Consider the following 60,948-nt stretch of genomic DNA (forward strand, 5'->3'; position numbering starts at 1 on the left):
TAATCTGTTGTTACTTTTATAGAACATGTGCTCAACCTATTAAATTTGCGTCATCACGCTCTGATTGATTCACGACTGCTCCGATTGAATCTAACTATTAGCATATTTAGTTTGAGCCATTTTGTCCATTAAACTCTATTAAAAACTATTTTCTATTTTTATTCATTTGTTTTTACAGTAGCTGCCTATAAATTTCTAATCCCAATAGTTCACTATGAATACCCCCCCTACCCACCTAAACAATACTTATAATGTTTTCCAGGCCCCAATAGCCTAACTGTCTGACTCTCTTTCATTCCGTGTGTCTCTCTCTTTAAAGATGGGCCACGTTTGGCTGGAGGATGGCGGGAACAGCCAGATCAGCGACGGCGATTGCCATTGGACTCCCGTGGGGAGGAGGAGCGTGTTGGGGGGTACAGGCGGGCCCGCACGGCCAGTGGCAGTATGGAGGATGAGAGGGACGCACTGCCTGAGTGGTGTCTGGAGGACGCAGAAGAGGAGACGGGCACTTTTGACTCATCTGGAGCTTTCCTCCCGCTCAAGGTGAGCTTAGGCGAGACCCTTCAAAAATAGCTGGAGTGCCCTGACCATTCTGACTGCTGTTTCAAATAAGTGTTTTTATAGCAATTAGTACAGCCTTAAGTTTTGTCTGTTCCTATTGTGGCAAACAAATGCAATAGACTAACACTATTGTGTTGCTGTCTTATCTCTTCTCATCTCTTCACACTTTTTCTTACAACATTGCATGAATGTATACATTTTCTGACCAAGTGTGGTGTAATTTATTCAGTATGGTTCTGTGATAAGAATTGGAAAATCCCACCAGTAAAATAACAAGCCATGTTTCTGTAGCTTTAACATTTCCATGTCCTTATTACTATTAAAAATAGTTTCTTTCTATTTTCGGTTCACTCTTGACTAGTATTATATAACCTTAGATTTTTTGGTTTGATTGTTTTAGTTTAAGCTCTTTTTTTCTTTATTCAATCAGAAAGCTCCTGCAGAGCCGATTCTTGAAGAGGCCGAGCTGGAGTTTCGGCCGTTGGAGGAGGGTGAAGAGTGCTGCGAGAAAGATGAAAATGAAGCAGGACATCCTAAAGAACCTGACTCCAAGTGCCAACCTGTTAGGAATGAGGGTATGGGGGATATTGAATAGTTTTCATTTGTGAATTAACTTCTCTTAAAGTGTCTTTTCATGATTGCATTTGATTTTATATGCAGACACTGGCAAGTCAGAAGAGGCTTCCCCACCAGACGCTCTATTACCACCTGCTCCAGAGCCAGCTGTGTCCATACCTCTGCCCTCCAGTCAGTCAGAGAGGGTGGAGGAACCCGAGAGGGCAGCACCACTTGAAATTAGAGCTCCTGCTGCAGCTCCGTTACACTCAGCTCTCCCCATATCTGTACCACACAGCACAAATGCACTCAGCACACTAACAGGTAAAAGCTAACACTTAGTTTTTCTGTCATAGAATATGTACTTGTCATTTGCTTTCTGTCAGGAGATTAATGTTTCAAATCTGTAGGGCTGCAACAACTAATCAATAAAATCGATAATTATCGATAATGAAATTAGTTGTCAACGAATGCCGTTATCGATTAGTTGGGCTGCTCACGTCACTGAGGAGCGCGACCACAAGATGCACAAATACACAAAGATACACACAGATACAGAGCCGCTTGCGCAATGGCGGTTACAGAAGTGTCTGCAGGAAAAAGCGTGCACCCCGAGTCCTCCAAGGTATTGGAGCAATTTACATTAAACGCCTCTAAGAAGACGGTAACCTGCACGCTATGCTGGACAGTCGCGCTAGATCTGTTCATGTGCTACTTGCTGGCATAACATTGCGCAATCACCTCTTGAGCATTAATGAGTAGTTAAATGGCGCTACTTTAGATTAGCTTAAATGACACGGTGAGAATAACAGTAGAATATTACATTTAGTGATTGTTGTGGTTTTCAGCGAATGCAAATAACAGTACATTTGTGACTATTAGACATTTCTACAGTTTTTTTTAATAGTCCACTACAATAAGGTTAACTTGTAACAAACGTAATTTACTGTGGTTTTACTTATGCATACATCATTTTATTATACAAAATGACATTATTTTAGCTGTTTATATCTTATCAACTGAATATGTCTTATGGTGTTGACTCATTTACACATTAAGTTTACTGAAAGTAAAAACAGTTGAAAGTCAGAGGACGTTTCTTTTTTTGCTGAGTGTATATATATTAGTTAATTTAATGTGTAAATATTTGTATGAACACTTAGAGTCAACACCATAAGACATAAACTAAAAATGTTTCACAATGTGTCCCTGAATGAATGGAGGCTCAAAATCAAAAGTACCAGTCAGTATCTGGTGTGGCCACCAGCTGCTTGAAGTACTGCAGTGCATCTCCTCCTCATGGACTGCCTATTGCGGACAGTCTGAGCACTGATGGAGGGATTTTGTGTTCCTGGTGTGACTCGGGCAGTTGTTGTGGCCATCCTGTACCTGTCACGCAGGTGTAATATTTGGATGTACCGATCCTCTGCAGGTGTTGTTACACGTGGTCTTCCACTGCGAGGATGATCAGTTGTCCTTCCTGTCCCCCTGTAGCTGTCTTAGGCGTCTCACAGTGCGGACATGGCAATTTATTGCCAAAGCCACATCAACAGTCCTCATGCCTCCCTGCAGCATGCCTAATGCACGTTCACGCAGATGAGCAGGGACCCTGGGCATCTTTCTTTGGGTGTTTTTTACGGTCGGTAGACAAGTCTCTTTGGTGTCCTGCGTTTTTAGTGACCTTAAATATTTACTTTCTGTAAGCTGTTAAGGTCTTAACGACCATTCCACATGTGCATGTTAATTAATTGATTATGGTTAATTGAACATGCATGGAAAACATTGTTTAAACCCTTTACAATAAAGATCTGTAAAGTTATTTGGATTTTTACAACATTTATTGTTGAAATACACAGTCCTGAAAAAGGGGTGTTTCTTTTTTTGCTGTGTGTGTGTATGTATGTATGTATGTATGTATGTGTGTGTATGTGTATATATATATATATATATATATATATATATATATATATATATATATATTATACACTGTATATATTATATACCACATTTCATTTAAGGTTTAAAATGTCAAAATTAAAGATAATTAAACTCTATATGTGGTTTTGCATTCTTAAAAGTTTATTTTTATACATAAATAATACCTGATTTATGTTTTTTTTATAGTTTAAGTAAAACATCAAATTAAAGTAGTGTTTAGGTTTTATCTGATTAATCGATTAACCGAAAAATAATCGCCCAACTAATCGATTAATAAAATAATCGTTAGTTGCAGCCCTACAAATTTGTTAAAAGTAGTTGTACTGAATTAAGATTTTATTATTCTTGCTAGCTCCTTAATTATTATTTTTAATTAGTAAAAAGTAATGGCATATGTACTAAACCGGTAGTATAGTATATAATAGTAATAATAATCTGTGCATTGTAGCAGTCACTTGTTTGATGTTGTACAGGAGTGGGCAAACCATAAATTTGTTAACTAACGCGCTGGAAACAGTAAAATCACCACTGCGCTTGCCTGGTAGCATGCTTTAGTTGCCCAGAAACTGAGTAATTACATGCAATAATACAGATTAAGGGAAACTAAGGAATATATGAGGTAGCATATTGTTTGTATCCTTGAAGGAAAAAAGTCTTAATTCTTGTTCAACGATTTGCTTGTGAGCTTTGGCATCTCGTATAAAAGTTACTATTAGAGTCTGGCTAGTGTCTTTATTTTGTCTTTATTGTTGATTAACTGCTTGTCTCAGCAGACTTTTTTCTGCTTAATTGGCTTGCATGCATAACAGATTTTGGCATTTGCAACATGCAAAACCACATGGCCAAAGGTTTGAGGACATTCCAAATATACTCCCTCTTTTCTGTTATTTACATTTACATTTGAGCATTTGGCAGACGCTCTTATCCAGAGCGATTTACAAAAAGGTTGTTATAACAACCTTCAGGCTTTTGGGGATATTTTTTACTAGATTTTGAAGCATGGCTGTAAGAATTTGGCCCAAGATGTACTTTGTGTTTCAGTTCATCCAAAAATTTTTGAATTGTGTTGAGGTCAGGGCACCGTGTAGGCCATATTAAGTCATTCTAGTACAATTTTTTTAAACCATATTTTTTAATGGATCTTATGTCATTCACAGGTTTGATATCTTGTTCCTGGTAAAGGGAAATCATTCACATGCATTCTGTGATTTTCAAAGGTCCACATACCTTTTGGCATATAGGTTTATTATATGTCAAAGCACTGATAAAACTGAGCAAAAAAAAAAAAAAAATAGTGCAATCCTAAGCGGTTATATACATATATATATTTTACCTGCAAAATACTTTAAAGAAAGAAAAAAAAATATTGGACTAATACATTTTATGTCTAGTCTTGAAACACTGGTTGTGAATATGCTGACTTTTTTTTGTAGAGTTTTTATTATATCAGAAAAATGTCAGATAATCTCGGCTATTCTGTACAACGGTACAGGCTTGCAATGATCAGCAGTTTTACTACCCTGCTTACCTTTCTGTTGTGTATTTGTTGTCTGTTTTAAATGTTTTAGATCTTCCAGCCTCCTCCCACCCAGTGTTGCCCACCCAGCAAATTGCATCCCATCCCAAGCCAGTGGAGGTGCCTGTGGTAGTACCTGATGCACTCCCTTTCCCAAAGAACATCATGTCACACATCGGTCAAATGGCAGCTGTAGCGACAGATGTGGATGAGGACGAGGGCCTTAAACACTTTGAACAGGTTGGCCAGGGAAGATTTTTTTTTTTCTATTTTATAAATTAAATGTCTGGTGCATGAGTACATACAGACCACTCAGTTATGACATTAAAATCACTTAATATTGTGTAGGTCTGTCCTTGTGCTGCCAAATCAGCACTGATCAGTTGAGGCACATACTCCACAAAACATGTAAAGGTTTACTCTGGTATCTAGCACCAAGATGTTAGCCGCAAATCCTTTTTGTTCTGTAAATTTTGTCATGGGACCTCCATGAATTAGACTTATTTGTCTAGCACATCCCCCAGATGCTCTTTTGGATTTGGTACTAGGGCACATTATCGTTTGGAAGAAGTCCACTGCTTTTAGAGAATACTATTTCTATGAAGAGGTGTACTTGATCTGCACCAGTGTTTGGGTCGTATGGGTCAAAATAACACTGCGTAAATCTCAGGAACAAAGGTTTCTTAGCAGATCACCACCATTCTTAAGTATTGTATATGCATAGGATAGGAGAGAAGGTTTGTGTATAAATTTGCATGTGAAACAGTGTGATTCTGTTTGCATTAAAGGTCATATTATGCTTCTGTGGAAATTAAATGAAACTTGATCTTTTATGTCAAATGTTTGAATTAAGGTAAAAGAAAATATTCTTTAATTAGCTGTTGGTGTTAACTGTGATGTGGCCATGATTTATTAGAAAAACTGTTAGTGTATCATATATGCAGATCTATTCAGCACAAACATTTACTTTTCATATCAATAACGAGATCCTTTTGACTTATTTAAGAATAAATTCTAATCGTTGTGGTCTGTTTTCTCTCCTTTGCCAGGAAGCCGAGAAAATGGTGGCATATCTACATGATGGTGGCGGGGATGACGAGCGTTTGGGGACTAAGAATGCAGAGCGGCCCAAAGTTGGCTGTCTACCTCCATCCCATGAGGCTGCTCTCAAGTGGTACTACAAGGATCCTCAGGGAGAGATTCAGGGTAAAAACCAACACTGCAAAATAATGTACCCACTTTTATTATTAACTTTTCAATGAAGGGACGGATAGTAAAAGTTGTTTGTTCCAACAGCAGAGTAGTAATATAGATGCAGCATGACAAATTAAAAGAATAACATGGTGTCATTTGTCACTTCTGCTTTGGAGAATATTTTGCTCCTGTTGTGTTATCCCCTTGGAACGACCGCTTGTAAATTAAGATAATCTGGATCCTATATATATGTACAAATTTGATTACCAAAAGAGTCGGCAACAAATTTCATAATCGATTCGTTGTGTCGCGAGACGCGGAGACATTTCATTATTAAAAAAAAACTTTAGTTGAGTGCGGAGCGTAGTGAACACACTCGGTCTCGCGCACTGATGCTAGCAGAGTTCGGCGCCTCATAGACAGGGCGGAGCAAAAAAAAAAAAACGAGCAGAGGTAGAGGAAAGATACATGGCGGAGGCAGAGAAATCTGTAATCGGTAATCATCTCCTCTGCTAGATCTTAGTGTTCGTCTCTTATAATAACTGTTTACTATAACATTGTGACCACATTTGTGCGCATAAAACATATTTTATTTTGTGTCTGTAGCCGAGTGTGTACAGTGCGCTCGTAAAGCAAAAACTAATTAGAGACGTTAAAAATCCATTTTCTCTCTCTGCTCAAGGCTTAGCCTGCTCTTTGCCTGCTGTGTGTCTGTCATTGGACACCGTGCCCCACACAGTTTATTTTTTAGTTTAAGGCACACACTACTTTTGCCTTCACACACATTTGTTAATTTTTTCAGATAAAACAGTGTTTCCGTTGTGTGTGTGCGCGTGTGCGCGCATGTTTGAAAAAAGTGGAAGAAGTGTAATTGTGTAAGACGAAAAGGAAGGGAGGGGAGCTTACTTTGGATTCTGACACACAAACACACACAGTGCCTGCGCGCACAAAGGGAACCACTTATCTGTCACGATTTCTTTTTACTTTTTTTTTTTAAGGTAAAGTACAGGTTAATTTGTTTTATTTTCACTTAATATTTTGTGTTAATTATTTTAATGTTTTTTATTGCATAATTTGAATGAACGTTATAATTTGAGTTTCCATTATTTCTTATGGAAAAATTCAATTGGGTTATGTGTGTTTTGGAATACGAGCCCGCTTCCCGAACGAATTATGTTTGTAATCCAAGGTTCCACTGTATATATTTGGCAGATTTAAAGCATACATTTGTATGTTTTTTGTTTTAGTCCATTTATTTTTATTAGATTCATTGATTAATTGAAAAAATTATCGATTATTTAAATAATTGATAGTTGCAGCCCTAATATGTGTATATATAATGTGTGTGTATATGCATGTGTATGTCTATGCGTGTGTGTATATATATATATATATATATATATATATATATATATATATATACACACACACACACACACACACACAATGTATATACATACACACAATGTCACCGGATTCAAATTAAGTGTTTAGTTTGGAAATTGTGTATTAGTGTGCTCCAGAGTCATTAGCACACTTACTGGGGTGTTTTAAGTTTAGGTGTTCAACCACTCAATAACCTGTAAGAGACCTGTAAAATTTTTGTCAAGACAAATTTAAGCTTGTCTGGTAGGTTGTGGTAGACCAGCACCTTACTAAAACACATTTTTTTTTGTAAATCTGTAAATGTTATAAAGCCATAAAAATTTCCTGGTCTACAATTGATGTTTATCTCAGTGGTTTTATTTTATTATAGGTCCCTTTAATAATCACGAGATGTCTGAGTGGTTCCAGGCTGGGTATTTCGCAATGACCCTGTTGGTGAAAAGAGGCTGTGACGAAGGCTTCCACCCCCTTGGAGAAATCTTTAAGATGTGGGGGAGAGTGCCCTTTGCTCCTGGCCCTCCACTACCACCTATCCTGGTAATAAAACCATTTACTAAAACCACGTTTAATAATAATAATAAAAATATTTCAAACTATTTCAGAAGTATGCCCTTTAAAGTCTATATAGAGAAAGGTAGCCATTTTATTATTAGAATGAGAATAAAATCCGGTTTTGACCTGAGCAAATGGGATCTGCCAAGACAAGTTTTAAACTGCCATAAAAAATATAAAGAATTTATTTGTATGTGCACTAATGGAAAACAACAAAGGAAATGCCTGAATGAAACAAATCATCTAGAACTACAGTCATTTTCTAACTTGAGCTCCAACACTTTTGAACAAGTGTTAACAAAACCCCCTTAATATCTGAGTAGTAGGTTGACTAAAAGGCAGGACCACTATGAAAAATATTAACAAGTAGTATTAGACAAGTGTTGTACTGCCAAAAAAAAACATTTACTGTTTCTTAAAATTTTTATTTTGATTAATCATAGTCACTCTAGTGTGTGATTTAGGACATGTTGTTGTTGTGTACACAGACAGTGTACAGTTTTATCATGCATCTGTCCTTGCATAGCTTATGCTTCATGCTGCTGTTGTGAATTACAAGTTTCCTGTTTAAAGATTGTGGTTAAGTTGGCAAACTTAGAAACATTGGGTCAAACTGGGGGCAGAAGGTGCAATGCAAGGCAGTCCTTTTTTTACACTCTCAATCACATAATCTATGAGAGCTGTTCTTCACAGAAAGAGTAGGTAATTTCTTTTTTCAACACCTGCTGATTTCTCGTCTAAATTTGTCTTCATCAGGAGTTTGTTACTGTAGTGCTACAATGCTAATAGTGTCTGAAATAAAATCAGTTGATTGTTTCTTTGATTATGGCCTGGACACAGGTAGATGATATCCCGCACAGACCCAATCCTATCCCTGTGTTCTTATGCTGACCATAGACTTGCATTAGCTCTCCTATTTCTTCCTCTCTCTCTCTCGCTCTCTTTTCTCTTTCTGTCTCTCTCGCTCACGTGTGCACACACTTTATTGTATGTGTCAGCCACCAGTAGCATTTGCTCTGCATTCAGTTTCAGAATTATTTATCAGCTGTGCTAGAAGCTCTTCTATAAGAGTGCATTTTACAGCCCTAAATATAACTTTAAATAATCTTCTGAATATAAATGTTTTGCTATTTGTTATACCGGTCTTGTTTAATGGTCTAATTCCCATCATAAACAGTGTAGCCTAAAAAACATTTGAAATTGGAAATTAATTGAAACCTTTTAACTGTGGAAAAGATGACCTGCTGTCTTTAATTTTTTTTTTTTTTTTTTTTTTTTTTTTTTAGATAGTATTGGCAGTCATAAAAATCCTATTTCATGTATAATGTTTAACAGAAAACATAAGGCAACAGGAAGTGATCATCAATTAGCCTTGGTTGGTGTTAGTTCAGTTATATTGGCTTGAACTCTCTGAAACTTTTATATAAAGTATAGTTCTAATTGGAATTCAACATAACTTGACTTGGATTTAACATGCGATTTTCCTGTCTACTAAAACATTGAGATACCATGCATATGATGATTAGTTTATGTGTGATATGTCAGCTTTTGACCTTTTTTGTACTGTGCTGGTGTTTCACTGATACTATGTTTTTTTGCATGTGTGTGAATATAAAGGGAGATGCTGATCAGGAGAGGATAAAGAGACAGCAGGAGCTAAACGCTCTAAGCATTTATCAGCTTCAGCAATTGCAGTACCAGTATATACTCAGGTATGATCTTGTCTCTTGGTTTCCTCTGCATTCTACATGCCACATGCTCTATAAAGCAACATCTACTTAAAGCTTTTTTTTAAATAAAGTTTAACATGACTACATTTACGTTTCTTATTTCTTATATCTTGTTTGGAATTTGGTATATAAAATAGCCTGTGTGCTGTCCTGTGAAATTAATTATGCAGCTGACTGGTCCAACTATTGCTTGCATGATAGATGTTTTGCTTTCTAAAGGGAATTTATTTATTTTTATTTATTTATAAACAAATCAGCACTTAAATATGCATAACTTGAACTGTTCACTCTAACTTTGGTTTCTTCTTCTTTTTTCCTTCCCATAATTCATGATGTATTTGACTGCAGACAGCAGCAGTATGCTCAGGCTCTAGCTCAGCAAAAAGCTGTGCTTACTTCAGCACCTCCTCCTACACAGCAGCAACAGCAAATTAACCTGTTTTTACAGCAAGCTCTCAAGCTCAGGTAAGCCAAATGTGCACCGTTCTTATTAGCTGTATTCAGTAAGTAAGGAGTGCTGCTGATCATTAGTGCTATAATTTCAGCATTTCCATAGAGAAACTTTAATATAGTCACATTTTATTATTATCTTCCTCTAAAGTATTTCCTTTTAACATTTTATTCATTTTGTCCATATAGAACTCCAGAACAGCAGCAGAGCCTTTTGCCTCCGGTCACGCGTTCCATGTCAGTTCCAGATTCAGGGTCAATCTGGGATATACAGAATCCATCTACTCAAGCATCCTGTGCAGCTAACATTCAGCCAGCAGCTCCAAGCAGTACGGCATTATTTTTAATTGTCCTACACACAAACACGAAACACTGATTGAATCTGTGTACCTCATTCTTCTTTTAATAATAGACAATTTATTTAACGGATCAGTTTTATACCTATAGGTGATGGATGAAAGTTAGTCTTTAATGCATAGAATAGTTTGAGTCTTGTTAAACTTAAAGTAGTGATAGCATTTACTTATAATAAAAGAAAAATAAATGTTATATTTTTACAACAGTATTTTACCCTTCCATTAGACTGCAGGATTAAAAATGTAGCGTTCAATATAATGGCACTTTACTTGACTTGCAATTTAAAACTTGACATGTGTATGGTGTTTATTTATATTTAGTTTTTAATTGAAGTCATTGTTAGCTATTATATTTAATTAGAGCTTTTACTGATGGTTTTCCAGATAATTTATTCTTATTTTGTGTCCTGTACAAAAGGCTTTTTCTACCCAAGATTTTATGTGACACGACTGTATTATCAAAATGTTCTGTTTTAAATGAATAAGCAGTAGATGTTATAAAACAACCTTTTAGAAAGTCATTGTTAAATATTGTAATGTCGGGTATGAAGGGGCTACCTGATTAAACGAGCGTCAGTGTTTTACAATGTCATTGTTTTACTAGATAATCATATTTCTTATTTAAGCTTCCTCCTGTTTATTGGGCTTTCTTACTAAGGAATGACCTGCCAGGTCCCAACATAGATGACAAAATTGTCAGTGCTTTAAAGTTTATACATTTATATAGTATTTGTTCCTGCTTGTCCTGGAGGTGAGTGTTGGCGAGGTGGCAGGGTACACACGGTGACCTGTTTCATATAATGAGTCATAATAAGATGTTCCAAACTTGCTTTCATCCTGGTTTTGTCTTCCTGTGTTCTCAACAGATTTAAGAATGTGCTTCCTCTCGTAAATAATAAATGCTAGAATAGATTTTGTGGACTACATGATGCGCGTTGTCTTTTACAAAAACTTATGCAAATAATAGTAGTTTTATTACAAGAATGCAATTTGTGCAGTGTTTTCAGTCTGCAAAATTTTTACTAATTTCTTTCCCCAGTGGCGTTGGTGTTTGTATTACTCATTACTGTTGCTGTCTCGAGTCATGAATACTAAAGTGGGAATCTGTGATAATACAGGAAATTCAACTAGTTCAAGTATCCATTTTCTCTGTTGCATGATGAACCAAATTATCAATATATTTTCAAAAGTCTTAGTTAATTTATGAAGGAAGTTCATTGAGAGTAGTTCAATCAGGTTAATTCTTGATTCATAAATTGATTGTTTTGAACTTTGTGACATAGAACGCAAAGTATTAGTGTTTCTTATTGATCAGCTCCTGAGTAATTAGATTTTGGCAGAGCTCTTCATAAACGTTAACAAAAAGATCATGTCAGGAGAGCAGGTTTTGAGTCTAGTACTGCACTGGGTATTTGTGGTCAGATCTGTCTATATTTAATGTGTCTCAAATGTATATTTGTTTGCCCTTAGCATGGGAAGGCACAAGCGTTTGGGATCTGCCAATAGACACCTTACCTCAACCATCAATTGAACAGATACAACTGGAGAAGGCTAAAGCTGCTAAGGTATGCCAAACCATTCTCGTTTTATGCATATACCAAACAGCTTATTTGCTTACAAATACAGAAGTGATCATGAATTGTCTTTATATTAGAGGACAATTTTCTTCCAGCCAATTTAGTAAATCGCGTCAAGGCTTGGTTTCAGCATTACAGAATAAAAACTGCAGCCTAAAATTTGCATCTCTAAACGCAAAAACTCTGAGATGCTTCTGGTTTTGGTGGTTGTGTAATTGCCATCTGGTCTTTTAAAGATGGAGATGGAACTTCGAGTCAAACGAGAAGAGGAGGAGCGGAAGCGTCTGGAGGAGGTACTGCGGGTGCAGCAGGAAGAGGAACGCAAACGTCTGGAGGAAGAAGAGCTGGCTCGAAGAAAGCAGGTCAGGAAAATAAGGCCTTACACAATGGCACAGCAAAACTTTGAGCTTGTGGCTGTGACATTATACACAACATCTGAGCCAGGTTAAAAACATCATTTTAGGCTTTATTTAATATCTTTCATAATTTTTGTTTCCAAATGTATGTACATGTAGCTATGTATCTATTAAGATTGTCAAACCCTAACTACTGATGAAAAGAAAATATACAGAGGAGATGCACTTTAAAAAAAAATGTATAAAAGAAACAGCAGACGCAGGCCGGAATGGGGAGATATAAAGGTGAGAAAGAAACATGAAATCAGTTCTGGTTACTCTTATCTGATGATTACTCATGTCTTTTCACATTTGCATAACTGTTTCTGTATAACTGAAAGCTTGTGGCTTAAGCATTTTGTTTTGCGGTAATCTGTAACATTAAATTCATCTTAAGCCCATCATATGAGTAAGTAAGAATAATGAAATAAAGAGGCGATATTAAAAACCTTTAATTTACTTTACACTACCGTACATGTTTCACTTATACAAAATTTTAAAGTACTTTTAAAGTACAAAATTAACTTTCATGTTGTTCAAATTTTATGATTATGCTATACACATTGCTAAAAATTAAGTAAAGTTAAATACAGTGGAACCTCGGATTACGAGCACAATTCGTTCAGGAAGTGGGCCCGTGTTCCAAAACACTCGTAAACCAAATTTCATTTTCCTGTAAGAAATAATAGAAACTTAAATTATTCGTTCTACAGCCCCAAAAAATTAATACATAAAAATAATTAATACGAAATATTAAGTAAAAATAAAACAAATTAACCTGCACGTTACCCTTTAAAAAAGTTAAAAATAAATCCCGGCAGATAAGCGTTTCCGTGCGTGTGTGCGTGCGTGCGTGCGGCTAGAGTAAGTGGAGACTCTTGCTTTCAGCCCCTCCTGTCTCCCTTTCCTCATCTTACACATTAAAACTTTCTTCTCTCGTTTAAACACACTTACGCACATTAACGGAAAGACTGTTGTTCTGTTCTAAATTATTAATGCTTCTCCGTTTTTTTTTTATGTTCCTTGCGACAGCGTAACAGCTCGTTAATCCATGCTCGTGTAATGACAAACTCGTCGATTCCCGTTCTTTTATTTTCTGCATTGTCAGGTTATATTACAAACTTTCGGGTGGATCCTGCACTTAACTCCAACTAAAAAAACTATTAAAAAACAAAACACGGGCTCAATATCCTAACTTAAATCTCACATTCGCGTTCACACACACCGGACTGCATTACCCACAATGCATCTCCCGCACTGGACTACACTTTCGTAAACAAAGGTCATAAATCAAAGTCACTCTCCCGCTACACTGTTTTATCTAAAAAAAAAAAAAAAAAAAAAAAAAGCAATAAACATCGCTAATGACACTCGTGTGAGCGCAAACTAACAATCACTGCTGTAAAGTAAAACAAACAAATGGCCCAGCATCTTACCTCTGAAAAGATTTGCGACAGAGTTTCTTCGGAAAGCAAAGTGTGTGTCTCTTGCTTTAATTTCTGTGCGCGCGTGTGTTTGTAAATGAGGGTTTCACACACACACACACACACACACACACACACACACACACACACAGCCGGCACAGTGTCTGATTATGCTAGCGCGCGCGTACACACACAAACACAACGCGATGAGGAAGAAGATAGATTTTTAACCTCTGTATTAAGATTTTCTTTTGCCTTACTCGCGCACGCACACACGTGTGTTATAAGAAACAGTACACGTGCTGTACACACGCGCTTCCGAACACACAATAAAATGTTTCACACACACACGTAGTCACAGTGTTATAGTAAACAGTACACGCGTGCACAGATGTTTAGCGCAAGAGAAAGAAAAAACGTTGGCTCAGTTGTGATCACGTGACGCTCGGCGTCTAAACAAGAAGCGCATGCGTAAAACATGATACTCGGTGCTCGTAAACCGTGTTACTCGTAATCCGAGGTTCCACTGTATTTCAAGCCTAATCTGTTTTCATTTGATGATTGCGGCTTACAGCTCATGAAATCAAAAATCCTCAAAATCTCAAAATACTAGAATGTTTCCTAAGATCAATCAAAAAAGGATTAACATTACACAAATTCTACAAAAGTAATGGTAATTCATGTGTTCAATGCATGGTCTTGGCAGGTTCAACAAACCTTACTGCATTAATATGCGATGGCATTGTGGTGATCAGCCTGTGGCACTGCGGAGGCGTTATTGAAGACCAGGTTGCTTTGATAGCTGCCATCAGTTCATCTGTTTTGTTGGGTCAGATGTTTCTTTTCTTTCTTTTTGGCAGCACTCCGGAGATACTTTAAGGAGTTTAGGTCAGGCGAGTTGGCAGGCTAACAAGTATAGTAATATCACAAACAGCAAACCAGTTAGTGGCAATTTTGCTACTTTGGGCAGGTGAGAAGTCCCTCTGGAAAATTACATTTGGCATCTCCAGAAACCTTATCAGCCGATAGACACATGCTCTCAAATCTTTTGATAAAAGGCTCTTTTGACATTGGCCTTGATGGAACAGTGTGGATCAATACCAGCGGATTACATGGTACCACATGTGGAAACCCCTCCACTCTCCAGATCTCCAGATGATGTCATTGAATCGAAAAATTTACTTTTTTTCAAAAAAAAGAGAGAGACTGAGCAACTGTCCATTTTTTTTTTTCTCCTTACCCCAAGTAAGACACTTCTGATGTTGTCTCTGGTTCTGGAGTAGCTCAGTACAAGGAATGTACAATAGTTGTATGCCATTTTCTTAGACGTTCTGGCTCTTGATGCAATCTGCGGTCATCCATGTTTTCTGTGCACCTTCTCCTATAGTGGGCTACTATAGTAGCTTTTTCCTTGTAGGCAACTTTCCATAAATATGCTTCAATACTGCACCTTCTGTGACGTATGGAAGGTGTCTGATCATCTGGTGAAAGACTGGGATTTATAATGTTTAAATAGTAATGTACTCAGACTCAAAATGAAATATTCCAAAATTTTGAGATACTGTTTTTTTATTTTCATGACCTGTAAGCCATAATTATTGAAATCAAAACAAAAAATTTAAGCAGGAAATGCTTGAAACTTGACATCCCATGAGTCTAGAGTTTTAAATTTAAAATTATGAATGATGATTAACATTTTAATGATATAACGTTTCGAGATGCACTGTATGTCTTGAGTTGTCAGAGGGTTCATGTATGGCATTAATGCCCATTCTGTCTGTGTTTGTTAGGAGGAGGCACTAAGGAGGCAAAGGGAACAGGAGGAGTCACAGCGGCGCCAGAAGGAGGAAGAAGAACGTCTGGCTCGGGAGGAGGAACTCCGCAGGCTAGAGGAGAAAAGGAGAGAAGAGGAAGAGAGAAAACAAAGGGAAGAATTTCTCAGAAAACAGGTGACATTTCTGACTTTATGCTAAACATACAGTTGACATTTAACGTTTAGTTTAGTGAATTTTAGCCTTAAACTGAGGTGAAGTCTCTCACCGCCCACAGCTCACGAAGCATATTTTTTGCCATAAACTTCAGAATCGTGAAGGTTACAGTCTGATTGGTTCTCTACACAAACTTGGAATGCTGCAATGCAGTGGTTCAAAATAAAGAAATTAAAAAAATTATTTAATAGATACAAGGATAGCAGTTAATGGTAGCTGTTGCCACACAGTGTGAGCCAAAATGGAGGTAACAAGAAAAACTTTTCATCTTTTATTCAACTGACATTGTCAGCTGCCCTAGACTATGACTTATCCAAATGCTGTCGAAGATACAGAGTCGAGACAGTGTTTACTAAATATTCAATGTTTTCCATAATAGTAATAGGAACTGGAGCGAGATTTTTTTTTCTGGTAATGTTTTGATGGTATGGGGGTGATACAGGAAGAAGAGCGGAGGAAACAGGAGGAACTGGAGGCTCAGAGGAGGCGAGAAGAGGAGGCTGCAGCATTGGCTCGCCAACAGCAGGAAGAGCAGAAGAGGAAGGAGCAGGAACTCCAGAGGCAGCAGGAGCTCCAACGCCAACAGGAAGTTCAGAGGCAGCAGGAAATCCAAAGGCAAAAGGAGCTGTTAAGGCAGCAGGAATTGCAGAGACAGCAAGAGGCTCAGAGGCAACAAGAAGCTCAGAGGCAGCAGGAGCTGCAGCGACAGAGACAACAACAACAAGAGGCCCTTCGAAGACTCCAGCAACAGCAGCAGCAACAACAGCTGGCCCAGATGAAGGTGATAAGATGTGCCTTCTTTTACATAGGGATGTAGGAATGTAACATTTAAAGGCAGGGTTACACATTGTCCTGTTTTTAATGCAAGTATAGTGCCTGGTACAGACATATTTGCCATAGTCTTCATCAATGAGCCCACCTGCTTCTTCTGTGCAGATATCCCCTGAAAATTTACAGGGTTGGGTAACTGTTGACCTCAGTGTGAAAATCCCTTTTTGTAGTAGCAGTACCATAGAAAAGAATAAGTTTTTAGTTCTGTCAGTATTTAAGCATGTGAAGCGTGGCATCACATCACGTTTAAGCACAACACACTGAAATAAAGTAAACGTGCTGGCCAGACCTAATGTCAAAATTTTACTTTAGTTTGTAAAAACAAGTTGTTTTAAGAGAATTACAATTTAATAATTATAAGTGTTTGTTTTGTCATGTGATGAGGAAATTATTGCCGCCAGTATGATTCAGCCGAGAAAGGGCCTTTCTATCAATTTTTTTTTTTTGCTCTCAATTTTCATTTTTTATATTTTTCATTATTATTATGCCAAATGTTAAATTTTTCAACAGCCAAAAATGGCTGAAAGAATTAGTCAAAATGTGCATGTACATACTTTTTTGTGCTCTCGATCTTAGTCAAAAGCACCAGTTTTTTTGGCAACATATCAGTATAATCAATTCTAGGGAAATGTATATCTCATTTCAGTTTTTGGTAAATCTACTATCATAATACATGTATTATTATAGTCCTTTTGTCAGAATGAATTGATGGTTGGTTTGTTTGTTTTTTTGCAGCTGCCCTCATCCTCTAAGTGGGGACAGCAGTCTGCCTCGTCATCTTCCCTCAGCCAGACACAGAGCACTCTATCTTTCAGTGAGATCCAGAAGCTAGAAGAGGAGAGAGAACGACTAACTAGAGAAGAGGTATAAAATGCATCTAGCAGCTTCTCTTGTTAATTTACTCAATGCATCACCTAGACTGGTCCTCTAAATCTGGTCTACGAACATTGTCCTATAGCAGCGACGCCAGCAGCAGGAGCTCCAAAGGCAGCAGCAGCAGCAACAGCAGCAGCAGCAACAGCAACCTCAAACTAAGCTTTCAGGCTGGGGCAGCATGGCCAAGCAGCCTGCAGCCACTAAATCCCTTCTCGAGATCCAGCAGGAGGAAGCTCAGCAGATGAAGCAGAAGAAAGAGCAGCAGCAGACTGCAGTTGTACAGCAGAACCGCACACAGAACAGAGTTGTGAGTCCTGAAAATTTTTAACCTACTTTTTTTATTTATACTATCTAATATCATCCTCTCTGAAAATATTAGAAGAGTAAGGCCAGTTCTTGTGTTTTTACTATACAATGAACATTTTGGGTTTGATGTAAGAAACATCTAGATAAACAACATAAAGCATTGCACCTTTGATGTCAGACCACTCTATTCATGGACTCTATGGGTCTCTATTGAAATCTACAGGAACAGATGGGTGTTTTTCTTCACTGTTATTCTCAGAAGGTGAAATGCACATACACACAGTTGTTTTTAGGTTTAGTGGTTAACATGACCAGTCTAAAACTTTCCACTTTTTGCCCTTGCTGAAGTCTTTTAATTATGTTGACTGTATGTTTTGGGTCAAGCTACATGAAATTACTCCCAAGTGGATCGAATACAATTTGACAGAATTTTTCTGTAGACTTTTTAAATTAATTCTGCTGCTACCATCATGAGTTACATCATCAGTAAAGATTAGTGAGCCTGTTTCTGAAGCAGTGATGCAAGCTTTCCTTCGAAGAACTATAACTGACAGCATACATTTAATGCTTTATTACTTTTCTTTACTGGATAATTTAATTATGTTTTAATTGTACATTTAATGATAAAACATGGACTATTACATACAATTTAAAAATGCACAAGATTACAGAAATTTTTCTAACTCAAACAAAATCACAAAATCAAGTTTCTCCAGGTTTATTGGACAGAGCTTTTTTGTGAAAATAAAAATCAATTAAATATAAGGTGACTGCTACCAACCAGGGAGGGCAAAGGCCTTAAACATCCTTCGTCCCAGACTCTTGACGCTAGCTCACCACATGTGCTGCTCATGTGGCATTAAAACACTCGAAGAATAGTGCAAATAATGTGAACAGTGCAAGTATGCTACCCCTTTCCACAGGAGCAGGTACTTTCTAAACAGCCAAAATCAAAACTTAGTCGTTTTTGTGTGTGTCTGACTGGCACAAGGGTTTATTGGGACTCCGGTCAATCTGTGCATCTTTAGTTGCTATGCTTGTGCATTTTCTCTGGTTGATTTTCCCTTTCTTCTTTCAGCAAACACAGGGCTTAAATCAAGACTAGACTTCCAAACAGGGCAATAGTTGGGCAGTAAGAATTGCCTGGGAGTTGCTCATTTAAATATTTTGAATCATTTGGAAAATGGTTGATTTAAAATAACAGGTGTCATGTTGCAAGTGGGTTAACTGGTTGTAAATATCAGGAAATAAAAGCTCAAGTTCTGTTCTATTATCTTATATTCATTTCAAATATTTGTATCAATAATATTTGAGGGGACTGTAAATAAAAGAAAAGTAAATATATCTGTGTGCCTCATAAACAAACCAGTAGGTTCTCAATTTCTTTGTGTAATGTACTGGTCTGTTTATGTATTTTTGCATTTATGCAGGCTTTGACCTCTTCAGTGTGGGGTGCAGTGAGTAATACCGGTCACTGGGGATCAGACAGCAACAGCATCTGGGGTGACACGCAGAACTCTAACCTAGGCTTCTGGGATGATGCTGTGAAGGAAACCGCTCCACCTCCAACCACACGAAAAAACAACCCACCAAAAAACAAGGGAAACGTTAACCTCAGGTAAAGCCCACAGCTGTCTAGTGCAAATCAACAAGTCTTCTTGACCTCTCTGCAAAAAATTCATAGCATTCCTTAGTCATTATAGTGTAAAATTTAAAGTCTTGGGTATAGCTTGCAAACAAACCTTTTTTTAAAATATATATATATATAATTTTTTTTTTTTTTTTTTTTTTCTTTAGTCGTATGTGCCTCTGTCATATTTTCATATCATATGGTTCCATCATATTTTCTGTATTTTATATTTGATATAAACTTGGTTTGCGCAGCCATAGTAATCTTACGTAGCCATCTTTGATATCAAGGTACTGAATGCGACCACAGATTTTCATGATAAGTGTTATGTTAAATGTATTAAGTTGCTGATATACTTTCTTCTGGTTTGTGTTACAGTAACAGTAATGGTGGGAAATCCAGTAAGAAGGTTGAAGAGGAGGAGAAACTGTTGAAGCTCTTTCAGGGGGCCAATAAAACTCAGGATGGCTTTATGCAGTGGTGTGAGCAAATGCTAAACACACTTAACACTGCTAACAATCTTGATGGTGAGGTACTCGCACCCACCTGCATGAACACACAGAGTTGCAGGTGTTAATGCAAACAAGAACAGCTTAAAATTATTTTAAATAGCTTTAAAATAGGCAGAAAAAAACTAAAACTTTTATCTCCTGCAAATACTCACATTTTGCATTTTGCTTAGTTGATGCATTACTGCCACCTAATGGACTGGACTGTGGAGGGGAAGATGAGAAGGAAAAATAGATTATGATGAGACATGACATTTTAATAATTCACATGAAAGTCACAAAGTTTTAATGTTTATTATTTAAATTTAGTATTAACAAAGTTATTTAATAGTACTATTAAATTGAATCGAAAGTCGCAATGCAAAAAAAATTAATTGACAGTCTACCTGTGACCCACAACTCATATAAATACATCCAGCTAATCTACTTTAAGGCAAAAAACATTTTCAATTAAGTTAGTAAATTTGCAGTGGTTAGCAGTAAGCACTCGAGCTTCTGGAATAAGAAATACCACTAACAAGAATTATAATTGTGATGCTTGTGGTGTTGGTGCCGATGTTGGGTCTTTGATCTTTTCAAAACAGTTGTGGGCTACTAGTAGCATTGGCAAAACATACCTGCTATACAGAAGTATAATGTATAAAGTATAATAAGTGTAATGTATAAAAGCATAAAGTTAAAATCTGGATATAAATATAAATATCCTTTTTGAAATAACAGCATAACTTAAAATATTTGATTAGTATATTACGTATTAAATAGATTTATGATGGTCTTGATAAACTTGTAAAAAAAAAAAAAAAAAAAAAGTGTTTTATGGCAATAAACATTAAATACAGTGGACCTTGGATCACGAACATAATTCGTTCAGGAAGTGGGCTTGTATATCGAAACACTCGTACACCAAATTGAATTTTCCCATAAGAAATAATGAATTTAGGGTTGTTCATTCCCCAGCCCCCAAAAAATAAATACATAAAATATAAAATAAAAATAAAACAAATTAACCTACACTTTTTGAATTTTTACTAGTAAAAATAAACCCTATGTGTGTGTGAAGCTAAAGTAAGAGGAGAGGAGGAATGACCCCCTTCCCTCTCCCTATTTCACACCTATTTTGAACCTGCACTTTACCTTTAAAAAGAAACACGACAGAGCAGTGTTTCTGTGTAGAGCACAGAAGCTTCTGTGAAGAGGCATGGTGTCCAGTGATGCACGTGCACACAAAGTGCACACTGACACAGAGAGAGACAAAATGGATCTTTAAACTCTCTAATGAGACGTGCTTTTGCATTACATGTGCGCACATGTGTGTTATAATAAACAGTACACGACAATGTCACATTAATTTCACTACAAGAAATATCTGTAGACTCTGAGAGCCTGTGCTAGTTGACTGTGCTAGTCAACCATATGTGAAAATGATGTCTCGTGCCCCCTGAACCCACTCATTCACAATTTAATCCTAATGAAGCTTGGCATCATCTTCGAATATGCCTGTGCCATTAGTGAAAAAAAATGATAGAAAAACCTGGTCATTCAGTATATTCAGGTCTTCTTTTTTTGTTCAGTCGCAATTCCTTGTGTTGTCGCTTAGGCTTTGTTCACACTGCAGGCTTTTGTTCAGACCTAAATCCAATTCCTCCCTCCCACCTTTTCTAGTTGTTTTCTTTGCTTGATGCAGGCCAATAATTTGACCCTTCTGAAACAGTAATAGTAATATCTTTGCACACACACAAACACACTACGTGGGCTACGTGTAAATGTATGTGTGTATATGTATATATAAAAATATATTGACAAACTGTATAGGTGGTACAACAATCTGGAATTGGTGTAATCAAAATTGCAGCCTTTTGTCATTAAATAATTGCACAGGTCCTTATTTGGTTTTTAATTTTTATGTAACTAATTGGGCAGAATACATCATATCTATCTGAAATAAATACTTACAAATTTCAGTGCAGTGACAACTGTTTGCAGATGGTTTTGTATAAGACTAATGCACAATGGCTACACTTAAAGCTAATTACCTCTTTTTCTTTTTTTCTTCACTCTATCTCTGCAGTCCCAACATTTGCATCATTCTTGAAAGAGGTGGACTCTCCATATGAGGTGCATGATTATGTACGAGCATATCTGGGTGACACGCCTCAGGCCAAGGACTTTGCCAAGCAGTTCCTGGAGCGCCGTGCCAAACAGAATGTCAACCAGCAAAAATCATTGCCGAGTCAACAGCCGAAAAATCAGCAGGTTTTTGCAAATGTTTAATATTAGAATACAATGTGAATGATGGTCAGAATGGATTTTTGCTGTCATGTTGAAAAGTCATTTCTTTATGGGCAAAGGTTTGTGGACACCTGACCATCACACCCTTACATGGTTCCTCCCAAACCTGTTGCCACAAAGTTGGAAAAACACAATTGTATATAGAATATCTTGGAAGCAGTAGATTAGGGAATTGATTCATTTAAATGCTGACTAAACCCTAAGCCTCCTTACCAAGTATCAGTGCCTGATCTTATTAATAAACCACCTTAAAACCACGTTCCAAAAGGTACTGGAAAGCCTTCTTTGAAGAGTGGACATTATAAAAGCAGCAAACTTTATGAAACTGAATGTAAAAAAAAAAAACTTTTTTTTTGGTAAAATAATTCATTTCTGTTGCTGCATTGTAGTAGCTAGCATGGATTTTCTCTGACCACTTAGCGTTGTACTTTAAAGCCTTTAGAAATGTAAGAATTTACAGTAATTACATAAAAGGAGGTAGTAAAAACATTTTGAATTTAATGAATTCTGTTGTTAACCCTGTGTTTACAATGGTTTTGTCAGGACTCTGTGTGGGGGGTAAACCAGACCGTTACTCAGCCTGTTTTCCAATCCAACAACTCCACAAAGCAACAACCACGCTTTGAGACGGTCACCTCTGGAAAGAAGAAGAAGAAGCAGAAAATGGTGCGAGCAGATCCCAGTCTATTAGGTGAGTCAGAGTTTGTTGTGATGTTGCATTTTGCCATAATAGAATTATAATATTTGCGTGATTTGATGGAAAACAATTGCAGTATCACATTACAGCTTTCTCATGCACATTTTTTCTTGTAATCTTGTGCAGGTTTTTCAGTCAATGCGTCATCTGAGCGATTAAACATGGGCGAGATCGAGACTGTGGAGGACTTTTGAGACCTGCTGACAAACTCCCTCTCCCTACTGACTATGTCCATTCACATTAGCTGCCATTTTACCCTATTACACTTTTTTTTTTTTTAACTTCTTTCTATTGTCAATTCTTGCACAATAAGTCCAGTGAGCCATGAGGGCTTTGTTACTCTAGAGGAAAATTCTGCAGCATCTTGCTTGAATTGACCCTCACGTTACAAGAACAACCAAAAATTACATGCTGCCCAAGTAGATGATCAGGAAATTGTTGAAAGTGATGGGAATCCACATGACCAGAGATCTGGATGCCTTCATTAAGAAGAATTCACCCCCCCACCCCCAATTTTTTTCTTAGTTATTTTTAAAGCATTCATTAAAGCAGTTATAGATAAAGTTAAACAATCCATGTACACACCTTGTCATTTTTATTTATTAATTTCGCTTCCCTTTTCTTTTCCTCCCTCTCTTCTTTGCTGCCGTGTGTTGGCAGAAGATGATGACAAAGTAGGACCTAAGGGCATATAATCACTGCCGTCCTGTTTTAAGGACGTGTTTGAAAGTTCCAAGTAGTTATCCATTTCTTGTAAAATAATAGGCTGTTTAAAAGAATAAACTTTCAATTCTGCATCTGTATTATAATATATGGAGACAATGAACCAACTGAGTCGTACTTTTTTATTGCAATATGGAAAAGAATAAAAAAAACAGTCTCTTGTGTGGGCTGTTCTACATCATCTCGTGGATTCTCTGTGGATTCTCCTGTATTTGATCAGAGATGGTCAGAATTTGTATTACTCTTTATTGGCATGAAACTGTGTTTGGTGTGTTTTCACTGAATTCATAAATTTGAATTTGCACATATAAGCTGCTAATCATGCTACGTTTGACTATAAAATACTTTTTATTCATGTTTTATGAAAGCTTCTGTCCACAACTGACTAAACCACTAATGTATAGAATCATATTTTGTATTTGTTCAAAATGAATAATTGATCCAAAACTGTTTCTATTAACGAAAAGTCACTGCACTAGTTCTTCTCAGTGTTCAATAGTTTTTTTTTCTCCTTCCATAATTTGAGGTAACAATGTAATGAGACAAATATCAGTATGATTGTTAAATTCTTAACCTCATCCCTATACTTTTGATATGAATAGCTTTAATACCCATCTTAAAAAGAGGTGGCCATGTAAATAATGTCACCTTGGGCTGTTCGTGTACGTAGAGATTTCAGTAACAAATAATTTTACGACATTGCTAGATAACTAAAATGTTTTTAGAGCAAAGTATTTGTATTGCATAGTTGACAATTGTCATAAAATAAATGTGACAATTAAGGGGTCCCACACTCAACAGAGACTAGGCTTGGTTGTGGCTTTAAGCATTTAATGTTCATTTAATAATGCAGAAATAGTGAACTGTCTTTTGGTTATAGCTAATAAGTGTCCTCAATTTTTCCTCTGTACATTTGAATCCTTCAGGATCAGTGTAAAACCACTTTCTTAGATGGTCATGCCAGTCTTTTTGTAATTTCAATATATATTTATTTTTTTTATAATTAGAAGTGTAGTTTATTTTCGAACACTACAATGACACTGCAGCATAAACTGCTTGACTGGTCTTGGCGATAAAAATATCTTTCTTGGGTAGCATATCTGTCATAAAACTAATTAAAGATATAAAACCAAATCAGATTTTTAGTAAGGGTGTATGATCAATATCATCATCAACAGGTATGGTAATAGTTTTAGACAAACTGTCACTGTTTAATGTTTATCAAGAGACTGCAAAAAAATTAACAGTAAAATATATTTAATGTCTAGTGTCACATATAAAGGCAAACTGGAAGTAAAGCTTGTCAGTGTGTACATGAAATGGGACTGTATGTGGGGATACTGACAATGTCCACTCTGTCCGGGAAGCAGACACCTCCTTTTTCCACCTTTTCACCTTGTTACTCCTCCACCCTCTCACACTACCTCTTCTACATTGAGCCCCTGGTCTGGAATTATTGGCGAGACAGCTAGTGAACAGCACAGACAACATGGCTTTTTACAGAAGCTTCAGCACATCCAGATTTCTCTTTTTCACAGTTTTTGCCCTCTGTGTGGCCTTTATACATACAGGTAAGGATGCTTTTTCTATCAATATTTGCAAAACTTCTAATACTTTACCTTACATCTAGTAATTAGATATTACTTAAATTATTCTGAATTGAGCATAATGTTTCATTTAATGTCTTCAGTTCTAATTCATAATTGTAAGTCTCATCTAGGTAGTTAATTTATTTTCATTTATTCATTACTCTGAACTATGAACTGATTGTATGTGGTAGAGGCCTTAGTTTGATCCTTACAGAAATATGCCTTTTTTCCACTCAGTATTACTGGTGCTGATTCATTACAGGTTTCCTAAACAGTATGAGAAAATGTCCAAGTTTAAGGAATTTGAGGTTTCTTTTCTCTTATTTTAAAGTAAGAAGTTCTGTGCTCCATTGGTTAAACATAAAAAAGGGAAACTATATAGACTGACTTATTTTTCTCTAGGCAGAGGCCTGTTTGTAAGTTGACTTTATGAACTAAACTATTTTGCATTTTCTTGTCATTACACTAAGTAAATTGGCAGTTCCTTTCACACCTGAGTGCTTTGCATCACACAAAGAATGGGTTTGTTAGAAGCTCTGGAAAAGCAGCTCATCAGTCTTGATACACCAAGACAACAGAATACAGGTTAAGCACACATGTAGACTATGATATGAACATTAAAATGTGGGATTTTCCAAAAACAATGTAATTAAAGAATTAAATAAAAAAACAGGTTTGACTGAGGATTTAAACAATGTTTTGTTAGCAAAAAATAAAAATACACTACCACACTGACAGCCTGTAAAACCTATGGCTATGTAGTGTTTGTATATCAAATGTTATATAATAGTGTATGTATATCAAATGGTGTGAAGGTCTATTAGTTTGAAAATCTGGTGCTTTTTCCATAAACTGCATTTAACAACTGCACTTTTCACACGTTTTCACTGACGTGATTCCAATGATGTTCTTTTGGTTTTCATATTGAATTTTTTCCCAGATGTATTTTTTTTCCGCAGTTAAGGTTTCCAATAAATTTGTCTTTTCTGATTTACCAGTTGTTTATGGGACTTAAAAAAAGGATCAGATTTCTTTTCCCTCAGAATTACAGATCCAACAATACAAAGATGACCAAGAAGCAAAGATGAACTCTAAATTATAACATTTTTAAAGTGAATTTAAGTCTGCTAACATGGTGCATGATGGCCCAGTTACAAAAATTCTCAAAATATATTGATTCATTACAAATCATTTATTTAACAAGCAAGTTAATATCATTTGGAATTTTCATGCACCTTTATATAGATAGACGACATATAGTACAGTATATCTACAAATGCATACATAAGGCTTCTACATACATAATCTGTGACAAACCCAGTACTGTATACTAGATACAGGCCTATCTCATGTTGTAAAAACACTCTTAACTCCTGGATGAAGTTAACTGCTTGATGTTCTCTTTACATTACAGCAATCCATGTTTTAAAAATCTGTACTCTCTTTTTTTTTTTTTTTTTTTTTACTAATTCTATGTGGCCAGTCCTCTCCCCTTATAAAAGAAATAAAATAGTTCTTAATTGTTTGTCTGGATGTGTTTAGGGAATCCAAACCACTTTTCTTGCTCTTTTGTGAAATTAAGTCATAACTGTAGAAACATAATAGTAAAGCAAAATTTGCACCAGTTATTTTTCTATTCATTCAGACTTAATTGAATAAAAAACAAGTAATTTATTTTACAAGTTAAAGATTTAGCAATAAATGCAATTATAGAAAGGATAAAATTACTTAATTCGGTGGTGGCCAAATATTAAAACAAGAATGAAATTCAATGATTTAATGACATTCTCAAAATTGAAAAAAACAATGACAAAGTGAAAGTAATTTATTTGATGCAATAATATTCTATATTGTAATTAATATTAAGTATAGAGACCATTCACTCATTCCTTGATTGACTGCTTGCTTGCTTCCTGAGGATCAGGTACAGGGATTTGCTACAGGGATTTTCAATTAATTTGAGAATTCCCTAGTTTTAGCCATCTCTTCAGTCTGATAGGCTCAAACTAATGAATGATTTCATTTGTTTTGGATACAGAAACAACTATCATTCACTCACTCATCTTCTATACCGCTTACCCTGTATTCAGGGTCGCTGGGACCTGGAGCCTATCCCAGAAGACTTAGGGCACGAGGCAGGATACACCCTGGACAGGGCGCCAATCCATTGCAGGGCACACACACATACACACTCATTCACACACCACGGGCAATTTGGGAACGCCAGTTAGCCTAACCTGCATATCTTTGGACTGTGGTATTTAACCGAAGTACCCGGAGGAAACCCACCAAGCATAGGGAACACATGCAAACAGAAACAACTATAATTAAGCAATATCTCACATGAGGCAGTGCTTTTCTGCTTGATATCAGCATGGCTCTGATGTAGTCATAGGCATGAGCGTCGATGTTTTATACAGTTCCACAAACACCATTTACCATCAACAGATTGATTTGTTTGTTTGCTTGTTTTACTAGTTATTTTGCTCTGTCACCTGGCTGAGCTGGCAACCGACAGTGTAATTAAAAGGGGTTAAAGTAGTTTAAAGTAGTAGTAGTAGTAGTAAATTCTTCCTGGTAATACATAGCCAAAAGGAGAGGAGAGTAAAAGATGGAGGTGATGGAAAGTCCTGTAAACCTCGGAAGTTTGTCTTTCTATTGCCACCTATTTTACTTGAGAATATCAGCTATGTTAACTCTTAGGTTTAAATCCCAAATAGCATTAAATGGAAAACTAGTGCCTTACCATGTACCATCACTTGTTCCACACATCAAATATGCTCTTGAGTAGGGACTAGAGAGAGATTTGTTAGCCTTATGTTAAAAGCTAGTTAGCTTTGTAGCTCACCTTAGATATAAGAAAATATTCAAATTAAAATTTTAGTTGTCACATACACAGTCATACACAGTACGATATGCAGTGAAATGCTAATACAACTGCCAGTAACCTTAAAAAATAAAAGCTTATAGATAAAAAAGAAATATGAATAAAAAGAAATAAAATAGAAAATTAATTTAACTAGGATAAAAAAAAAACGTTCTGTACAAATAAGGACATTACACAATAAAGCAAAATATAGAAAAAAAATAGAAATGTAGTGTAAAATATAGAAATTTTGTATAAATAAAGGAAAAAATGAAGTAAAAATGACAAAACAGCACAAGAGCAGTTTGGAAAAACCTAAAAGCAATTATTAAGGAAAAAAGTGTTGTTTAAGATTATACATCATTATCAGATGTGTTTTATTAGTAAAAATGTGCTTTTTGGACTAGTTTTGAATGTGGGCTTTGGCAGGCAGCTGCTCTCTCCTCAGTACTGTGGACCGACATTTAGTGTAGTCAATGGTTTTTACAACACCTGTGATGCGGAGTGAGACAGTATAGTTAAATGTCCTCTTGCTGCTACAGTCTGATCACCATCACTCTCAGGTTTTCCACACCTCTCATCAGATCAGATTACTCAGTCGGAACTAACTGTTGTATAATGCATGGCGTAAGTTTTCAATACTTTTGGCCACAACTATAAATACAACACTGTTATATATTTCCTCACAGTTGGAAGCAAACATTTGTATGGAATAACTTAGATCATACAAATCCATTTACCATTCAAACATAGTGTCATCAGTATAACTGGCAGGCCTGAAATTATTGGTTAATTAAATGTAATTTTATAGCAATTTTAACAATAGTCATCTGAAAATAACAACCCTATAATGCTCCTGAATGAATTCTGGGTAAAAAAAAAAAAAAAGCATAGTAAATCTTAAAAACCATTACTCTTTCCTAACTGTATTATCCTGGTTCCTGACTACAAACTCCTAGATAGAAATCTATCTGACACAATGATTAGTTCTAGAACATTATTTATGACATCATTGTTTGTATCAATTTATTTAAGTTCTATTTAATATAGAACTTAATTTATATATTTTATATATAATATTCTAATTTAATATCTGTGAGGAATTTGATTAGTACTCTAGCGTTAGAAGGTTTTAGACAAGGCTGTCGTAGATCATTCTGTTTTTGTCGTCAACATATATCAAGCTGTATCTACTGCAGGGTGTTTATCTTTGATTCACAATTTGTTTTTGGACGTCAGCTAGACATCCTCAATCTAATACAATTGCAATTACTATATCAAATACAATTAATTAAAGTCAGATTACTTTAGTTAAAAAGGCAAAGTGCTTCAAGGCTATGCTAGGTTCTAGGCTACACTATGTCTAGGTTTGTTTTATATTTTAATATCTAGATTATTTTTATATTAATATGTATGCTCTGTGAATTTGTCTGTTTATACCTTTTGCTGAATTGGTACACAACTTGTTTTTACTGAAAATGTGCATTTACAAAATAAGCCACAAACAGCTAGCTTTTCCATATGTGGCTTTATAAATGGGTTTGTGTAGCCTTCAGTACACACACCATGTTTTTAGGCCGTTACTTGCTGCTTCTCCAGTTCATACAAGTGCCCTTTTGTGGCCCAGTGTGAAGGGGAGCATTGATGGTGCTCCAACAACAAGAGACGCTTCATCAGCACAAGTAAACATACAAAAAAAAGTGTGTGCTGCTCATCGCGCATGCGCATTTGCTCTGTGTAGTAACCATCATTTTATTTTATGAGAAGAATTTTACACTGAAGTGTGACAGAAATTAAAAAGGTTTTAGATGGTAGAATCTTTCCAACAAGAAATATTTGCTTTTGAAAGGTTTCTCAATTTAAGATTTCTGAAGCTTTACTTACTTTTTTGTGTTTGTTTAGAAGTTCCCAGGTAGGCTAGTTAAGAGGTTAGAATTTATACAGTCGCCTTTGCTTAAATTTATGGATTTACAAATTGTGTGTGAGATATAAACCGACTCAAGTCTGTATTCTGCCCTGAAAAAAAAAGAGAAAAATATCTAAGTCTGGCTATATGGTGTTTCTGGTAGATAGGGTCAGTACATGTCTCCTTGCATTGGTATTTTAAAACTCTGGGAAACAGTGCCACAAGAACCAGGGTCAGGATTTCATGGCTAGTGCATAGGTGCGAAAAGTCGCATGGTGTGTCCATGCCGTGACCCGAGGAATGCAAGCGAGAGATGTGAGGACATATGAGGGTGGATGAGTGGAGGACTGAATACCTTGTGAACATTTATGCTAATTTTCCACATTCTTTTTTTCTTCTTCAGTTTTTAGTTGCTATACTGACATGATTAAAGAGATGTGTGACTAATGCTCACCACCACCTACAACCTTCCTTCCTACATCTTTTGCTCAGGCCAGCAAGACATTACAGCAGAAACCTTGTTAGTTTGGAAAAGCTGCCATGATGTTGATTTTTCCATGCTCGACTAGTATAAACTCCAAGTTTAGGATATTCTCAACATCCCAGAAATCACTAAACCAGTGTCCATTTATAGACCATACAAGTAAAAGCAACTCTGAGTATTCATGCAATTAAAGCCATATACTGTATGGTATATATTAAGTAAAAATATAAAATAATATGTATATGTATAAAGTAGTTAATCAAACAGATTTTCTTACTATTTGTAATTTCTATTATAAAATTTTTGTTTTAATTCTTAGCATGTATTAACCAACAGTCAATTGTGTAGCTACACAATTAACAGTGAAAGTAATGAGCATTTAAGAACTGCAACTGTACATGGGTAACAAGTTACCTTGACAAGATATTTCCGAAAAATCTCTTTAAGTTCACCAGACAGTCACGCATGATCTGTAACAGCTGAAGGGTGTGCCTTTTTGTTTGAGGCTTACTACAGGAATGAGTAACTTCATGCCACTGATCACACCTTTATGCCACTATTGCGCTTTCACCCTGCAACCATAGTCATCCTCCTACATAACAATATTACCAATATAAACCAATATTATTGGTGACCCTATTGAAAACAAAGTTAGTGTATACATTTCGACCCAAGAGATTACAAGTAACAAGGGAACATTTAAGCACCTTAAATAAGCAAACAGTAAGACAAAATGGAGTACGCTGTTGTAGGAAGATAATCAATGCCACAACTACAATCATTCTTTCGCAATAAAAGAATGACAGGGACCATTTATAATTTCAGTAATTTGTGAACCATGTTGGAAAGAAACTGCTAATCTTTTTGTTGTAAAGACTTTCAGTGTCAAAACACTAACCAGAACAAAACACAAGTGCTAAATAAATGTTTCCTCAGAGAAGACCTCATTATATCAACAAGGACACTACTAAAACAATACAAATGATACGCAATATTAGAATGACTGTTTTGATGTAAACCTGTGATTAGCCTTGCAGCCAAACTAGTGTTTATGCCATACCCTTAAACCAATCATAAGAGTTCAACAGTGATGTTACATCGACGAAGACACACAAAGATTTGAAATAATGATTTAAATAATCCGTTGCTTTTGTGATTCTATAGAAACTGTGGCTGAGGCTTCTCCCACACTACATAGTGATAACCAGGGCACGCAGTCTGGGGATGATGGAACAGATGTAGGCCAGGTCACAACTAAAGAACCGAATCCGGATGTGACACAGCCCAATCACACTGTGGAGTACACTGACATCCTGGACACCACGACAATGGAGGAGGAAGGTACAGTCACTCTTCACACAGAAAGTGGGTGGTGTCCTAGAACTCCAGTCACCAATTTCCTACACTCTGTTTTAGAAATGTTAAAATCTTTTAATTTACAGTGAACGAAACAGCACAAAACCTTAACTCCTTTAAAGTTCCCTATAAGTTGTTGTTCTCCAAAGCCATATATACTTTTTTCTAGAACAGTTGCCACAAAGTCATAAGCACACAATTGAACTCATGTGCTGAATATGTGCCAGAGCTTATATTATTAAAAAATATGTACACAATGTGGTGGCCAGTTCATGTGTGAAAATGAATCCTCCTGCTCCCAGACCCTCTTTTTCACAATTTGCGTCCATTAGGGAAAAAAACTCCATTGATGCAATACCCTGGTCATTCAGTAGACTCATGTCATCAGCTGATTTCATTTTATTGCCACAAAATGTTACTGACCTTAAACCTGACCAAACGAAAGCAACCTCCATCATAACGCTGCCTCCAGATGCTTGTGCAATGCAGTGGACATTATGCATGAAGGGTGCCTCGCTTTATCTGCTTTTCTCCGTACCTGTTGTTCTGGAATAGGCCCAATCCGAACTCATCAGAGGACATGACCTCTTTCCACTGTTCCAAAGTCCAATCCCCTAATGTTTCCAAACAAATTGAAGCCTTTTTTTCTGATAAGTCTCACTAACATTGGTTTTCTTATGGCCACACATATTTGATCCTAATCCTCATCACATTTTGTATGTATGGAAATGCTCTACCCTTCACTATTTAACACAGCCATAGGTTTTGACTGTTGATTTTAACAATGCAACTTATTTTAAGTGATCTCAATTGATGTTTTTTTTTTTTTTTACCAAAGTTGAAAGTTTATCGCTATACTTTCAGATTTTTTCTTAACCCAGTTCCAGTAAGTTAAATTCCTTAGTTGTTTGCTTTGCTTGATGCAGCCCAATAAGTTTATCCTACTAAAATGGCAAGTTTTTCTTAAAGTAAACACTTTAAAAACACCAAAGCAGCTTAGTTACTAAGGCATGGACTCCACAAGACATCTACAGTACAGGTGTACCGTGGTGTCTGGCGTAAGTGGTGGGGATTTTATCAATCAAACTGGTAAATGTGATTAAGATCTGGTAAATTTGCAGGCTAAAACAACACCTTAAACTTTGACATATTATTCAATCCATTCCTTAACATTCTAGGGTTTTAGTAAAAGGTTTAGGTTTCCTTACGGAAGATAGTCTCCTGTGAAGTTTAGTATTTCTCTTTGGATTCTCTTGCTAAAACTGCTCCTGTAATTGTGTACTGTGTAATGGTGTGGGTGAGTGCTGTATGTGGGTGTTTGTTGTTAATGATGTTGTCTTGTGATGCATTATTCTTCTCTTTTAGCTGATAATCAAGAAGCAATCTGACCCTATGTGTGTGTGTGTGTGTGTGTGTGTGCGTGTGCGTGTGTGTGTTTGTTTTACAGTTGTCCTTGGCCCCGGTGCCATAACTGCCATAGTCATCGCTGTGTTCCTCGGTGCCTCTGTTCTCCTCGCCCTCATCGTCATCACACTCAGAAAATTCACTGCCTCTTAGAGCTGGATGACCACCTCTTTATCTCTCTCTCTATCTCTCTCTGCCTTTCTGTCTCTCACACATACATTCACACATACATTCACACATACTCACACGCGCGCGCACACACACACACACACCTTTTTTTTTTCCTCGACTTTTAAACTCGGCAGGTCCCTTGTGGTTGGCATATGAGTGGTGACATGGCCCATTCATTTGTAAAATCTGTTACAACTAAGCTATGCCTGTGGCTATTTTCACTTGATGATGGTCACTTCATTTTGCATAGGTCTAAAAGATCTTCCAGGTCTTACAGGATAAAATAGTAAATTTTCTAGATTTACTTTGAGAACTCTAACTGAGCTTTGATCTTTCAGTTTGTTTTCAATGTTTTTTGGTTTTGTTTTCTGAAATGTGCATTATTTAGAGTGATTGATTTAGATATTTAAACTCATTAGTCATTGGCCCTACCTCTACAAATGTCATATTGTAAGAGAACACACAAGACTGTGGAACGTGAGCAGATTCCTACTTGTTCAGCTGTAAAGTAACAGTGCATAACTTACACAGATATAACATCTAAAACTTTAAAATGCTGCGGGTGCACATGTGTTTTCAAATAAGTAAGAGAAAATGTATTCATAATAGAATCTATGCATTTTATTTTTATTTTAGTAAATGTGCATTTGGTTATGTGCAAGTGTTAGCTTAAGTGTTTAACTATAATTTTAACTGCTTTGTTAGCAGTTAAAATTATAGTTAAAGATGACGTGTAATGCTGTGATTATAATCACCCTATTATGACGCTAGATTTGAAGCATTGTTAGTTGTTTATGCTTAAATCTTTAGATTATCACCATATTCATTTGCACAAATGAACAGCAGGTTTATCACTCATCATGAATTATTCACTGAATTTAATATTTGATTTTACACTTACTTTCATTAACTCTTCACACCACTGTTGTAAAATGCCTGCTTTATAGTAACAAAAAGAAAAAAACTGAATAAAAACACATGTTTAATCCTAGGGTGTTGTCTCTTTATTATTATTATTATTATTATTATTATTATTATTATTATTATTTGTCATCATATCATTAGCAATCCACTCTTCAGAAAACTTTAACAACTATTGTACATACTTTTTTCAACATTGGTTCATTACCACATGTGGAGGTGGTTGCATCTCTGAGAAATCTTAATGACATCATAATGTGGTCAACTCCTAAAGCAAGTGTTCTAAAAATTTGTGTGCATGCACTGATTCCATCAAAGCATATAAAAAATACATATATAAAGATTTTTATATAAGGAATTGTCCATTAATTTGTGTAGTGTAATTAATTAGCTTTTATTAAACGGGAATCATTATGTATACAGTTTGTTTACTACTAAAAAACACACTCATCACTGGAGTTTCTCTCCTTGGATTCTGTTAGGATTTTAGCAAAGACCCTACAGGGTGCACCTCAGTACCTCATTTACTGGAAAAGATGTGAAAACTCAAAAATGGTCCTTAAGATTTGTGATATGGTCTCTTCACTAGCTGTATATAGAAACGATGCACACATAGAATCACTATGTATTCTCACCATTAATCTTCTGCGAACGATAAAGTACATATAGCCTACATTATTAAATGCTGTACTTACTGACTGGTTAATATTTCTACAATATTTTACAATCTTATACAAATCCTATTAGTTTATTCAATATTAATGCCCTTTTAATTTCTATTATGTTTAATTACTGTGTTGCACTTAATAGTTAATTGGCATTTGATTTGTTAATTTTTTTATTCCTGTGTAGTGTTGTGACAGTAATGTATGACGCCATCTAGTGGTCATGAATTTAACCAAAGAACCCACATTAGTTTCCAAATTATAAATTCAAATTCAAATTTAATTTGTCACATACACAGTCATGCATGAGTTTATCCAGTGAAATGCTTAGACATTGCCCGTGACCTTAAAATAAAAATCTATGAACAAGAAATAATGATGAAAAAAAGAAAATAGAAGGTAAATTTAACTAAGAAAGAATAAAATAAAATATTAAATATTAAAATAAAATAACTGTTCAGTACAAAAATACAATATGAGAAAAACATATGAAACAGTATAGAAAAAAAAAAAAAGCTGCACAATATAAAAATATCAATTGATGGAGATGTGGATACAAAACTGTTAATGGCAATTTAAACAGGGGCGTTTCTAGGATTTTCAGTTAAGGGGGCTCAGCCCCAATAGATGTTTAACATATATTTGGCTTGTTCAGAACCAGTACCCAAATGAGTCTTCCTGATCACACATGCGCACACACACACTGTTTTACGACTCTCCGGCTATTTACATTTAGGCATTTGGCAGACGCTATTATCCAGAGCGACTTACATTTTTATCTCATTATACATCTGAGCAGTTGAGGGTTAAGGTCATAGGCCATAAAAGCTGTAGCAAAGCTGTTTGTATCATATGCACTCCAATACAAATTATCATGGTCTCTAAGTGGAACCATTTTTGGTAGTCAACTATATCTTTAAGCAGACCATATGGGGCCATTCTCAAGAGCAATGAGTGGCCTCCATGTGATGAGAACTTGGAGTAGGGGATCGTGATGGATGAGGCAAATCTGGAGGGCCCAGGAATACTGCTATGTCCGGAGTGCCATGTGTTCCTAGAAAGAGACAGAGAGAGAGAGAGAGAGAGAGAGAGAGATTGAGTTTGTGTCTAGGTCGTATGAACTTTCCAGATCTTGAGTTCCGAACTGTTGCATAACTGTTGCCTTTGTAAGAGATAATTCCTCCCCTGGCCCCCCAAAAGCCTGCAACTTTTAATTGTTTTTTTTTTATCAAAGCATATAAATAAAGCAAGGAGCATCAGAAAGAACATAAGTAGTTCGATATCATACTGTGTGTAATTAATCTGTGCTGTTACAGTAGGTCAATGGTAGCAACATTGCTTGGGTAGCTCTGTTCTTGGGAAAAGAGGATAGGGTACTAAATGGATATTCTTTGTCGCCTCTTTGTAAAAGAAAGGTAGGGAAGTCCAGATGTTCCAAATGTTTGCTTTGTAACAATGTCTGTTGTTTAAAGTTCTTTACAAAAAACATTAGATTGAATAAGTAGTCATGAATGTCTGTACTAACTGCTAAGATAAAATTGGCCTATACTTAAAAAAAATACATTTTATTGTGGTTAAATTTTGGCTGGTGCCAACTGTTGGTTGCTAGCATGTGCAACACTTGGTGTGTGGATCATAGTACTGAGGAGAGAGCATTCTGAACCAGTCATGAAAGCACTTTCATCAAGAAAACACAACTGACAACTTTATGTAATCTTAAGCAACAATGTGTTTACTCAATAATTGCTTTGGTATGGCAATAATGTTTTATTCTCCTCGCCTTTTGGCTACGTTGTACTGGTAAAAATTTAAATGTACTTTACTGTTAATTACACTAACTCTTGGCTGCTAACAGTCGGTCACCAACACATGCTGCTAAACAAGAATATTGACTGTCTTGACTGATCATTTAGATGCGTTTTGCTACATTAAACGTTAAACAAATGATGCTGATGCTGCTTTGTGATTATGTAAATCGTTAAAAGCGCTATACAAATAAAATTGAATTGAATGAGCTTAAAAAAAAAAAAAAAAAAAAGCTTGACCCCGACGTGATTTGAACACGCAACCTTCTGATCTGGAGTCAGACGCGCTACCGTTGCGCCACGAGGTCCACGGTAAGGCGCAAACACATTGTATTTATATGGAAATTTATTATGGACATACTTCTAGATTAATACGTCTTGATATTAGAATTATAAATCAAACGTTTTATTTTACATTACCTCACTTAATTTATTTTATTTCACAAACATTACTTAAATAATATTATTAAATAATATTGAAAATAATTATATCATATAATAAAATCATAGGTAGACTAATAAATATAACGTTACTCATCATGTCAATTTAATCGTAATTGCTTCAGTAGTGAAAAAATTTGACTGATATTTGAGATATTTTGTCAAATACTAACGTTATAGAGTAAACAACTGTCAACTGACATAAACCGAAGCATAACCACAGGCATGGCTTAGTTTATTATAACCAATTTTAGCACTGTAAAGATGTGTATCAAACGTTTATTGAACTGATTGTGATCAGTGCGCATCTTATGTGAATATTATTCAGTATTCATAAATTTTTAGCGCTAACAAAATCATCATAAAGAGCAATCGTAAACGTTCAAACATGGCCGGTTAGCTCAGTTGGTTAGAGCGTGGTGCTAATAACGCCAAGGTCGCGGGTTCGATCCCCGTACGGGCCAACTACTTTTATACTCACTGTTTAAGTATGAATCTCAAGACTTTCGAAAATTAATATTATGCGACTACTGTATATTTTTTGTTTAAGCGAATAATCCATATTCCACTTACGAAAATTTTATGCTCTTTATACATTTATCTCCACGACGCTGAAGACTTTAGGCAGATAAATACTGTAGCCATGTGCTTAAAATGATGCAGCCTTCAGAACAGTCACACACCTTTATTCTTATACACACACTTTCAATACAAAATTCCAAATAAATAAAAGTAGAAGTGACCTGCTATACAGTAATTTCATTCACATCAACAAGAGTCAGACCCCAAGAATAAAGGGAAACAAAGCAACCAAACCCATAAGCTAAATTAATAAAACAAACAAACAAGAAACCCTAAATACATTAAACATATTACATGTTTACAAATGGCAATGAAACAGATTTTGTCTCTGGGAAAAAAAAAGAAGATATTTACAATATGAGCATTTAAAAAAAGGAGTGTTTTTTTTTTTTCCCCTGGAGGTGTAAACACTTGGAATTAGATTCAGTTTCTAGATCCAGGCATGACCTGGAGGACATTTACATGCTTTTGCACAGACTTACAGAATTATACAGTTTCTAAAATGATATATGTAAATAAACACAAGATGGAAAGCAGACCTAATTTAAACATATCAGCTGGTTGTGTAAAAACAACCCAGATTTTTGCTTCAATTACACCTAACCAGATTCACAGGCTTAAAAAAAAGTGAGCTTTTTTGTATTAAGTCTGCAGCTGAATTTGAGAAAACCCACCTAAAAGTGCAAAGGTGTATGATCTTTTTTTTTTTGCCTGTAAAAAAGGAAACGTACATGGATCACAGTTTACTAGTAAATCATTTTGGGTTACAGAATCAGGGAGTGTTACATTACCAGTGTGAGTGGCGTCTAGTGCATTAAACTGGACACAGTAAGCTCAGTGGGAAGCAAAGTGGGGGGATTAGAACAGTTGTTTTTAGGCAAGACTCAAAATGACATGCTTTTTATAAGCCTAGTTGCCACACTGTGCACTTTTTGAGCACTGGACTTGTTCGCACAGCTTGAGCACAACCAGCTAAAAATATTCAGTTTTTTATGATAAGGCAGATAATAGATACAGGACACTTAATTGAGTTTAACTATTTTAAAAGAATAACCAGTACCCTGCTTTTTTGGAGTACTGACACTGTTTAAAATTCAGCATGGATGAATACTATTACAAAATGACAGAAATATATGGCCAAATATTATCTAATGTTACAGAACTAGTATAACCTAATTCCTAAAATATTATATTTATTAATTCTGTTATAGAAACTAATACAGAAATAAAAAACATCTTAAGCACTTATCTAAATGAAAATGTTTGCTAAATTGTCCGGCTCTATTCTTATTGTGTTTAAAGTTATAAAATGTAATCACAGAACTCAACTGAAATGGCACTTTTTTGTGGAAACAGTCTGGATAGTAGGTCAGTTCATGCTCTTTTGGTCAGCACTGTGCATTTAAGGATATATAATGAAAATATTATTTATTGCACATTTATTTTGTACACCAACTACGAACTAGATTCATGATATCAAGATATAAGAATTCAATATAAAAGTCTAACAAAGCCTTTTAAATGTCTTTGCAAAGGCATGAACCTGCTGCACATATTTGTCTCATGTAAACATTCCTCCAATACATTTCTGTTGTTGTTAACGGAATATGAACTGAAGGCAAATGATGTATGCACAGCTATAAAGCTTTTCTATTCACTGTCTGCTTATTACTAATGCTGTGAAACCGATATCAACAGAATCCCAACAGGTAAATAATCAGAAATGGCTAAACATCAGAAAAACAAAAACAAAAAACACACAATTATTAACTCAAATGCCTGATCAGGCTAGAGGATGAGGAGGAAATAAGAAACATACATTTATCCTGACTTATAGGTACACACCTTCCTTTCTAAGGTGGAGTGAACACATAGCTTGCTGGTTTATTTGCTAGTAACACATCGCTTAAATTTCTCATCTGTAACAGTACCAGTAGGAGGCAGAATAGTTAACATCAGGTTAAAAGGTTCAAATGTAGAGTGAATAACATGGTAACAACCAGGAACAATCAACAGGGAGCTGTACAATGCGAATTAAATCTAAAATCTGACATTCAACAATAATTATGAGGCATATTCTACAGAAAGTAGGCAAGAAAGTATCCTATCTATTGTTTCTGATAGATATATAAATAAAAAAAAGTACAGTATATTATTGTTTACTTTGTACTTTTGTTTAACACTGGGGTGTTAACATAAAATTTCACATTTGGACCAATCATAATCTAGTCAATTAGGGGTTAAAAAAAAAAACGATTAAATTAGTATTGCTAACATTAGGTAAGTAGACAGACTAACATGTTATGCTCTCAGCTGGAATAAAGCATTGCTTTCAGGATTGTGGAATGGTGGAATTCATTCTAACAAAAAAAAAAAAAAAAAAAAAAATCACAAACTGATTATAGGTACAGCTACTTTAATTTTTAATCATACTGAACCATAAAAAGACAAACTGTTATTTTATATGTTTAAGGCATACTCAAATCTTTCCTATTTCTGTGAATATGCCATAAGAGTTGACTTCCTAGTAATATTGGTATTGTTGGCTAAACTACATATAAGATAATTGACTGGAACAGTAACATGTTACTGGTATTACATATTATACATATTACTGGAGGGCTTCAAATAATCTGTTATATGGCATGAAAGGCAAAAATGGAGCACTATATACATGGTACATGGAGCAGAGTACAATATATTTTAACGTCATGATGAGGAGACATTATCCCAGAGTAGCTGTAATTCTTTGTAATGCCTTCTGGAATAAAAGTAAAACAGGAGTGACCAAGGAAGTGCTAGGAAATTATACAATAATGCTTAATATCAAAGAGTGCTTGGGTAAAAAGAGCACATGTATGGAATATAATATATAAAATGACCTTCACATTGAAATCTCTCAAGGCTTCGTTTCATAGATGCCAGATTATCACCAAAATAGAAATGAACAGAACCAATGTGAAAAACAACCAGTTTAAAATATTTTGCCTGCACACATTATGCTACCTTTTTCCTCCGTCAAATCAGTTCGACTAATGCAAACTGAAATAAATCCACAAGTTTATGATTTCATAAACAGGTCACTTAATCTTTACAATTCTGTGCATTTTGTCTGGTGGCTCAACAGAGCTTGTTCATCCATTTCAATGTCCGAGGTGTAAAGTTAAGTCATTAGTTCTCTAAACGATCCATAAAAAGGTCCTGGCATCTCCTTAGGTTATAATGCAAATGTATGCCATCTATAGCATGTGCCAAAAGTCTCCATATATATGGGAAAATCAACCCCCTTTTTTAAACAAGATGTAACTTAATTTATAAAACATGCTCTACATGACTTGTTTCTAAAGATGTTATGTCTGTAAAGGCTTAAATATTAAAAGGCTTAATTTACCCTAGGCATGGAGACTTTTGGGAAACCCTGTAGAAGTCCACTATTAGAATGCTGGTCAACAATGATTTATTGTTACTGATTAGACACTGTAAACTTGTATAGCAAATATATAACAATATTTGTTGTTTCTGTTTTGGTCAGCCAATACCTTACATTAATTTAAATGCTCCTGTATATTGTCTAAGGGGTTTATCCAAAACGAGGAATGCATATTAGGAGTCATATTATATAGACCTTTATAATGTTGCATCCTGAATCCTTAGAATTCTCCCCATTCTTGCCATGTATAATGCTTTCTTCTATTACTTGCCACCATACATCCTCTCAATGTCTTCCTGGTAGTGGCTTTTGAGCTCCTTGCGTTTGAGTTTGAAGGCATCAGTAACCAGGCCTGTCTCTGGAGTCCATTGCTCGGGACTCAGTCGGATCTTCTTGGGGATCTCAAAACGTTCCAGTTTGGCTGGAAAAAGAAAAAGAACAAAGAAAAAAAAAGATATGAAAACAGAACAGTAATGGTTTCCAAGTTGCTAAAGGTTAACACTGCGAAAATAATTATTATAAACTCCAAAGACGAAGTGATACTCCCACAAAAGGACTATTTGCAGACGATGCAAGCGTTTTCTATTTTCTGCAAAAATCTGAAGTTAGGAAATTTTAGACCATTTTTCATCTGTAAGTTTATGGAAATCATTTTAAATGTGAATCGATTCTAAAATAAAAACTGACTCATCGATTCAATAAAATAAATCTAACAATAAAAAGATTGATTGAATTGCATAATTAATTAAATCGTACAGTTCTATTGATAGTTAACAGACCATGATGATTGCATATGTTTTATTCTCTTTTATGAATTATCATTATTTTAAATATCCTTTTATCGACTGCTCAAAATCTGTCAAACTTGCATGGATAGAAAATGCTGAGAGAAATTACACCTAGTTAAATGTAACATTTTAAGCGCAAAGCATTTATAAATATAAACAATTAACAGGTTTATATAGTGCATGGCCATATGACATCAAGTCAATAATCAGAGTCGAAAGACCTTATTTATTGCATCCATAAATAATTCGGTGTTCACATCACGCAGGACCTGACATGGTCCTGTCACATCAACACCGTGGTAAAAAAGGCCCGGCAGCGTCTGTACCACCTCAGACGCTTGAGAGACTTTAGACTGCCCTCCAAGGTGCTCAGGAATTTCTACTCCTGCACCATAGAGAGCATCCTGACGGGAAACATCACGACCTGGTTCGGGAACAGCACCATGCAGGACAGACGAGCTCTACAGAGGGTGGTGCGATCAGCTGAGCGCATCATCCGCATCGAGCTCCCTGACCTGCACTCAATCTACACCAATCGGTGCTGGACCAAGGCCAGGAAGGTCGTGAAGGACCTCAGCCATCCCAATAATGGACTGTTTACTCTGTTGCGGTCTGGGAAGCGATTCCGCTCCCTGAGGGCCAACACAGAGAGACTGAGGAGGAGCTTCTTCCCGCAGGCGATAAGGTCTCTCAACCACACCACTATGCAGAATTAACACAATATTTTCACCATTTTCACAATCAATCAATCAATCTTTATACATCCATGGACACTATGGACAACTCCACGCACATCACATCTACACTACATGTTTACGTTTACATTCTGGACCATTGCACAAAGACACTTTAATAACCATTGCACAAAGTCACTTTTTCTATGCATACTTGCACACCATTATAGTTCTATGTGTACAGTATATTTCTATTTTCAGGTTCTATTTTTTCTAGCTAAATTTTTATTTAAATTTTCTATCATATTTCTTCTATGGATATTTATTACTTATAAGTTTTAATTCTCTTTTTAAGGTCACTGGCAGTCGTGTAAGCATTTCACTACATTTCGTACTGTGTATGACTGTGTATGTGACAAATAAAATTTGAATTTTTAATTTATTCATGTGTTTATTTTAGAGTTGTTGCTATGATAGTTTTTAAATATTGTATTATGCATCATGACATTTCTGTGGTGAGATTAAATGTTAGGCTGTATAATCATGTTTCACAATTTAATTATAAAATCAAGAATCAAGACGCGAGTGATCTTACCATTTATAGCAGCTTCAGTAATGATGCGCAGTACCTCCTTCTCCATATCAGGGTGGTTACATATGTCCTCCCATGTCCCAAGCAAATGCTTCTGTTTGGCAAGGGCTAACAGCTGCCTCTGATTTGGTACCACAAAGCCAATCACATATGACTCTTCGCTGATGGAGAGGAGGAAGGAGAGAGGGGAATGTAAGACTGAATAAAGCTGAGGATGTTACAACAATGGACCAAATCAGAATCAAGAAAATTCAACTAGAACAAAGGCAGACCGAAATCAATATAAAGCACTATAAGTACTGTTTAAATCAAGATTTTATCATTAAAAAGTATGAAGTGAAATACAGGGGACACTAGGCTTAAAAAAAGCAACAAAAAATACTACAGTAAGTTTTATTAGCCTAACTAGCCTGACATTAAGATTATGTTCCCATATTTTATTTATATGGATGCAGAAAAAAATTTAATAAAATAAAAAGCCATTTGTATTACAATTAAAATGATTTGCAAAGTTTAAGAGCTGACCATTTTGTTTTACTTCATACAATTACCACTATTTTGAGTTGAAAATAGTAAATTGTGAAAATGTCAGTGCATCCCCAGTGCGGTGCAAGCTTACCTGTTGGCATAAGCACATATGTTGTCAATAAGGGGACAGTTTTTCAGCGCAGCTTCCACCTTTCCCAAGGACACATACTCCCCTGCCTGTAATTTCACCAAGTCCTTTTTGCGATCTAGAGAGGCACAGATGCACATGCAGGGAAGCACAATTGCGATACAGTACCCATCACACAAGTTTGTAACATTTGTATAAATAACAGTACATAAACCAAAATGATCCATTTGTTCCTACTAGTTATAATTTAATTGGTCCATCAAGTGTCTTCTGTGTTGTATGCATTTGTTTGTCCTTTGCATGTGTATTGCTCACCAATAATCTTAAGACAGCCATCAGAGTGGAATTCGCCAATGTCTCCTGTGCAAAACCAGCGCTGGCCATTTTTGTCCACAAAAAAGTCTATTCTGTTCTTCTCTTCATTCTTATAGTAACCCATAGTAACATTTGGTCCACCAATGAGAATTTCCCCTCGAGGAGCGGGCTTGTCTGTACTATAGTAACCGCCTTTAGCAGAAAAGGAAACAGAAAATAAAAATTGGCTGTAGGAAAGAAACCAAGTAAGACACTAATATGTGCATGTCTCAGACTAAATGGAAGATTCAACACTAGGCAGCGGTCCTCAACTGATAAAAAGCAGATTCATGACCTGCGTTTGTTTTTGTTTAAATAAAAATAGTTCAAGTATGGTATTGAAATCATCTGGCTCTTGCATCCTTGCATCACTCATACTATAAAAATAGTAACATTAAGGCCTGCTTAAAAAAATCTGTAATAGATGTAACAAAAACCAATGTAAAATACAAATCTTTCCAAACACTGAGAAAGAACTAAATAAACAAAAGCCCATAAACCTATAAAAGCCTATAAACCTATAAAAGCCTATAAAAAATAAATAAAAAGTCCTGTAGATTAAAGTGATTAGTCTTTACATCTTCATCGCTATCGTCATCATCATGTCAAACAATCTCAGAAAATGCATTTGATGAAAAACAAAACAATATAAACCCGATGTTGTTGCACAAAGTTAATACAATAAAATAAATACTAACCGCAGTTTTTCATTATCATGCTCAGCACTATGTTTCATGCATGATCGGTACTCACCTTCCTCCCAGTCCTTAAGCATGATCTCAGAACACACAAGAGGGGCTCCAACACGGCCTGTACTGTAGTCATAGACTACGCACACAGAGAGAAAGTAAAAAAAAAAAAAAATAATAATAAATTTTTATATTAAAATATATTTTATATATCAAGCAATATAGGCTTTGTTACCACAGAAAATACTGGCATGGCATGATGTAAAATGCAATCCAGGTGGTTGTGAATCATGAAATGACCGTTAGTGGATTTTTAATAACAGTAACCTTTTTTTTTAATTCAAATTTGCATTGAGCATATTTTTCCCACCAGTAAGATGGATTCTAGCAGGAAAAGCTATAATAATCTTATCATTGTTTAAGTTCTTGTTCACTTGCCGTCTTTGGATCTTGAACCCCGACCTTCCGATCAGTAACCCATTAACTCAAAGCGGTAACTTCGTTTGAGCCTTTTAGTAGTATGATGACAAAGATATTTTTATCTTCTTATATTATCTTAGTAGTCTTCACCTTCACATATATCGATCTATATATTTTGTCACACTGGTGGAAACATCAGCATGTGCAACAAGTTTTTAGGAGTTATGGTTAATAGACTCAAAACTAACTTTAAGACTGAATGAATAAAATGTTGGTGGTCCAGAAAACAGACCACAGAAAGTGGATCATCGACCAAAGTAAACAAACACACACTCTATACAAAAAAAAACACATATCTGACAAAATGCATCAATATTAACCAATATACAGCTGTTATAGAAAAATCATGCACACATTCTGACCAATCAGATTCAAGCATTTAAGCACACTGTGGTAGAAAAAGCAATAAGAAATTTTTTTTTTAAGAAAAATACAGCAATAACTGTAATATTGTGATATACACAAAATATTTTCATGTTTTCAAACTTTAGAATACTGCCTTCATTTTAAACCATGTCTTGTAATATTTTATAGTTTATATTGATTTACTTTGGACTATTTTGGTATACCGCAACGCCCCTGCTCCCAGCCTCATGTTTGTGTATGTCTTACAATCGCTAATGGTCCCAGCTCCACAGGTCTCTGTGAGGCCGTAGCCCTGTCCCACTGGGCAGCAGAAACAGATGTTCATAAAACGCTGAGTCGCAGCAGACAAAGGAGCTCCACCTGACAGCAACACTCGTGTATTTCCACCCAGCAATGAACGCACTTTCTTGAAAACCAGACTGTACACAAAACATGCACAAAGACACACAAGTATCAAGCAGCCATAACCTACAGTTACAATACTAAAATAAAAATAAAAGCATCAGATGCGAGTGAATATGCCTGCAAGAGTGCTATACCGGTCGCATAGTGGAGTGCTGTATCCTTTCATTATCTGCTCCATCTTGTAGTTGTATGCCAAAACAAAGAGAGTCCTCTGCACTCTGCTCATCTCTTCCACCTTAGTCATGACATTCTTATAGATGCGATCCATGATCTCCTGTACAGTGAGAAAGACAGGAAAAAAAAAGTAATAATAAAAAAAAAAGAGTCACATAGCAGACAAAACAGAAAAGTGAGAGACAAATGTTTATGAGAGAATGCGAGTTTAATTACCGGAACAGCTGCCATTAGCGTTGGTTTCAGGACACTTGCATCTCCTTTACTGCCTTTTTTAATTTTGGTTGACTGTGAAGAGCAACAACACTAACTCAAGTAGATAAAACATCTGGGGTCATTAAATAGTAACATTCATGATTTAAGACAGTTTATGCTGGGACTGCATGCACAGAAATGCAAATCTCTTCCTTTTTACAAGATCTTAGACATGCTTTATACAATCAACTGTATTTCCTGTCCAGAACAAATCCCAAGATGCTATCCAGTCTGGCTTTATGGCAGAGCACTCCACATCAACAACCTTTGAGGCAAAAGTAAGGCCCCCTTACTTCTTTTTAGCTGAGCAGCCTTCAAGTCAACTCAATCCGAATGTATTTGTATAGCATTTTTAAGAGCTCACGAAGTAGCTTTTCAGAAGTCCGGATGTTGATTTATATTTAGATCTGTGACGAAGAAGCTAGACATATAGTGGCAGGGAAAAAAAAAAAAACCAACCAGACCAGAAGAAACGTTTAGAGGAACCAGATTTAAAAAGAGAAGCTGTGCTCTGCCGAATGACACCAGACAGTATTACTTTTCCACAGTTCCATACAATCATATCATATTGTACATTACAATTATGTTCAGTAGGAGCATAATTTTTTTTTTTTTTTTTTTTTTTTTAATCCAGCAGCAGTTCTACGGTATCTAAAGAAAGTATGAGACTTGAGCAAGGTACTATTTTGGGAAAGTGTCCATGAGGGACTATCCACGGGAGCTAAGCTTCAAAATGGAACCAGAAGACTCACATCCAGCCTCACAAACCTTGAAACTAGTGGTCCAACATATTGATGGCTTTCTTTTTAAATTAAGACAGGGATCTAAGAGACAACATGGAGTGAATTCACTTCTGCTTTGTGAACTTTTCATTGTTGCCCCACAAGGCTCTGGTTTTTGTTCCTAGAATAACAAGTTGTTATGTAATATAGTATTAGCTAGTGACATTCCTAGCCCTAGACCCATTTTAGTACCGTGAGGATCTCATTTTGATGCAGTCATTTGGTATAAATGCATAACGTGTAATGGAAATGTTTGTGCATGCTTTGATGCCTGTGTTTGAGATTAAATGTGCTTACCTGATCAGCAAGGGTCTGCGGTGAGGAGTATCCAATACGACAGCCATGAGAAACACAGACAAGCTCAGCACTGAGCTCCAACACGTGCGCCAGTGGCAAGTAGCCAATATAGGTATCATTCTCACTGCCCATGTTAGAAAAAATTATAATAATAAAGACACATGAACATTACCCAAACTAAAAAGGTATATAAAAGACAAGATGGAAGAAAGCTTAGTGAAAAGCAATAAAGCCATATTATTTGTCAAAGTTATAATGTATATGCAGTTAAAAAAAAAGAAAAAAAATGGGCGATCCTCTGAATGTTTTAAGGACTTACTCCAGGTTTGGGATACGTTCAGCCATGCCAGCTACCCCGGCAATGATGTTTCTGTGAGAGATTATGACTCCTTTGGGGATGCCTGTGGAACCACTAGTGTACATGATCACAGCAATATCTTTGGGAAGGGGCTGTTTCCGCTGCACCATCACTGGAAAGAGGAAGAGAGAACAGAGAAAAGAGCTGAAATTATATATATATTTTCCCCTCTACTCTACTGACCACCATAATTAAGTGAAACAAATTCCTTATGGCACTAAAGAAATGTTATTGAGCATTTGAAGATTTGAAAGGCTTACAGCTCTCAGGTTTTGCTCCCAATTCCTGAACAGCAGACATGCTGTGGACCTGAATGCCTCTGGGTAGGTCAGGCCAGGTAGAGGACTTTTGGTCCACAAGGATGATGTGCTGCAGCCTAGGAACCTCCAGCAGAATTTCCTGGGGTCAAGTATAATGCATATGAGCCCATTTGGTGGAGAAAAAATATCTACAATTTCATTAATCAAGTAACAGCAAAGCAGTTTTTACAGTCGCAGTTTTATTACCTAATTTTTCATTTACGTTTTCTTGGTTATTGTTGTATAGTTAAAAAAAATCTTGTGATTCAGTTTGAGGACACACACACTGATCAGCCATAACATTATATGTCCACTGACATGTGAACTGAACAACTTTAATCACCAACTATACACTAGCAAAATGGTGACAAGATCATGGGAATCCAGGGCTCCACCCATGCCCACCAGGGACCAAAGACCAGACTGTCCAGTCCAATCCCACAGAAAAGACAATGTAGTAAAAATCACAAGTAAAAAAGTCAAAGTTGGCCATAATAGAAGTGCACCAAAACAACCAGTGCACCACACAATTTTTCCTTTTATTTAGATGATTACGGCTTACTGCTCATGAAAATCAAAAATTGATTGAGTATCGAAAAAATGATAAAAGATTCTCTATGGGGTTCAGGTCAGAGTTGGCTGGCCATGGTAATGTCATGGTCAGCAAACCAGCTAGTGGTTGTTTTCCACTGTTTGTGCTGCTGGAAAAGAAAAATTACCCTCCTTGTTGAGCGTGTCCATATTCATCTTCTTGACAATAGTTAAGAGTCTTCCACATGATTGGGGTTGTGTGTGTATTGCCTCTCATGAGTAAAGGAAGACTGAGAGCTAATTCTGCTGAGTATAAGTTTAATAGAATGGTCAGCCTCAGAAAATAATGATTTACAGCACCTCACATTAAAGCACACATAAATGCTTTAAATGTTCAAGCATCCATCATAGTTGAATTGTGGCAAAGAAGAAACTTGCTTTGGCCAAGAAACATAACTGATAAACATATGATCAATGGACTGATGAGACCAAATTTGAGATTTTTTATTCCAACTGCAATGTCTTTGTTAGATTTACTGGGGGTGAACAGACAGTCCTTGAATTCTTAACGTCTTTAGTATTAATATACAATGTTGAAAACAAAAACAAGACAACATTTCAAATACAAATAGTACAAATATAATACAAAACTGATAAATAGGGCCAATTGTGTTAAACTGAAATAACATAAATTTTGTGATTCTTCTTATGACCGCATTAAAAGGTCCATAAAACCTGAAAAAAAAAAAAATTTTGCTTGATACAAAGCTACTGCAGGGTTGGGCTGGGCGATTAATCGAAAAGTAATCGAAATTGACATTCAGAACCTATAATCGATTACATTTTCCCAGGTCGATTATTTCTATTACTTTCTTTTTAAAAACACTACCGTGTGTGGAGTCATGTGACCCCGCTCCGTTACGTTATTCCGCTGACATGTCGAGCATGGAGAGCTCAAACACTGAGACAAATGAGCAACAAGAGCGGCTTGTACCAAAGAAAAACACAGTCTCCGTTATTTGGACACATTTTGGCTTCAGTAAGACATCGATGACATCGAACAAAATGAAGTCAGATGTAGACACTGTAGAAAAACAGTTTTGACGCCCAAAGGTAACACCACCAATTTGTTTCAACACAGTGACTGTTTTAGGCAATGTGTGCTTTAATTTCAGTTGTGCAACACTGATGTTCAATTAATAATCATAGATAGTAGATAGTGTGTGTTTCCTTCATTTTTTTAAATTAAGTAATGCACCCTTCATTCAAAAATCTCTCACTTGTAATATGTGAGCATATTTACTGTACAGAACTTTTACAATCTGTATGAGGGCAATAAAAAAAAAAAAAAAAATTAAACAATCGCCCTTTAATCGTAATAGAGTTAAAATGTTCAATAATTAAGTCAAATAAATGCTAAATGCTGACCTTAAGGCGACTCTGCAACAGGTCTTTGCTGGTGATGATGTGTGTGACCTCTGTCTCATTGAGACCATGGGCTATTGCTGGCCCTCCCAGTGTCGAGTATAGAGTCACCACTGTGGAAGAACAAGTGGAAGAGAAAGAGAGGTCAGAGAAAAAGAGAGAAAGAGAGAAAGAGAGAGAGAGAGAGAGAGAGAGAATCAGATTCTCATGCAGGAAGGTCAAAAAATGAATCAGCAAAGAAAATTAATACGTAAGGAAACACTTGCATATTATAGTAGCTCTTAGACTAAAAGCTTGCCTTTAGTTCAAAACAAAATAACTATATAGTATATACAAGGGGTGTTCAAGTCAAACCGGGACTTTTGATTGTGCAGAATAACAGAACACAGTTATGGGAGTAAAACAATCTTTATTTCTCTATATAATCCCCATCTACATTTATCCACTATCCCAGCATTTCACCAATTCCTGGATACCATCAAGGTAGAGCATTTTCACAGAATGCTGAAACTATGATCAGATTGCATGCTTTTTGTCTGCATGCTGGCCTCCCAGGAACTCTTTTATTGGCCCGACCATGTGAAAACTGCTTGGAGGGAGGTAAGGACTGCACGTGGGATTTGCCCATGCAAAAGAATCTGTAATGTTCAAGTGGTGTTGGTGAATAATCGTTTGCACAGTTCCCAAAGACAGATGTGGATTTTCCATACGTTTGTGACAAGTTATCTGTTGATTTTCAGGGATCTGGCGTTCTATTTGTTTAATTATCACAGGACCAACTGCAGTTGGCCGGGATCATCGTACACAGACATACAAAATTTCAAAATCTCAGTTTGACTAGAATGTCCCTCATAAATTATGTATGTGTATATTCTATCTACATTATGCAATTAAAATCCACATTTAGTGCTTCTGAGTAGATGTGTATATGGATAGCCTGTAAATGAAACTTGATGGGTGAGATTGGCAACAGAATGGCACACTGAGAAACAATACAATATTATTCACTGGACATTCTCCTTTTTTCCCCCACTCAACAAGACTGAGGACACAATCGACACTCCTTATTAATCATAGAAATCACACTTGGGTATAAGAATAGAAAAAAAATCCTGAACATGAGCTGTGCAAGCTTATTATTTAAAGTATTCACCTGGAAAGTTGTACATGAAGCAGGCCTGTGCTGCTATGATCCATTCGGCACGAGTCTCACAGAAGATAGCGATGTTACACTGAGGCTTCTGACCCAGGGTAGCCAGGCCCTTCCCGAATCTCTGGACCAAATTAAAGGTTTCTTCATACGACAGCCAGTTATACTTTCCCAATATCACCTTGAGAAAGAAAAAGTGGAAAACAATGTCATTAATATTACCTTGACATGGGTTTATGCATTATAGATTGTTGCCTAATTGCATATCATTATACAATGCAGTCAGAAACTATGGCAATCACGAAAAATTACCTGGATGTTGATTTTTAAGTGATTATGCAGTAATATGCAGCAAATAAAAAATGCAAAAGGCAAAATTTGTGATTACTGACAAACAAAAGAGTATTTAATCTTTTTTTTTTATATATAATTATGAAATTTACAGACAATCGTTTGTTATGCTTTTGGTATTGTTGTTCCAGGAAACTCTCTAATGCTGCATCCTAGGCATTCATTTTTTCCATTGGCCTTTAGATGTTAAATACTCAAGACGATAAGAAAACTTAAAAAGGACTGAAAGCATTGCCTTAAATGGTTATCACAACTACATTCTTGCTTGCTTACAAGGTCATCAGGAGATTACCGGCTTTACTTTGAGGTGCCAATCATAAATGGCTTGTTAGTGCAGAACAATGCTCCACATTGTCAAGTTATGCACTTAAGAGCAAGGCAGATCATCCAGATCATCTGGTTCTCACATTATGTTGTTCAATAAACACTTAAAAGTGCTGAGCTACTGAAAGAGGGGGGAAAAAACCTGCAAAAAATGTTTAAAAAATGATTAAAAATACTGCTGGTGCTGCTACAGTAGGTAATTTATCGGGACACTTCCATCGGTGTAAACAACAGACAGAGTTTACCACAACACTCATCATGCAACAATGATACCCATATGTAGATAAGACAGTGGTATAAATAGGTAAGGATTTTGAGCTGACAACAAAATAATAATAATTTGGATAGACTAACAAATGGCTGTCACAGGTTTCAAGTAGCCACCAAGAAACGTGAGAACTATGAAACATCTCAATTACAAAGGGTTAACATGCTCGCACTGAGCAGCTTAACTGTAACAGCTTATACCAGAAAACAGCAAGGACACAGTGCTTAGAAATAAAAGCTTGAAGCTCAAAAGCACAAATGTTTCTTGTTTTTACAGAATTCACATCCTACTTCAGGAGTAAATGAACAAAACTTATAGGTGGCCTCACTTTCTAAAAGCTATTACCTCAAGCCTCATTTTCTAAGGTGAATACAAATTGGTGTGCATCTGCATGCTCGTCTTGTCTCACCTTTTTGAAAACCTTTTTATTGGGTTGCACTTCATCTTCTTCACTAAGCACCTCTCGGGTTCCAAGGCAGTCTCTTTGAGGAAATTGTCTAACTGCATGCTCAAACACTTTATCCAGCGTTCCCAGTCCACCATGGAGCTCTGAAACGAGCTGCTTCTGGCTGTTGATGGACCGGTAAGGCCCTGCTGGATTCCCGGTAAACTGACACATGAAGAACAAAAAGCAGCATCAAGTCAAAGTACATTTTTAATACAAGCAAATGAAATTCACCAGACGGACAACTTAAATTCACTTCATATTCATGAATGCACTAAAGACTTGGGGATGTGTAGTGCTGTGTATATACACACGTTTTTTTTTTTTTTTCCTGATTTTCTCCCTAATTTAGTCGTGGCCAATTCCTCCCCGTCACTAGGGGGCTCCCACATTGAGGCTACTACTACCATTCAGCCGGGAAAGCCGAAAACTATCACGTGTTTCCTCTGAATCGCGTGATGCCAGCCAACCGCGTCTTTTCGAACTGCTTGCTCATGCACCGTTAGGAGCGAAGTAACACACTCGAAGGAAAGCGCTAGCCGCTCCTTCCGCGTCCGCAAGCTCACAGACGCCCCAAATTGGCTGCCCATGGACTAAACAGGGCCGATCCAGCAGTGGTGGAACTCATACCACTAACCCCCTGATCAGCAACCCAGAGCCTCAGCTGCCTGATCCACCACTGCACCTAAATTAATTACTAAATATTTATATACTGTTTGTGAATAAATCATTTACAAACATGTTACATTCAGCGTTCTGCTTTTGTATAATAGTTAAAATATCCAAGAATGAGGAAATTCATGTAACACAGCGCTATCCCTTGACTCAGTATGCACCTTGAGGTTCCGTTTAGCTTGCTTTTACAAAAATAACGCCACATGTAATCCAAAATATACATAGCATATTTTGTTCATATCCAGCAGTTGGTTTGGTAAAAAATGTCCCCCCCCATCATATTGCACCAAAGTATTCCTTAAGAAATATCTCAGAGTCTTAGCAAAAGCATCCATAGCAAAACCAGTTATTGCTGAACTTACCGAGCGTGCTTTGATGCGTTTGGCACGAGCCTGGTTGGCCCCTGCTCCGGACAGGAAGTACCAGGGTATGAAGGTGATAAAGGAGTAAACCCAAACCACAGAACGAAAGACATGCAGGAAAAGAGGAGGCACATCCTCCTTTAGCTTCATCCTGATGAATGAGTGAGGAAGACTAACAAGGGAGAGTGGAAAGAGCTACACCGACTATCAGTATCCGGATTTGTCCTTTTGTGCTATGTTATCACACCTCTTGTGCTTTACTTCTTTCCGTCCTGCTCTTTTCCTCCTTGTCGAGTGCAAGACTATTCCCAACCTGTTTTTTTTCCCTTTATGATACAAATGCTCCAGCAGACAGTTCAACTTGCTTCCTCTTTCTTTTCCCACTGGGTCAGTTATTTCTTGGATGACATGAATCTTCTTGCACACAAGGACCAGCTATAAGGAAAAAAATTAAAAATAAGACCAGTAAAGGTGTTTTAAGATGGTTTTAGTCCCGTTACAAATTACTTAAAGTAACTAAAAAATAAACAGAATGAGAAACGTGCAGGACTAAAAGAAAAAAAGTATAGAAACAAAAAGTTATATGCACAAGTTATTGCATAAATGTGAATTATCTCTAACAAAGAGCAGGGATAAGGGATAGGTTAGGTTTACTTGGAACAATAAGAATGACCTTGAATTCTTACTTCCAAGTTGCAAGGGAATGACTTCATATTCAAAAATACTCGTGTCAAATTCCATATGTCTGTGCTGATAACATGACCAGAAGCAAGCAACAAGTGCATGACCACCAAAACGTCAGTGTAAAAAGAGACTGAACCTACTGTACCAATTCGCTTTGTTTCAAAACTATATGAAGCACATCAACAATCCCTCCAGCAGGGTGATGTCTCAGTGCCTGGAAGTAATGAAAAGTAAAGCCTTTCAATAACTTTCACAGTGCTTTTATAAGCTTAGGACAAAGGAGGCTACAGCCTCAAGTCCCAAAGCACTACATCTGCTATCTCTAAATAAAGCGCCTGTTTTCTACACGTTGCACAGTATCTTATATAGGAGCAAAACAAAAAGCATCAACCAATTTAATTGGTAGAAACCAATGCTGATAATTTCTACCAAAAAACAGCATTTAATGGGAGGAAATATAATTCTGTTTTAAGTGGAGCAAAACCGTCCCTTAAAGGCTGTGGTTGAGGAGGTGGTTATACAAAACTAGCGAGGTTAGAAAAAGGAGAGAGAAATCTCAGGAGTTGCAAGACACCGGGACTTTCTGAATCCGGAGGGAGTTCTTATTTAAGGTCAGACAGCGCTCCAAGGAAATAAATAGCTGTGGTTATTAATGCAGAACCCAGAGACAAATCTTTGTTTGGTGTGCTACTCCAACATTAGAGAATGTAAAGAATTAATTGTATGTTTCACTTCCGTCACTAAAGTCACTTGGTGTCAAAATATCTGACCACACATTTCACAGTCTGTGTAACTCAATATACAATAAAAGATTTGTGGACACATAACCAGCACAATCATATGTCATTGCTGAACATCTAATTTAGTCCGCCTTTGCTGCTATTACAGGATCTCTGCTGGCCACGCAAATTCTTTCACATCTACCTTGGCTTTAAAAGTAAGCTTTGGTAACTGCCAATGTGATTTTTTATCCACGTCCCAAAAACATTGAAATTTAAGTGTGTAAGTGTGAGTGTGCGTCCTGCGATGGACTCACTGCCTCACACCCAGTTCCCAGGCTAGGCTCCAATTCCATTGTGACCTTGACCAGAATAAAGTGGTTTGTCAGAATAAATAAATAATAAGATATATATATATAAATAATAAAAAGTTATTCCATTTTGACCGTTTTGATTTATACAAATTCACATTTCATACAAACTTAAATAATTATTTTGATTGTGTAAAGCTGCTTTGCGGCAATGAAAATTGCTAAAAGCGCTATACAAATAAAATTGAATTGAATTGAATTCCACCCATAATAATTTCCTTTGTGCTTAATTCCTGACTACCTACTATTACTGTACTGACTTTATGCATTATTGATAAATCTGTAGTAATTTGGAAATGCATAATATGTTTATCTGACTCAATCTGTTGACTAATCTGTAAATGCATACAATTCCCTTGCATACAATGCATTTCCCAGCCTTTAGACAGGCTGCATTTATATGTTAAATTATTTACTTGACAACAATCCCAGATTGCTTTTTCAGCCACACACATTGGTGACACTAACACAGTGCAAAACAAAACAAAAATTAATTAAAATTTATTTACCAGTTACACAGACTTAATTCTCTTGTCTTTTCCTCATTTATGGCCTTCCACCATCACTCATGTGACGCGTAACAATAACGAATCCCTAAACAAACATGTCCGTTTACTTGGTGGAGTCGTTTGCCGTTATTTTCATGCCAAAAACCTGAGCATAAATCTCAGTGTTGTTCTCTCAGATTTTATTTTTGCTTAATCAAGCTCTCACTAATTTTATTTCTGCATGCTCAATTTTTTTCCGCACTCTCTCCTGCTCAATATCAAAATGCTGGCGTACTCTTGAGGTGTTAGAGGAGTTATTTTTTTATAATCCTACAGGTCAATTGTTCACACATTTTCATCTAGTGTGGTAGGAGTGAAATATTTGTCAAGTTGAATTATTAGTAGAAATAATAGAAGAAAACAGAGATAACTTCTGCTCAGTAAAATGTTAAACTCTTTTATTTGAAGTTATTTTAAATTATTTTGTTTAAATGCTTGACTGTTACGAAAACTACTCATAAAATTATAAGGAACATACTACATTGAGTTAATCATTCAACTTTGTAAATTGTTTAAAATTGTAATAAAATCTGTTGAAAATGTAATATCGAATCAGTATTATCATAAAAATCAACATACTTATAGAATCGGAACGGCGCTCTATTCTAATCGAAACGGCACAGTAGACTTGTGATATCATCATATCAGGAGGTGATTGGTGATTTCCGTCCCTAATAGCATGCCAGGGCCAATTGCAGACGTCTTGAAAAATAAGGGTCAACACTGCAAACAGTGACTCTTTGCATGAACTGAATGTAATTGTCAATAAAAGCCTTTGACACTTATGAAATGCTTGTAATTATACTTCAGTACACCATAGTAACATCTGACAAAAAGATCCAACACCACTGAAACAGACTATTTGTAGCAGAATATTTGTGTCATTCTCAAAAATTTTTGGCCACAGCTGCTACATTCTAAGCCCCTACAGAAAATCTAACTATTGTGCAACACATTTTAACATGCAAATATATCATTATCATATAATTTAAATATATAAATATGAAAGAAAATATAAATATGAAAATTAGTCTATAATGTCACCTAGGATGGGTGTTGCTACACCTCCTTTGATCTGTGGTGGTCCAGTATTAATTTAATTAATTAATTTAATTTCCTAATGTATTAGTGATGGGAATCACCAGTTACCTACTGACTCGATCCTACATTTTCCCCAGATGTTATAAATTTAAACCTTTAAAAGTTTAATAATTAATTAAATGTAGCCCATTTCTTATAACATTAGTTTTCTCACTTAAAAACCAAGGCAACATTTAAACAATACAAACTAACTTCAAATACAAGAATTTAACATTTAACTGAGCAGCATGTATTTCCGTTATTCACCATAATTATTATTTAACAACAAATTTAAAAAATAATTGACTGCTACTAAATGGGATAAAAATGTTAAAATAGTAAAGGATTATAAAGTAATGGCAGTGTTTTAACTCTTTAAACGCCTCCAATGTCTCAAAACTCAACCTGACAATGAGCAGCATTTGGGGGGTTCTAACGCGCGCGACTTTCGAGTAATTGGAGCTCAGTGTTTAAAGACTTGTGTAAGCATGTGTAATGAGCGGGTTTGTGATTAATTCGCTCCCATATTTTAAAAAGAAAAAGCCAATCAGAGGCTTTTAACACACAACTTTTCATTGTACTGGCATAAAAATAAGTTTCTTTTATACCCCTTGTAAGCTTCTTTGCTTGGTATAGAATCACTTATATCTAAGGCTGATCAGCCAGTCACCGGTCATGGCAAATCAAACTGAAATCCAGACAATTCTGGTCACCACCCGTTTCATCTCTATTATAAACATATAGAAATATTATTATTATGTACAGTGAGACCTCGGATTGCAAGTAACGTCGTTTGCAACTGTCCTGCAAAACGAGCAAAGATTTTTTTTTTTATTTTTACTTAAAAAAACCAAGCAAGTCTTGGTTTATGAGTAGCGAGTATCATGTAGCACGCATGTGCTTCTTGTTTTAACGCCAAGCGTCACATGGCACAACTGAGCCAATGTTTTTTTCTCTCTCTCTTGCGCTGCGGAATTGTGGGTAATCATCACCCCTGCTCGGCCTTCGTGCGCGTCTCTTACTGGTACAATCAACATTCCTGCACGCATGAACTGTTTACTAAAACACTGTAACCACGTGTGTAAAACACATTTTATTTTGTAAGTGTGTGTGTGTGTGTGTGTGTGTGTGTGTGTGTGTGCAAAAGAAAGTCTCATTACAGAGGTTAAAGATCCATTTTCTCCCTCTCTGTTTCAGCGATTCATAACTGAAATAATTCCCCACCTGACCCCAGCCAAGCGAATTGAACACCTTGTGGTCTGGGGGTACACCTCGGTGATAAACATGTATAAGAACAATTTTAGGAGATCAGCAGTTTCTCAAACCAGCCCATCTGGAACCAATAACGATGCAATGATTAAAGTCACAGAGACCAGACTTTTCCCATATTGTGGTGTTTGATGTAAACCTTAACTAAAGCTCTTGAATTATGCATTGTTCTGCTGCTCCATCACTAAATGAATAAATTAAATGACCTACATGAGGTCATGTGCAGGTGTACATGTGTACCTATTAAAGTGGACAGGGATTTTATTTGAAATGATCCTTGCATGGTTTTTTTTTATTATTATTATTATTATTATTGTGGAATGCGGAAAATGCAAATGGAAAGCAGGTTTAGCAGCAGCAGTGTGGTAGAGGCAGTTATTGTGGTTAGGCGAGGGAAGGCTGGGTTTTACATTAGCACATTTCATTTCAACGGACATTCAAGAAAACAATTGTGTGAGGTGAGGAACACAATTAGTAGAGATTTCCTTCTAGAAACGCCCCTGTCACCTAGAGACTTTAAGTGCTCATAAGCTTTCTCCTCATGAGACAGTAAAACTTATTATTGATTAGAATTAAACAGCGGTGCGTTCATACGAAGGCCATGAGTGGACAGGAAGACATTTAGCGGATGTAAACAAACATCGCATTCATTCGGACATTAAAGTAGTGCTGGAAATCTGGAATTATGAATTATTTATGACAAAAGTGTTTTAAGTTTACACAGCAGGAACAGCTAACATTAGCTGGATTACAAAGCCCGCCATGTGTAACATTAACTGACACGCAGGCTAACGTTGTCAAGTGTGTTTGATTGCTTCCACTGTACTCAACCCATTGACCCTGCTAATCCTGATCCCTTGCCATTAAAATAAGGGCAGTGAATTCCGAGAAGTGAAGCTGAGAATTCCTGATCTAGATTGCATTAATGATGACAGACTGCTGCTCTGGCTGCATTACACTGGTTATAACAGCCAGTTAGTGTGTTTTAATAAATGAGGCACGGTCTCAATCCAAATCACAGACTCAATCCAAACATTCAATTTTTTCTGCGATCGTAATCAGGATTTAGGCATGCATGAATGCGTGCATGCATGCAGGAGATTGAACAGATACCAAGACATCAAAATCCCGCTACGACACCAGCGCTTAAGCACATCTGCAAAATGACAATGGAAAATCTCACCTTATTCCTCGGAGAACGTTATCCCCATGCGTGAAAGCAAAGGGTACTACACAATAAAAAAATTTGGTTACCAGGGATTTTGCAACTAAATCATTACGCCAAACACGCTAACCAGTAGCTGTATCTAAAACGCCACGAATGCTACAGCTGTCCGGCGGTTTTCTGTCTCCGGTGCGGCCCTCAGCACCAGCCCGGAAGTGCTGTCAGCGTTGTCAACAAGAAAAGGCTTCTTTCTGGAATCTGATTGGCTCTCCTGGGGTGGCGCGTGAAGAACGTTGCTGTGACGACACAGAGGTTACCTTCGTTCAACTTGGGATCGCTTAAAGCTAAAAAATCTATGCATGATCCCACACTTTCGAAATTTGTGATTTTCATCTGTAATACGTAACGTCAAATAAAACATTAATAACATTTGCTCTTTTTTTTTTTTTTTTACAAAGTTTTGCTCTACATTCTAATATTAAACAGGAGAGAATGGAAGTGGTATTTTAGTCAGCTCATTAATTAACTCCTTAAATAAATCACTATAATTAGCCCTGTTTGACCCAGTTACCAGTTGTGCACATGCTAAAGTTAACGTTTATGCTTACTTTTTAAGTATTCATTTCAATTACTCACACTGCCTTATTTCCGTAGGCGCCGCTGGTGTAGTGGTATCATGCAAGATTCCCATTCTTGCGACCCGGGTTCGATTCCCGGGCGGCGCACAAACCTTTTTTTTTTTTTTTATTCTAATTAATAGAACGATTAGCCATCTATAAAACAGGTAGGAAAATGGATGCGCTCCTAAGAGATTGACTTCAGAAAGTAAAAAAGTGAGAAGATGGAATATTTTTCAATTTTTTTTTCCTGCAGCCAATGAATTGTAGGAGCCTTACCCATTTAGTATACAGTAAATGAGACTAAACAGGCTCGTTCGTCCTGTTTGGAAACGTGCACGTTAGTGCATGCTTTCGTGTTCCCGTAGTAAGTCTGTAGTGAATCTTCAATATATAAAGGCTAACATCAAAAGCCACCAGAAAATATTTTATCATCTCTCCAAAACCGTCTCCACAGTGTATCATTACAGCATCTTGCCTCCTTGCTCCTGGTCAGGATTGTTGTGCATCTAGAATCTATCCTAGGAACACTGGACACAATGTGTGACAGATTGGGTGGCGTTACATCGTGTCTAAACCACTTTAAAAGTATTCCTAACATACTCTGCAAAGAGACAAAAAATAGCAAATATGGTATCGGTTACTGATGTGCACTAAAGAATGTGCTAAACTATCACTATTTGGTATGATTTGGCACACAAGCTCTCACTTCGGAAAACTTTTGCTGCATTA

The 60,948-nt window shown here is 36.3% G+C and overlaps 3 protein-coding genes and 3 non-coding genes across 7 annotated transcripts in view; 4 read left to right on the forward strand and 2 right to left on the reverse strand.

Moving 5' to 3' along the window:
• Nucleotides 1–23,664, forward strand: part of gigyf2 (GRB10 interacting GYF protein 2) — a 47,569-nt gene extending 23,905 nt beyond the window's left edge. For both annotated transcript variants that reach the window (XM_053486395.1, XM_053486396.1), the window contains 20 exons: nucleotides 320–543; nucleotides 992–1,136; nucleotides 1,222–1,440; nucleotides 4,623–4,810; nucleotides 5,620–5,776; nucleotides 7,521–7,687; nucleotides 9,320–9,414; nucleotides 9,781–9,897; nucleotides 10,072–10,211; nucleotides 11,709–11,803; nucleotides 12,052–12,177; nucleotides 15,425–15,583; nucleotides 16,065–16,403; nucleotides 17,189–17,317; nucleotides 17,412–17,636; nucleotides 19,066–19,253; nucleotides 19,644–19,792; nucleotides 21,843–22,027; nucleotides 22,607–22,754; nucleotides 22,887–23,664. In XM_053486395.1, coding sequence (XP_053342370.1) covers nucleotides 320–543; nucleotides 992–1,136; nucleotides 1,222–1,440; nucleotides 4,623–4,810; nucleotides 5,620–5,776; nucleotides 7,521–7,687; nucleotides 9,320–9,414; nucleotides 9,781–9,897; nucleotides 10,072–10,211; nucleotides 11,709–11,803; nucleotides 12,052–12,177; nucleotides 15,425–15,583; nucleotides 16,065–16,403; nucleotides 17,189–17,317; nucleotides 17,412–17,636; nucleotides 19,066–19,253; nucleotides 19,644–19,792; nucleotides 21,843–22,027; nucleotides 22,607–22,754; nucleotides 22,887–22,954 — 3,263 coding nt within the window. In that variant the 3' untranslated portion in view covers nucleotides 22,955–23,664. The remainder of the gene's footprint in view (nucleotides 1–319; nucleotides 544–991; nucleotides 1,137–1,221; nucleotides 1,441–4,622; nucleotides 4,811–5,619; nucleotides 5,777–7,520; nucleotides 7,688–9,319; nucleotides 9,415–9,780; nucleotides 9,898–10,071; nucleotides 10,212–11,708; nucleotides 11,804–12,051; nucleotides 12,178–15,424; nucleotides 15,584–16,064; nucleotides 16,404–17,188; nucleotides 17,318–17,411; nucleotides 17,637–19,065; nucleotides 19,254–19,643; nucleotides 19,793–21,842; nucleotides 22,028–22,606; nucleotides 22,755–22,886) is intronic.
• Nucleotides 23,665–24,961: 1,297 nt separating this feature from the next.
• snorc (secondary ossification center associated regulator of chondrocyte maturation) lies at nucleotides 24,962–33,276 on the forward strand. The gene is made up of 3 exons (XM_053486191.1): nucleotides 24,962–25,054; nucleotides 31,493–31,669; nucleotides 33,132–33,276. Exons 1-3 carry the CDS (start codon nucleotides 24,973–24,975, stop codon nucleotides 33,239–33,241), a joined length of 369 nt encoding a protein of 122 aa, XP_053342166.1. The 5' UTR covers nucleotides 24,962–24,972; the 3' UTR covers nucleotides 33,242–33,276.
• Nucleotides 33,277–36,886: 3,610 nt separating this feature from the next.
• On the reverse strand, nucleotides 36,887–36,958 carry trnaw-cca (transfer RNA tryptophan (anticodon CCA)). Its single transcript has one exon. It is a non-coding gene; the product is annotated as a tRNA-Trp (tRNA).
• Nucleotides 36,959–37,481: 523 nt separating this feature from the next.
• Nucleotides 37,482–37,555, forward strand: trnai-aau (transfer RNA isoleucine (anticodon AAU)). Its single transcript has one exon. It is a non-coding gene; the product is annotated as a tRNA-Ile (tRNA).
• A 3,622-nt stretch (nucleotides 37,556–41,177) lies between these two features.
• acsl3b (acyl-CoA synthetase long chain family member 3b) lies at nucleotides 41,178–59,805 on the reverse strand. The gene is made up of 16 exons (XM_053486578.1): nucleotides 59,618–59,805; nucleotides 53,764–54,198; nucleotides 52,691–52,891; nucleotides 51,342–51,519; nucleotides 50,192–50,301; nucleotides 48,194–48,332; nucleotides 47,895–48,045; nucleotides 47,576–47,699; nucleotides 46,458–46,529; nucleotides 46,202–46,341; nucleotides 45,909–46,081; nucleotides 44,881–44,955; nucleotides 44,089–44,280; nucleotides 43,777–43,891; nucleotides 43,161–43,318; nucleotides 41,178–41,524 (listed from the first exon to the last, which is right to left on the reverse strand). The coding sequence occupies exons 2-16, from the start codon at nucleotides 53,911–53,913 to the stop codon at nucleotides 41,367–41,369; spliced, it is 2,136 nt and encodes a 711-aa protein (XP_053342553.1). The 5' UTR covers nucleotides 53,914–54,198; nucleotides 59,618–59,805; the 3' UTR covers nucleotides 41,178–41,366.
• A 448-nt stretch (nucleotides 59,806–60,253) lies between these two features.
• Nucleotides 60,254–60,324, forward strand: trnag-ccc (transfer RNA glycine (anticodon CCC)). Its single transcript has one exon. It is a non-coding gene; the product is annotated as a tRNA-Gly (tRNA).
• The last annotated feature ends 624 nt before the right edge of the window (nucleotides 60,325–60,948 follow it).

Source organism: Clarias gariepinus, chromosome 25 (genome assembly GCF_024256425.1).
Source record: "Clarias gariepinus isolate MV-2021 ecotype Netherlands chromosome 25, CGAR_prim_01v2, whole genome shotgun sequence".
NCBI lineage: Eukaryota > Metazoa > Chordata > Actinopteri > Siluriformes > Clariidae > Clarias > Clarias gariepinus.

Coding starts and splice junctions, on each gene's coding strand:
- acsl3b (XM_053486578.1), bottom strand. CDS start 53,913: ATGAAGCTAAAGGAGGATGTGCCTCCTCTTTTCCTGCATGTCTTTCGT. Junction 48,333..50,191: donor TGTTGCAGAGTCGCCTTAAG/GTCAGCATTTAG, acceptor ACTTGACCCCAG/GAAATTCTGCTGGAGGTTCC. Junction 44,281..44,880: donor GCTTAAGGACTGGGAGGAAG/GTGAGTACCGAT, acceptor TTTCTGCTAAAG/GCGGTTACTATAGTACAGAC.
- snorc (XM_053486191.1), top strand. CDS start 24,973: ATGGCTTTTTACAGAAGCTTCAGCACATCCAGATTTCTCTTTTTCACA. Junction 25,055..31,492: donor TGTGGCCTTTATACATACAG/GTAAGGATGCTT, acceptor GTGATTCTATAG/AAACTGTGGCTGAGGCTTCT. Junction 31,670..33,131: donor CACGACAATGGAGGAGGAAG/GTACAGTCACTC, acceptor TTTGTTTTACAG/TTGTCCTTGGCCCCGGTGCC.